The sequence below is a fragment of the Mustelus asterias genome, unplaced genomic scaffold (genome assembly GCF_964213995.1).
Source record: "Mustelus asterias unplaced genomic scaffold, sMusAst1.hap1.1 HAP1_SCAFFOLD_396, whole genome shotgun sequence".
Lineage (NCBI taxonomy): Eukaryota > Metazoa > Chordata > Chondrichthyes > Carcharhiniformes > Triakidae > Mustelus > Mustelus asterias.
The window spans coordinates 192048-263902 of record NW_027590351.1 but is presented as its reverse complement, the minus strand read 5'-3'; the positions used below and the strand labels follow the sequence as shown (position 1 = coordinate 263902).

Here is a 71855-nt window from a genome sequence, read left to right as displayed (position 1 = left end):
TCGTTTACCTGAATGTCCATCATAGACTTGTCAAGTCTATGAGGCTTGGCCTGGTCCAGGATGATCGACGCCACCGTTGGATCATGAGCAGGCAGCTGAGATTGATGAGGATGACCCCTGCTGGTCATTCGCGGTCGGTGCCGACCAACATGGCCGCTCCCATAGATCGCACGTGGGTGATGGCGCCAAACTCAGCGACCCCTGGTGGTCACACATCTCCGACTCCGTCGACCGTAATGGCGTCGTCCTGGCCTCGCACGTGGACGAAACCCTCGACGATGTCGACGACGAAGAACCGGGCGCTGAGGAATCGCAGGCCGCACTGCTGTTCCGAGAAGCAGATTTAGAGCGGCACACTTTCGAATAGTGCCCCTTCTTACCGCAGGCGGAGCACAACACAGCTTTAGCGGGACACCGTTGCCGAGTATGCTTCGCTCCCCCACAGAAGTAACACCGCGGGCTGCCCGGAGCTGCTGCCGTCATCTGGCCCGAGTGTGAGCACGCCATTACACAGCATTTCGAACCTGAGGGACGAGGAGGGATTGGCGACTGCTCCTGCCACGTTGTCTCCACATGGTCTTCAGGATACAATACTTGGCTTTTGGAGGCCGTCTCCAGCATCTCCGCTAGTTCTATTGCCTGGGTGAGGTCAAGGTTACCTTTCTCCAGTAGTTTGAGTCGGATGTAAGATGATCCGACTCCGGCCACAAACGCATCTCGAGCGAGGTCGTTCATATTCTGCTCTGCCGACACAGCTTTGCAGTTACAGCCCCTGGCTAGCTGTAGGAGCTCGTTCGCGTATTCCTCCATCGTTTCGCCAGACTGCCGTCGTCGAGTGGCTAAGAGGTAACGAGCGTGTATTTCGTTGGGCGGTTTAATATAATGCTTCTTAAGAAGCTCGAGGGCCTTTGTGTAGTCGGTGGCCGCACGGATCGCGAGGTAGACGGTGTCGCTTACCCTCGCATGGAGGACCCGGAGTCTGTCATCATCTGTGGTGACCGCTGCGGAGGCTGCCAGGTAGTCCTCAAAACATTTCAACCAATGGTCGAAGGTGTTAGAGGCGCCCACCGCACGTGGATCTAGTGTAAGGCGTTCAGGCTTCAGTATCTGCTCCATACTCTCTTTTTTTTTCTTCGACGAGAGTTTATTTACAGAAAATAAAATTGATGCGCGTTATCACACACGAGGCTTGATGCTCAGGAAATAAAGGCTTTTATTTGCTGTAACAAGGCAGCTACTAATTATATACACGATCCCAGACTGAGGGGTCCCAGACAGAGCAGAGACCTTTATACCTCTCCCAGGAGGCGGAGCCCGACTGGGATGTACCACAATAACTATACCACAATAACTATAATACAATAACTACATACTTGTAGCACTGGCCAGACCCTGGCTCAGTACTACCTAGTGGGAACCAACGATGGTTCACCACACTCCCTCAGAGTTGTACCCTCTTCATGATCCTCTCCAATCTCCTGCTCCACGTGCTCCTGTTCTCTGTGAGCTCCTTCACAAGGATAGCCTGACTGCAGTGAAATGCACTGATATCAGTCGGGAAGTATAATAAGAGCAAAATAATGTGGATGATGGAAATCTTGGATTAAACAGATAATGCTGGAAATGCTCAGCAGGTTAGGCAGCAACTGTGGAGACGTATTAGCTTTTCAGCTGAATAACCTTTCATCAGCAATTATTTTCTAAAAAATCAATACTTTAATGGGATCATTAGACAGTTTTCCAATTTAGGTGTGGAAGGGGGTCTCAATATTAATCCATTTGAAAAGAGGTGCTTCAACCAAAAATGATTGAGAACCACTGATTTTGATGGATCATGTAACTTCACCTATCCCAGTGAAGGACAACCTCGGCTGCATGAGTGGCCCTCTTTCATCTCAGTGGGTCACAAGATTGAATCTGGCATGTCCACTAACTATGATCCATGAATAAGATTGAATACATTAAATACACGCCAAATATTTCAAAACAAGTTATAGAAGATGCTTAAACATTAATATATGGGTGGCACAGTGGTTAGCACTGCTGCCTCACAGTGCCGGGGACCTGGGTTTGATTCCGGCCTCGGATCACTGTCTGTGTGGAGTTTGCACGTTCTCCCCGTGTCTGCGTGGGTTTCCTCCTGGTGTTCTGGTTTCCTCCCACAGTCCAAAAATGTGCGGGTTAGGTTGATTGGCCATGCTAAATTGACCCTAGTGTCAGGGAATTAGCAGGGCAAATATCTGGGGTTAAGGGAATAGGGCCTGGGTGGGATTGCGGTCGGTGCAGACCCGATGGGCTGAATGGCCTCCTTCTGCACTGTAGGGATTTTATGATGATATTCCAGGCGATCAATCATCTGCTGCTGCTAGCTGCAGCCAGGATTGCCACTAGTCTGTTGAATCAGGAGTGAGGACTCTTGCCGGACCGTCAAGCCGATTGTGAGTCTCCTGCCTCACTGGCCCCACTTTGGGCAGCAACCTTATTACTATGCATGAAACTTCATTTGAGTATCATTAACTGGCTGGAAGACAGATTCACTGGCTGCCGACGATGCTCTCCCAGGAGTCACGCAGGTGCCAATCAGTACAGGTTTCGAAAAGTGGGCTCCTTGGTCTCTGACAGGGAGCAAAGAGTTAAGTCCCCTGTTTAACTTTCTTCTGGGGAGTAGAGGGGGTGGTCACTCAAGTGACCTGTGGGTGGGGAGCTCATGCTGGAGGGGAAGGCATGACTTTGGATGGTTGACCCCAAGATTGGGGTCTCCCTAGCTGGGCCGTGTCATGTTGATGTGAAGGAAAAGCAGATCACTCTGAAGATGTTCCTTTCAGGCACCTTAAAATTAATAGTGTTGCTGACATTCTGCCTCATGTGAAACCTTAGAGGTCTCCTGGCCACTCAGAAAGCTATGGCCTCTGCAAAACCAGAAACCTTCTTCTCTGTGCTCCATTCCAAATGTGGGATAGTCCTTGCTAGCCCCAGGTGGTATCTGTTGCCTTTGACCTCCTTTGAATCACAGTTCCAGAGCACATCATAGAAATCATAGAAACCCTACAGTGCAGAAGGAGGTCTAATCAACCAAATCAAAGAGGGGATTACACGAGTCTTGTTAAAACAAAGACCAGATGGCCCAATAGCAGCTCAAATAGTTTCTGCCACACAGTCCAGTTCAGAACAAGCACCTCACACTGGAAACACTCAGTACATGTTCCATCAGGCCTGAGGTGCTCCTTGTCTCGTCAGAGCAGTTGGTCAGTTCAGCCCCATTGTTTGAGCACACATTGATTTCAGCACTCTGATCCTTCCTGGAGAACATCACTGCTTTCTTATCCTACTTGATATTCATCTTTTGGCTCTGGCTTCACTTCCGCATCTAACGACAGAGCTGCAGACCTGCACAGTATTAACATGTCCACTACAAAGACATCTGCCACAGCTCACACTAGAAAGCACATTGGTCCCTCTGCCGACCCCTCACCCACCCCGTTTGACTCCCTAGAAAACCCAGCATAAGGGCAACAGAGCCCTCTTGGATAGTGGCTCCTGATTTGGGCAGGATGGACTGTGGGTTTTAAAGCCTTTAGCAGCAAGGGGCATGGACATGACTCAGTGTCAGGAACAGAATTGTAGAGCCAAGACCATTGTCCTGGTAGGGGCAGGGGAGTGTGGGGACTCGGTGGTGGTGGATGTGGTGAGGGGACAGAGAGATATGCCATTTGCTGTTGATGTGACAGGTGCCATAGCTGCTGTCCTATTGTACAAAGAGTGGCAAAAGGCCAAGAATAAGCTGGTGTGATGTTCAATCCCGATCATTCACCAGTCTTCCATTTTCATCTCACAGAGAACATATGCCTTCTTATATTCCAGCTAGCCTTGAGTCTCCTATCAACTGTCCATCATCATTGATAATTTAGTTGTATCACCAATCTCAAGATGCAAGTAAGGCTCAGGGAAAGAGGCAATTAATAGGCAGGATCAGAGGCTCACAGTGAACACATTGTGAGGGCCTGCTGGCGCCTCTGCATTGTTGCCCACACAAATGCATTGTTGGATCCAGGAGGCTTTGAGGCAAAGTGAGCCATCTACTTTCAGTGGAAAATGAGGCGCAACAGCACTAATGATGTGAAGGGACAGATCACATGGACGGGAGGCCATGGATGACAATGAGGGTCCATGGACCAGTGTCCATGATCGTGCAAGCTACCTGTTATGGGCACCAGCTCCTCAGGGTTGTGCTGGGTGGCAGAAATGGTGATGGTTGGTCAGCCTTCAGATGCAGGATGACCATGGGAGTTGGGCGGAGTTGAGGGTCCAGGGATGGATGATCTTGCTGACTGTCACTCTCTCCTTTCCACCTCTTCACAGATTGCAGATGAATTTCAGTTTGTAGCCAGTCAGCTAGCATTATTCCTGATGACTGTTGCCGAGACAGACCAGTGGTGGCGAGAGTGCCAGGGCCATCCCAGGCTTTACCCAGTACCACTTGAGCCAGCAGCCAAACAACTGGGGGCCACCGCTAATGCTCAAGTGCCGGCCACGAGAAAGGGATAAGAAGACCACAGGTCTACAGGAGGCACTGGTCTTACAAAGAGCTGTTAGACAACCTGTGATACCGCAGACTCAGATTTCACAGGGGGACTGCAGCACCTGTGCAAGGTAGTTGCACACCTGACCACAAGAAGAAGAGGAGGACGCTCGCTTCTAGTAGCCATGAATGTCACGGCTCTCTGAATTTCTTCAGTTTAGTTTCAGGTCAAAGAAAGGTGCCTACAAGCCTTAGGTTTTAGTTTCACTTTAAACTTTGCCTGCATTGTGATCAATGTAATTGCAATGTAAATGTAATTAGATTTTTAAAAAACTAAGCTGTTGATTAGCAACCAAAGCCCACATTGAGAAAGTCGAAGCAGTTTGGGTTCAGTTGGAACCAGATAACCCAGAAGCAAGAAGCTTTCCACAGAATGTGCCAGTGCAGGTAGGACAATGCAGAGGGACAGAATGCAAGTCCCAGAAACTAAGGAACAGCCAGATTTCAGGGAATGAATCATAGAATCCCTACAGTACAAAAGGAGGCTATTTGGCCCATCAGGTCTGTACTGATCACAATCCCGCAACTCCATGCATTTACCCTGCTAATCCCCCTGACACTAGGGTCAATTTATCACAGCCAATCAGCCTAACCTGCACATCTTTGGAATGTGGGAGGAAACTGGAGCACCCGGAGGAAACCCACGCAGACACAGGGAGAACGTGCAAACTCCACACAGACAGTGACCTGAATTTGGAATTGAACCCATGATCCTGGCGCTGTGAGGCAGCAGTGCTAACCACTGTGCCATCATGCCACCCTCTAAAGGTGTGAATGGCCACTTGGCCCAATGAGTGTTCACTAGCTATCAGAGTATCTGACCCAGGTTCTCTCCCTGCCCTATCCCTGTAACCCCCCCACATTTACCTTGGCTAATACATCTCAGCTACACATCTTGGAACACCAAGGGGCAATTTAGCATACCTAATCCGCCTAACCTGCACATATTTGGACTGTAGGAGGAAACCGGAGCACCCGGAGGAAACCCACACAGATTTGGGACTGAAGAGAGTTCCAGAAAGTGAAAGGACCAAAGAACAGAAATCTGGAAAAAGGATTCTGTTCAGTGAAACCAGGAGCAGAGAGACGTTTAAACAAGGCTGCAAAGTTCAGACCTGAAAAAGTCAGCGAGCAAGAACCAAACGTTCAAAGTAGATCTACTGTTGGTGACAACTTAATAGAGCCTGTGAACAGTAGTGTTGTGTTAGTGTGGCTAGGTTCCTGAACGATGGTGTGGAAGCTGAAATGTAGAGAGTATTCTGGCAGAAGTATTCTGAAATGAGAGATTGAAGTCCTGGATGTGGATCCATGGTGAAGGCAGCTGAGAGGAAGGATGTTTGGGGAAGATTCCAAGCATGTTCCTTGAGAATGGACTTTGGAAACTTCTGTGTACAAGCTAGAATTTCAATGAGACGACTTGGCTCACGGTATAGCAAGTATCTGGGGAGAATTGATGAGAAATTCATAGTAGTTGTTTTGGGTAGCATCTGTTTCAGAGTAGTTTCAGAGTGGTGTGTCTGACCATATTTTACCTATTGGTTTACTTACTGAAAACATTGGAATATAATATTTTGTAATTGTGATCCTTTTAAATCTGTATATGTGTACACATATAAGAACATACGAACATAGAAAGGAGCAGGAGTGGGCCATCTAGCCCCTCGAGCCTGCCCCGCCATTCGATAAGATCATGGCTGATCTGAAGTGGATCAGTTCCACTTACCCGCCTGATCCCTATAACCCCTAATTCCCTTACCGACCAGGAATCCATCTATCCGTCATTTAAACATATTCAACAAGGTAGCCTCCACCACTTCAGTGGGCAGAGAATTCCAGAGATTCACTACCCTCTGAGAGAAGAAGTTCCTCCTCCACTCTGTCCTAAACTGTTCTAAACTGACCCCCCTTTATTTTTATTTTATAGCTGGTGTAAAGGAGTGGTGTATTATACTTAATCTTGTTTAATAAATGCTTTATTCTGTTAAACGTTAATCAGCAGTCCTGTGACTCTTCAACCTAAATGAAAAAATAATAGTTAGGATCTATCAAGCCAGGTACCATTCTGGGACCTGATTGTCCAGTAGTAACATCAACTGGGATCATCAAAACAAGAACTAGAACACATTATTGTACTGAGTGAAGATACATTTCATTTGTGGCTATTGTGCATCTGGCATCAGGAAAATAATCAGAATAGATTGGACCTGCTCAGTTTCTATGTTTTATATCGTAGCAATATTTGAGCAATGCGGTTTGTTAATTGTTTATGTGATAGCTCTGTCACCCAATGTGGGAATCATAGAATCCTACAGTGTAGAAGGAGGCCATTCTGCCCATCCAGTCTGCACCAACCACAATCCCACCCAGACCCTATCCCCACAACCCCATGCATTTACTCTAGCTCGTCCCCCTGACACTAAGGGGCAATTTAGCATGGCCAATCCACCTAACCCGCACATGTTTGGAGTGTGGGAGGAAACTGGAGCACCCGGAGGAAACCCACGCAGACACAGGGAGAATGTGCAGATTCCACACAGACAGTGACCCAAGCCGGGAATTGAACCCAGGCCCCTGGTGCTGTGAGGCAGCAGTGCCAACCACTGTGCCACCATGCCGCCCTTAAAGTAATTAAAACACAAACAGCCCCAGCTTTATCTGTGCAGCCAATTGTTCAGTTGGTTCGGGTGTGGTGTTAATAATACCAGGGTTAGAGATTTGTTCCCTTTGTGCATCGGCAAAAACGTAATTGTTAATTTTATGGTTTCATGCAAAACTTAAAATCCAAAGTTTAGAAGAAAACAAGTTTACACAAAATGTAAAATGGTCCATTTTTGGAATATGTCACTGGGCAAGAGTAACATAGAATTCTTTTTAATTGCCTTCTGTTTACTGATATAGTTTTAGCTCTCAGCCTGTCTCTGTTAATGATCCTAAGCAGTTAAAAATCTAACAGAGCGTACCTGACTCTCCTGACATGACTTCAGTTTAGGACAAATTCCCATCCTTGATGTCTCTCCCTATTCTAAGCCAAGCCTTCAGGGTGAAGTAAATAATTGCAGTGTAAATCACGCAGCTTGAGAACCAGACACAAATATAACAAAATAAGACCAAAATAAATGATGGCTGGAATTTTACCGGCACAATTTTGGGGATGAGCTTGGTTCAGAGAACGGCATTCTCCGTTGGCCTTGGGCAGGATCGTGCAAACCTTGGGCGGATGTGCTGGTAAAATCCCACCTAATAACTTCAAAATCTCAGGTTTGAAACAGGGATACGTCTCATGCTAATGCTTTCTCAACTGAGCTACTATAAGCACAGGGTATCTTCTGCAGCATTGTTAATTCTGATGGAATTATCCTCTCTCATTCCTTACTTGGTGGAAATGGGAATCAGCCAGATCTCAAGAATTCAGTTTTCTCAATGTTCTGCCAAACTTTTTGTGCTGAAGGCTGACATTCCAGGGGAGGCCTGACAATGCTGGACACAACATGATAGAGTTTAAAATGCTTATAAAAACTTACAGAAAGCAATACATGTGTAATTGTTTTCTTGTTTCCTCCTGATCTTTAACTAGCTGAAAGTAGCTATTGACTCCACCCCAAAAATAATTTTGTTCTGCAAACCATAAACCAATTTCCTCTCAAAAAAACATTCTTTTTTTTATTCATTCAAGGAACTGAGCATCACTGGCAAGGCCAATATTTATTGCTTATCCCTATTTTTCTTTGGGAAGATGGTGATGAGCCATTTACTATAACTGCTGAAACTCCTATTTTATAGATTCAACCACTGTGCTTTTAGAAAGCGGGTGCCAGGACTTTGGCCCAGAACAGTGAAGGAACGCGATATCATTCCAATTCTGGATGTTGTTTGATTTGGAGGGGGTGACTTGCAGATAGGCAGCACAGTGGCACAGTGAGCACTGCTGCCTCACAGCGCAAGGGACCCGGGTTCGATTCCCGGCTTGGGTCACTGTCTGTGCGGAGTCTGCACGTTCTCCCCGTGTCTGTGTGGGTTTCCTCCGGGTGCTCCGGTTTCCTCCCACATTCTGAAAGACGTGCTGGTTAAGCGCATTGACGCAAACAGGCACCGGAGTGTGATGACCAGGGGAATTTCACAGTAACTTCATTGCAATGTTAATTTAAGCCTTGTGACAAATAAATAAACTTTAGTTACTTTATGGTGTTATTCTCATGTGTTTGCTACCTTGTTCTTCTAGTCGATAGAGGTTGTGGATTTGAGCAGCACTTTTGAAGGAGGATTGGTGAATTGTTGCAGTGCATCTTCTACAGAGTATAATCTGCTGACACTCTGTATAGATGGTGGAGAGAATGAATGTTTGAGGTGATCAGTGAGGTGCTGATCAAAAAGGCTGCTTTGTCCTGGATCATTTTGACCTTTGTGGATATTATTCAGACCCTGGAGTGTTTGATCTTCCTTAGAGCAGAGAAAGTTAGGAGGTTAGACAGAAGTTCAAAACCATAATAGCATGAATAAAGAGGAACTACTGCGAGTGGCAGTGGGATCAGTAATCAGAGGACACAGATTTATAGTGATTGACAAAAGAACTTGAGGTGACACGAGGAAACATTTTTTTAAACAATCAGTGTGATCTGGAGTGAGTGAGTTTGAAGAGATTCAACTTTTGAAAGGAATTTGGATAAACAATGCCAGGTGTAACTACATACAGGGAAAATCAGAATTTGGACTAATTATTTACTCCAGTAATAGGGTGCACTGGCAATATGGGCCAAATGGCATCATTCCCCGTTATATGATTTTGTCGTAATAGTGGCATAATTTCCTCTGACGAGGAAGGGAATTGAACCCAGATACCAACTACTATCACAAACCACTGTTCACCATATTTCTGACATTGCTCCACATTTTTGTGTTTCCAGCCTGTTCTGTTCCTTCAACCTTCATTCCTGAAAATCCAGCAACCATGACCGACTTCTTCGTCTGACCGTTTTTCAGCATCTTCATCCACTCCGAAACCACTCAGTGGAACAGGCTGAATGGAAACAGAAGCAGACCAATGCTGGAATCACCTGGTTAAAGAGCCTACCTTCACTTACAGAAATAATGGCCCAGTTCTTCAGCGGCACACCCGCATGCGGGTAAAGCTCCCTTCAACCTCACCCACAAACCTCTCATCCACCCCATAACCTCCCACTATATGCTTTGGAGAGGGTACAGAAGAGGTTTACCAGGATGTTGCCTGGTCTGGAGGGTATTAGCTATGAGGAAAGGTTGGATAAACTGGGGTTGTTCTCACTGGAACGACGGAGGTTGAGGAGCGACCTGATAGAGGTTTACAATATTATGAGTGGCATGGACAGAGTGGATAGTCAGATGCTCTTTCCTAGGGTAGAAAAATCACGTACTAGGGGACATAAGTTTAAGGTGCGTGGGGAAAAGTTTAGAGGAGATGTGCGAGGCGGGTTTTTTACACAGAGGGTGGTGAATGTCTGGAACATGCTGCCCAGGGAGGTGGTGGGAGCAGGTACGATAGCGGCATTTAAGGGGCACCTAGACAAATAGGATGGGAATGGAAGGATACGGACTCCATAAGTGCGTACAGTTTTCGTTTAGGCAGGTATCATGATTGGTGCAGGCTTGGAGGGACAAAGGACCTGTTCCTGTGCTGTACTGTTCTTTATTCATTTGTTATTCCCACTTCACCCTGTATATACCACTCAGTCCTTCAGCTTCCTTCATTCCCTCTGTCTTCCTCAGCCTGACACCCATTCCCCACATTAGAAACAGAACTCACACACCCTATTTTAACAGTTGGAAGCAGTTGAGCAGTCCATAAATTACCCCTCGTTGACAAACTGACAATCAGCTGAATCAACTAAACTCACCAACATAAATTTCCCAGAATTCTGACCATGAAACTTGACGAGAAGCAATACACACTAAATAGTGCAATTTGGAAGTGGGCACATAAAACACAAAGGGGGCGATTCTCCCACCCTGCTGCGCTGTTTCTGTAGCGCAGTGGGCCGGGAGACATCAGCGGTGGCCGATTCGCGGGATTTGCATAGGGCGGCTGAGCCTCGGTGTGTCTCCAAGCCTCAGTTTTTCGTGTCAATGGATCCATGCGTAAAATCGTCGTAACAGCGATTTGTATTCATTCGCATACCTTATCAAGCCATTAGCAGGCCAGCGACTAGAATCTCATCCCCGCTACGCCTTCCCCCCTCTCTGGCGGGACATCACACCGGCGAGGTTTACAACTGCTTTATAGAAGTCAGGACCTGACGTGGCAGCGTTGAACAGGAGTAAGGAGGTGTGCTTTATGGAGCTGCAGCCCCCGGAGTGCAGGGGAGGTTGGAGGTAGGGCCAGGAAAACTTCTGCTTGATGTGGGGAGGTCCCCATAGAGCTGGAAGTGCTGTCCCCAGGCCCAGGGATGTTCCATGTAGTCTCTGGGGTGGGGTGGGGTCCTTTACTGAGTGCTGGTCAGGCTGCTGCTCTCTGCAGCCACTGGCTGTTCCTTTGTTCTGGCTGTGGTGTGTGGTGAGGGACTGGACTGAGTGCTGGGGTTTTAGGGAGGGGGAGCAGGTGGGGCAGGGAGGGCATCATGTGCTGATTGAGGGCTCACCAATCTTGCAGCTGTTACTCCAAACAGGGGCACTTAGGTTCACACTCTTACTGCATGTACTCTGCAGTGAATGGGAATCCATCTTGTGACCATTAGGAGTCTGTCCCTGACCTGCAACACATGCCTGGAAGGGAATGCTGTCGTTACACTCATGGCAATGGCTCAAGGGGCTGCAATGGCCACGCCCGCACACCAACCTGCATACTCTCCCTGCCAGCCATGTTAACTGTGCCAATAGCAGGCAACTTAATCAGGTCATGCATGGCACCACAGATTGTGTTGTGTGTATACAAGCAGGGGAACTGGTCCCAGTGAGGGATTGTGGGGAGTGGGTGCTGAAGTACACAATGTTTCTATCAATCTCTCTCTCTAATCCCCACCATGCAAAATGGATCTCGGTCTTATTGATCTAGAACTGGCCATCATGGTAATGATGGCCAGTTCTAGATCAATAAGACCGAGATGGTAATGTTGTCATTTATCTCAAGAGGCTTGGAATACAAAAGCAGGGATGTACTTCTGAGGCTTTATAAAGCACTGGTTAGGCCCCATTTGGAGTACTGTGAGCAATTTTGGGCCCCACACCTCAGGAAGGACATACTGGCACTGGAGCGGGTCCAGCGGAGATTCACACGGATGATCCCGGGAATGGTAGGCCTGACATACGATGAACGTCTGAGGATCGTGGGATTGTATTCATTGGAGTTTAGGAGGTTGAGGGGAGATCTAATAGAAACTTACAAGATAATGAACGGCTTAGATAGGATGGACGTAGGGAAGTTGTTTCCATTAGCAAGGGAGACTAGGACGCGGGGGCACAGCCTTAGAATAAAAGGGAGTCACTTTAGAACAGAGATGAGGAGAAATTTCTTCAGCCAGAGAGTGGTAGGTCTGTGGAATTCATTGCCACAGAGGGCTGTGGAGGCCGAGACGTTGAGCGTCTTCAAGACAGAAATTGATAAATTCTTGATTTCTCGAGGAATTAAGGGCTATGGGGAGAGAGCGGGTAAATGGAGTTGAAATCAACCATGATTGAATGGTGGAGTGGACTCGATGGGCCGAATGGCCTTACTTCCGCTCCTATGTCTTATGGTCTTATGGTGGCGGCTGAGAAAGAGGAGGCGGCTTAGGAGGTGGAGGAAATAGGTCGGCCACTCCAGGAGCAGCGAGTGGAAGGAGGGCAGTGGGCTGCTGGTGAAGCCCATGAGGTGGGAGAGCAGTCTTCAAGAAAGGGTGACCCAGGAGAAGGAGGATGCAGAGGCCAAAGCAATACCAGACCAGGATATCGTTTGAGGGCCTATCGGAGGCCATGTGCCGTCATCGCCTCCGCGTATCTAAGGAAACAGTCCGGCACTTGTGTGAGGTGCTTGCACACCCGGCACCTCAGAGGAGGGGAGGTCACCCGCTCCCAGTAGATGTAAAGGTGAAGGCAGCATGTAGCTTCAATGCAACAGGGTCGTTTCAGACACCTAGTGGGGACATTAGTGGAATCTCTCAGGCCTCAGTCCACAGATATGTTTTCCAGGTTACAGATGTCTTGTGTGCCAGGTTAGGCCATTACATCGGTTTTGATGTTCAGCAGGAGGCTGTGCTCCAGGCTTCGCCGCCATTGCCAGGATGCTCCATGTTCAGGAGACAGTGGATGGGACATACATCGCCCTGCGGTCCCCACGAGGTGAGGGGCAACCATTCATTAACAGGAAGTGGTTCCACTCACTGGATGTTCAAATTGTATGTGCCCATCGGATGAACATCTTGTAGGTCTGTGCACCCCACCCAGGGAGTGTCCATAACCGCTATGTGCTGAGGCGATAAGACATCCCTGGGTTATTTGAAGACCAACCCAGGCTGCCGGGATGGCTCGTGGGAGACAAGAGCTACCCGGTGAGGTCATGGCTGATGACGCCAGTGCGGAGGTCCGACACCGAGGCAGAGGCCCGCTACAATGAGACCCACACTGCCACCCGGCCCGACGCCGAGCGTTACATAGGCTGCTGAAGATGCAGTTCCACTGCCTGGACTGCTCTGGAGGTGCCCTGCAGTATGACCCTGTGTGTGCCTCACGCATTATAATTGTGTGCTGCATCCTGCACAACATAGCACAGCAGCAGGAAGACCAGCTGGTGGGGGAGGAGGATCGATACCAGGCAGAAGTGAGTGACTTGCCATATGAGGAGCCGGAGGATGGAGGACAGGCGGCGATGGCAGGATCTGGCAGGGCAGGGCTGCAATGGAGACCCTAATAGCAGCCCGCTTCACATCGTTGGTGCCATGCAATGTGGGGGCAGCTCTGAACACACTTCCACCACATCCCAGGAGCCACTGCAGCTGCCATCACCCCCACAACCCAAAGCTGGACCCTCACTCCACATGGCCCTTCTCATCCCCCACCCTCTCTCAGCTCACCCCTCGCCTTCCCCCACCTTCTCTCAGTCCACCCCGCCCTGACTTCGAGAAACATCACGACAGGTTAATGTGCCTGTGCTGGCACTGGCAGCAAGTCTTTGATGAAAGCAGGAGGATGATGACGACTCGCTGTTGTGCACACTGGGATCTTGCACATGGTGCCACTCAAGTCTGACTCCTGCCTGTTCTCTGAGTGCACACTGGCACCTGGGCCCACGTAGCAGTAAGGATTGGGAACACAAGCGTGTGAGTCGGGGGAGAGGTTTGACGGTTGGGGGCGGGTGTTGGGGGGGGCATACTAAGGGGTGATGTTTGACTAAGGGTCCAGGGGATGCTGGGGAAAGTAGGGCAGGCGGTCTATAACGTTTGGCCAAGGCACTGGTATCGCACAGCAGTCTGCGCCTCGATGCGTGGGATTGGGGTACACTCAGCTCTGTGGGGGAAGAATCAGAGACAGATTACACACAGCTGTGAGGTAAAAAGCATTTAGTTGTGCTGTTAACATTAACCATAACTAAAACCTAACCCTAACTACTGGTGACTGTCACCTATGCCCTCTTAGTGAGCCTACAACTTTCTTACTTTGTGCGGGCTACTGCTTCATCTTGCTGCTAGCCCAGGATGCACATTGGAGGTGGAGGTGTCCAGCTGTGATTGGGGCCCCATTGCCTGTGATGCCCTTGGCGGCCGTCTCCTGGGGGACTGAGACCTGGAGGGCCCCGGCCAGCTTGTGGGTGACACTGATGTTTCTGTTCATTCAGTTGGCTCTGAGATGCCCCGGTGTGAGAAAGAGGGAATCAGGAGGTCTCCCATGTGAAAGGCCCTGGCATGGGCTCCAGCCCTTCCTCCTCCCTCATGATGCACAGAGGCCCCGGGGACACTCCATGGGATGCCAGGGTAGCTGGACTGAGCTCCAGAATCTCCAGCGTCACCTTGCTCTGCCAGTCCTGGAGGCCCAGATGCATCTGCTCCATGGTCTGTGAACCCTTAGCGTTGGCCCTCTTAGAGTGGGCCAACCTCTGGAGCCCCTCAGCATTAGCTCTCTGGGACTGGGCTAAGTTGTCGAGGCTCACAGCCACGGCCTGCTATGTCTCCAGAATACCAGCGAGAGTCCCAGACATGGCCAGCAGTGTCTCCAACGTGCCCCCGACACCCATGGCTATGGACTGATGTGCCTCCTGGATGCCTGTGACACCCTCAGCCGTGGCTCGCCGTGTCTCTGCCATGACCCGCTGTGTCTCCAGGATGGCCTGGACCCTGCCACCCATGAGGCCAAATCCCTGTGCCAGACTTTCCACTGCGGACGCCACCCCGCAGTGTCCAGGGGGTGCAACACTCAAGGCTTTCATTCAATGAGGGGGAATGCTCGCTGGGAGGGTGTGTGCATGGCAACCATCTGTGTGTGAAGGGGGTTTGGGTGGGGAGGGGGGTGGAGGCCAAGAGGCCAGCGAAGTCTGGATCAGTGGCGGGTGGGGAGGCCAAGAGGCCAGTGATGTTGGGGTCATTGGGGGATGGGGGGGGGGTGCGGGGGGCAGCGATGTCTGGGTCAGTGGGGGATGGGGAAGCCAGCGATTATCTTGTTTGGGGGGGGGGGGGGGCGCGTTGGTGAGAGGCCATTAATGTGTGTGTGGGGAGTGATAGGCCAGCAACAAGGCCAACAATGTCTGTGTGGGGAGTGATAGGCCAGCAACAAGGCCAACAATGTCTGTGTGGGGAGTGATAGGCCAGCGATGAGGCCAACAATGTCTGTTGGGGGGTTGAGGCCGGCGATCTCCATGCTGGGAGGACTTGTTTAGTGATCTCCCAGAGATCAGTGCATGCGCGGTGGCCCACTCAATGCACTGATTTCAGCCTCTTCAGCGGGAGTAGGCCCCACCATGGATTTTTCACGTGGTTCACACTAATGTCCTCTGCAGTGCACAGGATGTGGGAGATTCGTTTTGAAAACCCTGCTGTTAAAAAAGTGTGATTTACTCCAGCTTCCACATGAATTCGACACTTCAAAGTTTTTTGGGAGAGTCGCCCCCAAACATTTGGAAGTTTGGAAAATCTGGTGAAGGTTCAAGGCAGAGGAAGGGAGAGCCTGATAGGAAACACCGCTGAAGACTAATAGATGAAAGTAGGAAGTCAGCAAGAGGCAAAGAGAAAAAACAAATCAAGAATCAAGTGAAATCATGTGGCAGTATGTTAGTGGATTTATTATTGAAAGACCCCAGGAGGGAGGATCGTGTAACTGAAGAAATTGAGGAGCTGAGGGTGAACACTTTGAGGCAAGATAAAAATTTTCATGAAGGGTTATATGAACATATGAATAAGGAATAGTAGTGGCACGGTGGTTAGCACTGCTGCCTCACAGCACCAGGGACCCAGGTTCGATTCCTGGCTTGGGTCACCGTCTGTGCGGAGTCTGCACGTTCTCCCCCGTGTCTGCATGGATTTCCTCCGGGCTCTCTGGTTTCCTCCCATAGTCCGAAAGACGTGCGGGTTAGGTTGATTGGCTATGCTAAATTGCCTCTCATTGTCCAAAGATGTGCAGGTTAAGTGGATTGTCCATGCGAAATTGCCCCATGATGTCCAAAGACATGCGGATTAGGTGGATTGGCTATGCTAAATTGTCCCTCAGTGTTCAAAGATGTGCGGGTTAGGTCAATTGGCCATGGTAAATTGCCCCTGTGTCCCGGGATGCATAGATTAGAGGGATTAGCAGGGTAAATGTGTGGGATTATGGGGTTAGGACCAGGGTGGGGTTGTTGTTGGTGCAGGCATAGAACATTACAAGGCAGTACAGGCCCTTCGGCCCTCGATGTGGCGCCGATTTGTGAAACAAATCTAAAGCTCATCTAACTACACTATTGCAATATCATCCATATGTTTATCCAATAACCCTTTAAATGCCCTTAATGTTGACGAGTCCACTACTGTTGCAGGCAGGGCATTCCATGCCCTTACTACTCTCTGAGTAAAGAACCTACCTCTGACATTTGTCCTATATCTATCACCCCTCAATTTAAAGCTATGTCCCCTCGTACTAGCCATCACCATCCGAGGAAAAAGGCTTACACTGTCCACCCTATCTAATCCGCAAATCTTTGTCTTGTCACTGGACACAGGTGAGGTCCCAGAGGATTGGAAGATTGCTAATGTGGTCCCGTTATTTAAGGGTAGTAAGGATAACCCGGGAAATTATAGGCCGGTGAGCTTGACGTCCGTGGTCGGGAAGTTGTTGGAGAGGATTCTTAGAGATAGGATGTATGTGCATTTAGAAAGGAATAAACTCATTAACGATAGTCAGCATGGTTTTGAGAGAGGGAGGTCATCCCTCACTAACCTGGTGGAGTTTGTTGAAGAAGTGACTAGAATGGTTGACGAGGGAAGGGCCGTGGATGTCATCTATATAGACTTTAGGAAAGCGTTTGACAAAGTACCTCATGGTAGGTTGGTGCAAAAGGTTGGATTTCATGGGATAAAGGGGAGGTGGCTAGATGGGTGGAGAACTGGCTTGGTCACAGAATAAGAGTTTTAACAACACCAGGTTAAAGTCCAACAGGTTTATTTGGTAGCGTATACCATTAGCTTTCGGAGCGCTGCTCCTTTGTCAGATGGAGTGGAAATCTGCTCTCAAACAGGGCACAGAGACACAAAATCAAGTTACAGAATACTGATTAGAATGTGAGTCTCTACAGCCAACCAGGTCTTAAAGATACAGACAATGTGAGTGGAGGGAGCATTAAGCACAGGTTAAAGAGGTGTATTGTCTCCAGACAGGACAGCCAGTGAGATTCTGCAAGAACTCTGCAAGGACTTGCAGAATCTCACTGGCTGTCCTGTCTGGAGACAATACACATCTCTTTAACCTGTGCTTAATGCTCCCTCCACTCACATTGTCTGTATCTTTAAGACCTGGTTGGCTGTAGAGACTCGCATTCTAATCAGTATTCTGTAACTTGATTTTGTGTCTCTGTGCCCTGTTTGAGAGCAGATTTCCACTCCATCTGACAAAGGAGCAGCGCTCCGAAAGCTAATGGTATACGCTACCAAATAAACCTGTTGACTTTAACCTGTTGTTAAAACTCTGACTGTGTTTACCCCAGTCCAACGCCAGCATCTCCACATTTTGGTCACAGAAGACAGAGGGTGGTAGTGGAAGGGTCTTTTTCCGGCTGGAGGCCTGTGACTAGTGGTGTTCCGCAGGGCTCTGTATTGGGACCTCTGCTGTTTGTGATTTATATAAACGATCTGGAAGAAAGTGTAACTGGGGTGATCAGTAAGTTTGCAGACGACATGAAATTGGCAGGACTTGCAGATAGTGAGGAGCATTGTTGGAGGCTACATAAGGATATAGATCAGCTGGAAATTTGGGCAAAGAAATGGCAGATGGAGTTCAATCCAGATAAATGCGAAGTGATGCATTTTGGTAGAGCTAATGTAGGGGGGAGCTATACGATAAATGGCAGAACCATAAAGGGTGTAGATACGCAGAGGGACCTGGGTGTGCAAGTCCACAGATCCTTGAAGGTGACGTCACAGGTGGAGAAGGTGGTGAAGAAGGCATATGGCATGCTTGCCTTTATAGGACAGGGCATAGAGTACAAAAGTTGGGGTCTGATGTTGCAGATGTATAGAACGTTGGTTCAGCCGCATTTGAAATACTGCGTCCAGTTCTCGTCGCCATAATACCAGAAGGACGTGGAGGCTTTAGAGAGAGTGCAGAGGAGATTTACCAGGATGTTGCCTGGTATGGAGGGGCTTAGTTATGAGGAGAGATTGGGTAAACTGGGGTTGTTCTCACTGGAAAGACAGAGGATGAGGGGAGACCTAATAGAAGTGTATAAAATTATGAAAGGCATAGATAGGGTGAACGGTGGGAAGCTTTTCCCCAGGTCGGTGGTGACGTTCACGAGGGATCATAGATTCAAGGTGAGGGAGGGGGGGGGGGGGGGGGGAGGTTTAACACGTATATCAGAAGGACATATTTTACACAGAGGGTGGTGGGGGCCTGGAATGCGCTGCCAGGCAAGGTGCTGGAGGTGGGCACACTGGGAATGTTTAAGACTTATCTAGATAGCCACATGAACGGAGTGGGAATGGAGGGATACAAAAGAATGGTCTAGTTTGGAGCAGGGAGCGGCACAGGCTTGGAGGGCCGAAGGGCCTGTTCCTGTGCTTTATTGTTCTTTGTTGTCTGGTCAAGGCCTGGGTGGGATTGTGGTCGGTGCAGACTTGATGGGCCGAATGGCCTTTTTCTGTACTGTAGGGTTTCTATGATTTCTATGATCTTGTATGCCTTTATTAAGTCACCTCTTAACCTACTTCTCTCTAACGAAAACAGCCTCAAGTCACTCAGCCTCTCCTCATAAGACCTTCCCACCATACCAGGCAACATCCTGGTAAATCTCCTCTGCACCCTTTCCAATGCTTCCACATCTTTCCTATAATGCGGCGACCAGAACTGTACGCAATACTCCAAGTGCAGCCGAACCAGAGTTTTGTACAGCTGCAACATGACATCATGGCTCTGAAACTCAATCCCTCTACCAATAAAAGCTAATACATTGTACACCTTCTTAACAACCCCATCAACCTGGGTGCCAACTTTCAGGGATCTATGCACATGGACACCCAGATCTATCTGCTCATCCACACTACCAAGTATCTTACCATTAACCCAGTACTCTATATTCTTGTTACTCCTTCCAAAGTGAATCACCTCACACTTTTCCACATTAAACTCCATTTGCCACCTCTCAGCCCAGCTCTGCAGCTTATCTATGTCCCTCTGTAACCTGCAGCATCCTTCTGCACTGTCCACAACTCCACCGACTTTAGTGTCATCTGTAAATTTACTAACCCATCCTTCTACGCCCTCATCCAGGTCATTAATAAAAATGACAACAGCAGTGGCCCCAAAACAGATCCTTGCGGTACACCACTAGTAACTGAACTCCAGGATGAATATTTCCCATCAACCACCGCTGTCTGTCTTCTTACAGCTAGCCAATTTCTGATCCAAACCACCAAATCACCCTCAATCCCATGCCTCTGTATTTTCTGCAATAGCCTACTGTGGGGAACCTTATCAAAAGCTTTACTGAAATCCATATACACCACATCAACCGCTTTACCCTCATCCACCTCTTTGGTCACCTTCTCAAAGAACTCAATAAGGTTTGTGAGGCACGACCTACCTTTCACAAAACCGTATTGACTATCCCTAATCAAATTGTTCCTTTCTAGATGATTATAAATCCTATCTCTTATAATCCTTTCCAAAACTTTGCCCACAACAGAAATAAGGCTCACTGGTCTATAATTACCAGGGTTGTCTCTACTCCCCTTCTTGAACAAGGGGACAACATTTGCTATCCTCCAGTCTTCTGGCATTATTCCTGTAGACAATGATGACAAAGATCAAAGCCAAAGCCCCTGCAACCTCCTCCCTAGCTTCCCAGAGAATCCTAGGATAAATCCCATCTGGTCCAGGAGACTTATCTATTTTCACACTTTCCAGAATTGCTAACACCTCCTCCTTATGAACCTTGAAGAAGGGAAAGGGTTAATGTTTTTTGTACTCAATGTATTTTGTACCTAAAGGGTTGAACTTTGTACTTAGAATGCATCTTAGAAGGGCTGATCCCCTTGTTTATACTGCTTCTGACATGAATACAAGTTAACTTTTATTCTTATAACAATAGATAGTCAAATGTAAATGTGAGTGTGTTTGAGAGAATACCTTTTCTACCAGCTTGTGTGTGGTTTGCGGAAGGAAAGCAATTCCATGATGTTTGACAGAAGGACTCCCGCTGGGGCCGCTGACCGCACACAGTCACTTCAAAGGGAAGCCACGGAGGAGCAGGAAACCAGAGACTACATCGTGACTACAGCTGCCAGAGACTGGTGCTTCGTGACCTGAGAATCAGATACACTCTGATTTATGGTCAGATGCATCGTGCTTCATGATCAAGGACAGTTGTATGGACTTTGATTCATGACCAGACCAGTGTTTGTGTTGTGACTGGTGCTGGGAGCCATAATGTATATATATCCCCACTTTTCCATGTTCAGAGAGAATTTTGGCTTCTGCTTTCAAGGGCTCAGGTTCTCCCACAAGCTTGTGAGAATAAAGCCTACTCTATTTTGACACATACCAGCCTCAGGTATTTTTTACCTACTACAACGTCAATCCCATCTAGTCCAATAGTCTGTATCTCAGTATTCTCTTCGACAACATTGTCTTTTTCCTGTGTGAATACTGACGAAAAATATTCATTTAGCACCTCTCCTATCTCTTCGGACTCCACGCACAACTTCCCACTACTGTCCTTGACTGGCCCTCATCTTACCCTAGTCATTCTTTTATTCCTGACATACCTATAAAAAGCTTTAGGGTTTTCCTTGATCCTACCTGCCAAAGACTTATCATGTCCCCTCCTGGCACTTCTTAGCTCTCTTCAGGTCCTTCCTGGCTAACTTGTAACTCAGGTGCCCTAACTGAGCCTTCACGTCTCATCTTTACCAAGTCTCCTTCTTCCTCTTCACAAGAGATTCAACTTCTTTAGTAAACCACGGTTCCCTCACTCGACCACTTCCTCCCTGCCTGACAGGTACATACTTATCAAGGACATGCAGTCGCTGTTCCTTGAGCAAGCTCCACATTTCAATTGTGCCCATCCCCTGCAGATTTCTCCCCCATCCTTTGCATCCTAAATCTCACCTAATCGCATCATAATTTCCTTTCCTCCAGCTATAACACTTGCCCTGTGGTATATACCTATCCCTTTCCATCACTAAAGTAAACGTAACCGAATTGTGGTCACTATCGCCAAAGTGCTCACCTACCTCCAAATCTAACACCTGGCCTGGTTCATTACCCAGTACCAAATCCAATGTGGCCTCGCCTCTTGTTGGTCTATCTACATACTGTGTCAGGAAACCCGCCTGCAAACATTGGACAAAAACTGACCCATCTAGAGTACTCGAACTATAGCGTTTCCAGTCAATATTTGTAAAGTTAAAGTCCCCCATAACAAACACCCTGTTATTTTCACTCCTATCCAGAATCATCTTTGCAATCCTTTCCTCGACATCTCTGGAACTTTTTGGAGACCTATAGAAAACTCCCAACAGGGTGACCTCCTTTTCGGTTTCTAACCTCAGCCCATACTACCTCAGTAGACGAGTCCTCATCAAACATTCTTTCTGCCACCGTAATACTGTCCTTGACTAGCAATGCCACACTTCCCCCTCTTACCACCTTCCCCGATCTCACTGAAATATCTAAACCCCGGAACCTGCAGCAACCATTCCTGTCCCTGCTCTATCCATGTCTCCGAAATGGCCACAACATTGAAGTCCCAGGCACCAACCCATGCTGCAAGTTCACCCACCTTATTCCGGATGCTCCTGGCGTTGAAGTAGACACACTTCAAACCACCTTCCTGCCTGCCGGTACACTCCTGCGACCTTGAAACCCGATTCATGACCTCACCACTCACATCCTCCTGGAGCAACAATCCAGGTTCCCATCCCCCTGCCGAATTAGTTTAAACCCTCCCGAAGAGCATTAGCAAATTTCCCCCCCAGGACATTGGTACCCCTCTGGTCCAGGTGAAGACCATCCTGTTTGTAGAGGTCCCACCTACCCCAGAATGAGCCCCGATTGTCCAGGAATCTGAATCCTTCCCTCCTGCACCATTCCTGTAGCCACGTGTTCAGCTGCTCTCTCTCCCTATTCCCCTCCTCGCTAGCACGTGGCACGGGTAACAAACCAGAGATAACAACTCTGTTTGTTCTCGCTCTAAGCTTCCACCCTAACTCCCTGAATTTCTGCCTTACATCCCCGTCTCTTTTCCTACCTATGTCTTGGGTGCCTATGTGAACCACAACTTGGGGTTGGTCCCCCTCTCCCTTAAGGATCCCGAAAACACGATCCGAGACATCACGGACTCTGGCACCTGGGAGGCACCACACCAACCGCGAGTCTCTCGCTCCCACAGAATCTCCTATCGGTCCCCCTAACTATGGAGTCCCCAATGACTAATGCTCTACTCCTCCCCCCCTTTCCCTTCTGAGCAACAGGGACAGCCTCTGTGCCAGAGATCTGTACCCCATGGCTTACCCCTGGTAAGTTGTCCTCCACAACAGTATCCAAAATGGTACACTTGTTATACAGAGGAACGGCCACAGGGGATCACTGCACTGACTGCTTCTTACCCCTTCTAACAGTCACCCAAGTATCCTTATTCCTAGGAGTATGAACCTCCCTGTAGCTTTTATCATAGAAGAAGAAGAAACCTTACAGTGCAGAAGGAGGCCATTCGGCCCATCGAGTCTGCACCGACCACAATCCCACCCAGGCCCTACCCCCACATATTTACCTACTAATCCCTCTAACCTACGCATTTTAGGATTCTAAGGGGCAATTTTTTTTTTAACCTGGCCAATCAACCTAACCCGCACATCTTTGAACTGTGGGAGGAAACCGGAGCACCCGGAGGAAACCCATGCAGACACAAGGAGAACATGCAAACTCCACACAGACAGTGACCCGAGCCAGGAATTGAACCCGGGACCCTGGAGCTGTGAAGCAGCAGTGCTAACCGCTGTGCTACCATGCCGCATATCTATAACTGTCTCTGCCTCCCGAATGATCCTGAGTTCATCCAGTTCCAGCTCCAGATCCCTAACACGGTCTTCAAGGAGCTGGAATTGGGTGCACTTCCTACAGGGGTACTCAGCTGGGACACTAATGGTGTCCCTCACCTCAAACATCCCACAGGAGGAACATTGCACTGACATCCCTGCTAACTTCCCTTACTAAGAAACAAAAGAGAAAAAGAAGAAAAAAAAACTCACCTGCTCTCACACCGAGTCTTTATTTTTAGGTTAGAGGAGGGGGAGGGTGGGAATGCGAATGCTGTCTTTGTCCATTAAGTACGGATTGTGGGTCTGGAAGGTGCTGTCTAAGGAAGCTTGGTGAATAGCAGCACATCTTGTCGATGGTACAAACTGCTGCCACTGTCAGCGGTGCAGGGAGAGTGTGGCAGGGATGTCAATCAATGAGCTGCTCTGTCCTGAACAGGGTTGAGATTCTGAAAGTCCATATCCACTCAGTGAACTCCAATGAAGGACAGTTCAGTCCCATCCACTGAAAGCCACACTAGCTCACGTGATCACCTTCTGTTTGAGTTGCATACACACTATTCCCCACAATAGACGGGCCTTAGTTAACTGGCTGATCAGAGAGAGGCAATCACCAAATCAGAACTTGAACAAATGCAGAATGATTTTGATCAAATTCACATTCTGTTTGCAGTGTGAGCAACACCCACTGGGTCCAGCAAAGCCCAAACATTCCAAAATACAGTCTGTCCCTCTCCCGGGGGTGAGCATCACCATGGGAGAGAAGGAGGCAGCCACAGCCAGGCTCAGCTCCACAAGGACATCCCCAGACCTGATCACACCGCCTCCCCCACTCTGGGCTCCGAAACAGACAGAAAACCAGCAGCAGCCCCATCAAATCCAGAGTTAGTGTTTCTCTCTCAACCCTCAGTAAACCAATCATTCAGCAGGCCAAGTTCTGCTGGGATTGGCTCACCCCAGCCACCAGTCTCATGGAGCTATTGGCTAACATGTGGAGGATGCATTGACCAATCAGCTCCCAGACACTAGAAACAAGGACTGAGTGCTTTATTGATCATTTGATGACTGGTTGAACAGAGTTTGTTTGTGTTTCCTGTACAGGAACAAGGTGATCAATGAAGCAAAGATCAGAGAGACAGCTGTCACAGTCAGGGTCACAATCAGGACCACCTCAGACTCCACACCTACAAAGCAATGAGAAACCAATGGTTACTGAAGCTACCACTGAGGGGGAAATGGAAACCAGCAGTCAGCCAACTCACCCCCTGGAGACCTCTCCTGTATCCTTCCCTCAGCCTCATTCAGGGAGGCTGTTGCCAGGTTGGTTCCATCAGTATCCAGAATGAGCAGGGGTCCAAGTGAGGCCTCAGCCTCCCACTTCAATCCAGCTTCACTCTCTGCAATATCAACCATTCCAGTTAGAGAGGGGAAAGGGGGAAGCTCCCACATCTAGAGGATCAATGTCCTACCAGCTTCAGCTGCAAGATCTCTCCTTCCTCTGGATCCAAATCCCAAATCCCTTGTGGCCCCACAGTTCCCCACATGGCAACAGGCACAAATGTCAAAGCTCGATTCCTCCAATGGGGTCCAGCTAAACAAGAGAAAACAGTCAACCAGGTTGTGCATCACTTCTCCACACAAACACATCCCTGAGGGAGAGAGGGGGAACTTACACATTCTGCATCTTCTGCAAAGTACAAGCTTTGTTCCTGGAATCTCTCCGATCCACTGGAACAACTTTCAGGTGACAGGTGATGAAAATCTGAGGGACACATTCAACACAAGTGGTTATTTAGTGACTCCCTCCCAACATGGAGACCCCAATGATCAGCTTCCCCTTACCAAGGAACGCTCATCTCCAAAGAAACGGAAGGCATCCAGGTCAAAGCGGAGTTTGTCCGACTCCCGCTCGTCTCCTGGCAACACAAAGGTTGAAAAGGAGTCCTCAGCTTTGCTGTCCAGGAGGCAGCTGAAGAAAGATGGAAAAAGGGACAAGAAGTGAATCCAGAGAAGCCATTGAGATGGGAGCAGCTGGAGAAAGCAGAGAGCTCCTTACCCATTGTAGTCAATGATGCTGTATCTCGGGCTGGAGTCCTTGTCTGGCCTCAATGTAGCTACACAGCGGTCAATGTAGAGCTTCAGGACCATGTGGTTGCTCATTGAAACAGAGGCCTCAATGTGAATGAGCTCACCCAGGTAGTAGACAGTCGAAGTGCGCTCTGTAAGCCAGTCACCTGAAGGACAAGAGGACAAGGGTTGGAGACAGTGGGTGTAACTCCCAGTGAATGAGGACAGGAAATCACTCCCCATCCACCCATCACATACCATTCATTAGGCGCAGTGAGAATGACAGATGCCCTTCTCCAGACCTGGTGGAGCTGAATGGGATCCAGGTGGGCTTGATGGGGTTACTGCTCACATTGCCCTTCCTGGAAAGACAATGCAGGCATTTTAGGACAAGGTCAGAGGTCACTAGCAGCTGGAGATCTTATTGACAATCGAGTAAAGATTCTCACCTAAAATAACGACACTCAATGGGAACGACCGCTCCATTGGTTCTCACAATAACAGATCCATGATACTCTGGGCTGTGGCTCAGGTGGGTGCTGTAGATCAGGAAATCTCCAGTCATCTGAAAGACAGCAGCTTAAGGAATGAAGAACTGATCTGAAATGAGAATGTTCTACACTGGGGTTAACAATGAACTCATCCCATTAAAACAATTCTTCAGGAGGATTGACAGGGTCAGTGTGAAGAGGCTGCTTCCCCCAAGCTGGAGATTCTGTTAGCAGGGAGTCTTCTCAAGTCAGGGGTCAGTCATTTAGGATTTAATGTGATGAGGAATTTCTTCATTCAGCAGCTGATGAATCTTTGGAATTCTCTCCAGCCCCAGAGAGCTGGGAATGGCCACTCACTGAGGATATTCAGGACAGAGGCATTTATTTTTGGCCATTGAGGGAATCATGTTGTGAGGACAGGAACATGGAGGCTGTGGGAAGCTCAGTCCTGATCATAATGACTGGGGAACAGGCTGAAGGGCCTCATCTGGTTAGCAGTGTTGCTATGCAACCTCAGCCCTTCCTGCAAGGAGAGATCATGAGCACAAGACCAGAATCAATTAACAGGGAAGTGATTCAATAAAAGCTTCAGTTAACAGGAAAAGGAGCCACAAGTTGTCAGCAATTTGGAACATGGCAATAGAACAGTTTGTAATCAGAGCCCCATTTATTCCAATGACTGGGAAAGTGGGAAGTGTAGAGTTCCTCTTTAGTCCAATCGATCTCAATTCCTATTTCATTCAGATTTAACCCAATTGGATTAAAAAGTGGACTGAAACTCAACCCTCAGTTGAGTTGATGTGAATGAGGGGAAATCAAACTGAAAAATTCTCAAAATAGGGAAAGCTTGGAGGAAGCAAAGAGATGCTTCCAGAACAATGGGGTTGGAGAGACTCAGACCAGTGAAAGTAAAGCACAATCCTGAATAGAAAGCTAATTTGGGGTTTATAAAGCAGGAGACAGCTATCTCCTCAATATCAATGACATCTCACCAAGTGCTGGAGTGAAGAGTGGGGAACAACCTACAGCCCCAGCTCAGAGGCAAAGTTTGAGGATTCACATTACCTGCAATCTGCTGCCACACTCATGGAGTCCATAGTCAAAGAGGACGGTGTGATTCTGAGAGTAGATCCTGGTTGGCCGACAACCTGCTGTCCCCAGGGTCAGATCAGCAGCTTTAACCAGGTGCCTGGTTCCAAATAAATCCAGCTGGACCCTGACCAGCAGCTTGTCCTCTCCACACTGCACCCTCACACTCTGCACTGGAGACACACCTTGACCCTCAGACACACGGAAATGGGAATCAAAGGGAGGCCCAGGAGGAGGGAATGTCTGAGGCCTCGGGGTGGCTTTGACTATTATCCATGGAAACCTGTGGCCTGGAAACTGTTGCCAAGTATCAGAGCAACAAACAGCTCCAACTAACACCAGCACTGGGAAGAAACTCCAAAATCCCCCATCATCCCAAACAACTGAACCATCCCGTCAGGCACCAAGCGACACCTTTTATACACACAGCCCACACTCAGCTGACAGCAATTATTCCAGAATCAATAACAACAATTGAACCAATTACTCATTTCTTTCGACACCAATCAAGTAAACGAACTCAAATTAACTTAGGGACAAAGTAAAAGGGGCGGCTCCCCAAAAGGAAGGGGGGAACAGCCCGAACCAAAAACAAAGTCGAGAGAAAACTTAAAACGTCAAACCAAAAGGTGATTATCGGGGTCGATAATACACCCCAGCCCCTGCGGCGCCCAGCGGTCGCGGAAGGCGTCAACCGCGCCCGTGGACACCGCATGCTCCCTCTCCAGAGACACCTGGCCGCGAATGTAGCCGCGGTAGAGGGGCAGACAGTCGAGATGGACGGCCCCGTCGATCGCCCGCTGCCTGGACCTATTGATGGCGCGTCTCGCCAGGCCCAGGAGCAGGTTCATGAGGATATATTCCGCCCATATTCCTGACCATTGGGCACTGGCACGCTGGCACAGTCGTTAGCACTGCTACCTCACAGTGCCAGGGGCCGAGGTTCAATTTCCAGCTTGGGTCAGTGTCTGTGCAGAGTCTGCACGTTCTCCCCGTATCTGCGTGGGTTTCCTCCGGGTGCTGAGGTTTCCTCTCACTGCCTGAAAGACATGCTGGTTAGGGTGCTTTGGCCATGCTAAATTCTCCCTCAGTGTACCCGAACAGGCGCCAGAGTGTGGCAACTAGCGGATTTTCACAGTAACTTCATTGCAGTGTTAATGTCAGCCTACTTGTGACACTAATAAATCAACTTCAACTTTTTGGGGGGGACAATTGTGCCCCAGATGTCTCCAGGTGTGACTGGTTGCCTAGTAACTGTCAGAATGTAACAGGAAGGACTGGGAACGTCCGACATGTGGAGTTTTTTCAAGGAGCAGCTACTGCGAGTCTGTGATAGGTATGTCCCTGTCAGGCAAGGAGGAATTGGTAGGGCTAGGGAACCGTGGTGCACCAAAAAAGTTTCTTTGTTGGTTAAAAAGAAAAAGGAGGCTTATGTTCGGATGAGACGTGAGCACTCGGGTAGTGCACTAGAAAGCTTTAGATTGGCTAAGAGGGAGTTGAAGAGCGAGCTTAGAAGGGCTAAAAGGGGACATGAGAAGACTTTGGCGGATAGGGTTAAAGAGAATCCTAAGGCGTTCTATAGGTATGTCAAGAACAGAAGGTTGGTTAGGGCAAGTTTAGGGCCAGTTATAGATGGCAGAGGGAAGTTATGTGTGGAACCGGAGGAGATTGGTGAAGCATTGAACCAATATTTCTCTTCGGTGTTCACGCAAGGGGACAGGAATATAGCTGAGGAGGACACTGGGTTGCAAGGGAGTAGAATAGACAGTATTACAGTTGATAAGGAGGATGTGCAGGATATTCTGGAGGGTCTGAAAATAGATAAATCCCCTGGTCCGGATGGGATTTATCCAAGGATTCTCTGGGAGGCAAGAGAAGTGATTGCAGAGCCTCTGGCTCTGATCTTCAGGTCGTCGTTGGCCTCTGGTATAGTACCAGAAGATTGGAGGTTAGCGAATGTTGTCCCATTGTTTAAGAAGGGGAACAGAGACTTCCCCGGGAATTATAGACCGGTGAGTCTCACTTCTGTTGTCGGCAAGATGTTGGAAAAAATTATAAGGGATAGGATTTATAGTTATTTGGAGAGTAATGAATTGATAGGTGATAGTCAGCATGGTTTTGTGGCAGGTAGGTCGTGCCTTACTAACCTTATTGAGTTTTTTGAGAAAGTGACCAAGGAGGTGGATGGGGGCAAGGCAGTGGACGTGGTATATATGGATTTTAGTAAGGCGTTTGATAAGGTTCACCATGGTAGGCTTCTGCAGAAAATGCAGATGTATGGGATTGGGGGTGATCTAGGAAATTGGATCAGGAATTGGCTAGCGGATAGGAAACAGAGGGTGGTGGTTGATAGTAAATATTCATCATGGAGTGCGGTTACAAGTGGTGTACCTCAGGGATCTGTTTTGGGGCCACTGCTGTTTGTAATATTTATTAATGATCTGGATGAGGGTATAGTTGGGTGGATTAGCAAATTTGCTGATGACACCAAAGTCGGTGGTGTGGTAGACAGTGAGGAAGGGTGTCGTAGTTTGCAGGAAGACTTAGACAGGTTGCAAAGTTGGGCCGAGAGGTGGCGGATGGAGTTTAATGCGGAGAAGTGTGAGGTAATTCACTTTGGTAGGAATAACAGATGTGTTGAGTATAGGGCTAACGGGAGGACTTTGAATAGTGTGGAGGAGCAGAGGGATCTAGGTGTATGTGTGCATAGATCCCTGAAAGTTGGGAATCAAGTAGATAAGGTTGTTAAGAAGGCATATGGTGTCTTGGCGTTTATTGGTAGGGGGATTGAATTTAGGAGTCGTAGCGTTATGTTGCAACTGTACACAACTCTGGTGCGGCCGCACTTGGAGTACTGTGTGCAGTTCTGGTCCCCACATTACAGGAAGGATGTGGAGGCTTTGGAGAGGGTGCAGAGGAGGTTTACCAGGATGTTGCCTGGTATGGAGGGGAGATCCTATGAGGAGAGGCTGAGGGATTTGGGATTGTTTTCGCTGGAAAGGCGGCGGCTAAGAGGGGATCTTATTGAAACATATAAGATGATTAGAGGTTTAGATAGGGTGGATAGTGATAGCCTTTTTCCTCTGATGGAGAAATCCAGCACGAGGGGGCATGGCTTTAAATTGAGGGGGGGTAGTTATAGAACCGATGTCAGGGGTAGGTTCTTTACCCAGAGGGTGGTGAGGGATTGGAATGCCCTGCCAGCATCAGTAGTAAATGCGCCTAGTTTGGGGGCGTTTAAGAGATCCGTAGATAGGTTCATGGACGAAAAGAAATTGGTTTAGGTTGGAGGGTCACAGTTTTTTTTTTTAACTGGTCGGTGCAACATCGTGGGCCGAAGGGCCTGTTCTGCGCTGTAATGTTCTATGTTCTATGTTCTATGTTCTAAAGAAAGAAATGAGACCAAATGAAAGCAGCAGAAAAGCCGGAATGAAGGTGGAGAGTCTGATGTGAAATTGTTGAACTCAGAGCTGAGTCCAGAATGCTGCCGAGAGTCCATTCGAAAGAGGAGCTGCTGTTCCTCCAGTTTGCGTTGAGCTTCATTCCAACCCTGTCGCAGGACAAGGACAGAAAGGTCAGAGTGCCAGCAAGGTGGAGGATTGACATGACAAACCACAGGAAGCTCAGGGTCATGTCTGTGGAAGGAATGGATGTGTTCCTCAAAGCGGAAACCCAGTCTGTATCTGAACTCCCCAATGTAGAGCAGAGCACATTGTGAGCATTGAATACAGTGTACTCAATAGAAAGTTCAAGCCAGTGTCCAAAGTCTTTTCCTCTCTTTGTCCATATTCCTTCCTTATCTCTAGTTATCCCATCTACTCCTGTTGTACCTTTCCAATCCCATTCTCTATGATACTGGATCAATCCTCAATCCCTATCTCCTCCACTCTTTAACACCATTTCATATCAATTCTTTATCTTTTCTGAGTTTTTCTGTTTTGATGAAATCCTTGATGTGGAAACATTGAAACTGGAAGCAGGAGTAGGCCATTCGGCCCCTTGAGGCTGTTCCACCATTCATTTTGATCATGGCTGATCATCACATTCAATATCCTGAAGTGTTCAATAGCACAGTGTTGGACCTTCACCTGACACTTGTCGCACTTTGTGTAACTCACTGCGTTAGTTACACAAAGAGAGTGGCGAATGTTGTTCCTCTGTTTAAGAAAGGGAATAGAAATGACCCTGCTAATTATAGACCGGTTAGTCTTACTTCGGTGGTTGGTAAATTGATGGAAAAGGTCCTTAGGGATGGGATTTACGACCATTTAGAAAGATGCGGATTAATCCGGGATAGTCAGCACGTATTCATGAAGGGCAAGTCGTGCCTCACAAATTTGATTGAATTTTTTGAGGCGATAACTAAGTGATTTGATGAAGGTAGGGCAGTTGATGTCATATACATGGATTTTAGTAAGGCGTTTGATAAGGTCCCCCATGGTCGGCTTATGATGAAAGTAAGGAGGTGTGGGATAAAGGGAAAGTTGGCCGATTGGATAGGTAACTGGCTATCTGATCGAAGACAGAGGGTGGTGGTGGATGGGAAATTTTCGGACTGGAGGCAGGTTGCTAGCGGAGTGCCACAGGGATCAGTGCTTGGTCCTCTGCTCTTTGTGATTTTTATTAATGACTTAGAGGAGGGGGCTGAAGGGTGGATCAGTAAATTTGCTGATGACACCAAATTGGTGGAGTAGTGGATGAGGTGGAGGGCTGTTGTAGGCTGCAAAGAGACATAGATAGGATGCAAAGCTGGGCTGAAAAATGGCAAATGGAGTTTAGAACATAGAACATAGAACAGTACAGCACAGAACAGGCCCTTCGGCCCACGTTGTTGTGCCGAGCTTTGTCTGAAACCCAGATCAAGCTATTTCCTCCCTATCATCCCGAAGTACTCTATGTGCCTATCCAATAGCTTCTTAAATGTTCCTGAAGTTTCTGACTCCACTATCACTGCAGGCAGTCCATTCCACACCCCAACCACTCTCTGAGTAAAAAACCTACCTCGGACATCCTTCCTATATCTCCCACCATGAACCCTATAATTATGCCCCCTAGTTACCACTCCATTGCCCCTCTGGACACTTTTGTATCTCTCCTCTCTCACCTTAAACCTATGCCCTCTAGTTTTAGACTCCCCTACCTTTGGGAAAATATATTGACTATCCAGCTGATCTGTGCCCCTCATTATTTTATAGACCTCTACAAGATCACCCCCTCAGCCTCCTACTCTCCAGAGAAAAATGTCCCAGTCTATCCAGCTTCTCCTTATAACCCAAACCATCAAGTCCTGGTAGCATCCTAGTAAATCTTTTCTGCACTCCTTCTAGTTTAATAATATCCTTTCTATAATAGGGTGACCAGAACTGCACACAGTATTCCAAGTATGGCCTTACCAATGTCTTGTACAACTTCAATAAGACGTCCCAACTCCTGTATTCAATGTTCTGACTGATGGACAACCCATTGAAGTGACACTTGGCACCGAGGATGGTGTCGGGTTGCCACCGTCCATCGGAATGATCTCTGAAAGCGGAAGGGCATGTTAGTAGGGTGGTGAAAAAGGCATATGGGACACTTGCCTTTATCATTCCAGGGATAGATTACAAAAGCTGGGAAGTCTTGATTTGGTGAGGCCACAGCTAGAATACTGTGTGCAGTTCCGGTCGCCACATTATAGGAAGGTCACCACCTCGTGGAACCCAGCTGGTGATAGTCAGGAGGCTGCCCCTGTCCATGCGGCTGAACTCAAACACATACCTGGAAGGCAGTGCAGAAGGAGCATCGACGTCTATGCCTCAAGGGTCCACAATGGGCACCCCCGCGCTCCCACCCGTATGCTCCCCCTGCCTGCCGTGGCCAGTTTGTTAACGGTAGGTGATGCGCTATCAATAAGGCGAAAGACTACCGATATGCCAATATAAGTGTAGGCTTTTATTCACAACAGAATCAGGAGCAGATCCCAACAAATAACCGACCTGGACTGAACAAGGGGGAGGAGACAGCCACCTTTATACTAGGTGCTGAGGGGAGGACCCAAACTGGAAGGGGATGTGTCCAGGTATGACAAGCACACACAACGGTGGTCCATATAGGACAAAGGCACAACTGAGGTCCACCACAGTAGGCAACCCATTGAGGTGACATGCGTGGCACCGGGGATGGTGTTGGGTTGCCACCATCCAGACTCATGGGGACACTGGTTATTGGGAGGGGGTGGGGAGCTGGGATGAATAATCGGACAAAGCGTTTCTCCCTCTCTGCCACCATCCAATGATCCGCACCCCCATCCCAATCCCCTGACCCCCCCACCCACCATCCACCACACACCGCCCCCAATGTGCCAAGGATGCACCTTGGCATAACCCACCGGACATTGAGCAGTGCCACGGGGATGGGGACAGAGGGAGGTGGCACCTACTGAGAGGGCACATGAGGGGGTGGCAGATCAGTGGGGGGGTTCTGCTGCCACTCTGCATAGGGATCGTGAGCAGAGGGAGAGAAGGGCTGAATGGGGCTGGCCATCAGCGTGGGAAGGGGTCGTCCTGCTGGGGAGGTTCGGTGCTGTGGGGGAGGGGTGCGATCGGAAGACCGGGCTGGGAGAGTGGAAACAAGTAGTGTGGGAGGATCGAGACTGCAGGGGTTGGGGGGATCGAGGTATCAAGGTGGGCGGGAGAGGATGGTGGGTGGGAGAGGATGGTGGGATCGAGGTCATGGCTGGCCCAGACACATCCGGAAGGCCAGCGATTGGGTGGGTTGGGAGGGGGGAGGGGGGTGGTGGAGCTGGGTCCGGAAGGCCAGCGATCGGGGGGTGGGGAGGGGAGGGTCACATGGCCAGCAATTGCGGGCGGTGTTGCTGTGCTGGCCAGTGATCGGGAGGCCGGCGGTGCGGGCCTATTGCGCATGTGCCAATCTCGGCGCTGAATGATGGGAGCAGGCACAGTGTCCCGCTCAGTGCTACGCTGCCGGCCTCTCCAGCGGGAATGGGCCCCGTCCACTGATTTTCAGCACGATTGACGCTCCGGCTCTTGGTGATGCACAGAGTGTGGGAGATTCATTTTGAAACTCCCGCTGAAAAAAGCAACGGGATTTACTCTACTTTTTACACAAATTCAGCTCTTAGAATCTGTTTGGGAGAATCCCACCCAGGGTGTGCGTGAAATTATAAAGTTACTTTTCAATCGCCAATACCGTGAAGTCAATCTTGATTCAAAAATAAATGATTGCCCTCTATTCATTGGAGGAGTTGTCCATCTGGAGAACAAATGGCATCGACACAATGCAACAATCACCAATCCTCATCGTGGCTCAGTTATCACGTGGATGGTTTTTAGCTGAGACCTCTGGGTCTTATCCATTGCACGTTACGACAAGGACATGCCGAGGAAGGCGGTGGCACAATGGTATCGTCACTAGATTTGTAATCCAGAGACCCAGGTTCAAATCCCACCACGGCCGCTGGTGAAATTTGAATTCAATAAAAATCTGGAATTAAACGTCGAACAATGACCATGAAATGATTGTCAATTGTTGGAAAAACCCATCTGGTTCACTAATGACCTTTAGGGAAGGAAATCTGCCATCCTTACCCGGTCTGGCCTACGTGAGACTCCAGACCCACAGGTGTGTGGGTGACTCTCAAATGCCCTCTGAAATGGGGGGCAGTGAGGGATGGACAATAAACGCTGGGTCCAGCCGGCAACTCCCACATCCCATAAATGAATAAAAATATAACAATATGGAAAGAACAAGCAGATTATTTGATCCAGGTGGAAAGTTGTTTGTTTATCTTATTTTATTAACATGTTAAAGGTTGGAATGATTTATCCAGTTGTTTGCATGAAGTCAAATTGCTGCATATTTGTTGAAGCTAACAATGAAACAGCAATCGGTGGCGGGATGTTTTGCTCTGGGCATGTTTTAATTTCTATTTGTTTCCCCAGCAACATTTCAAGATGAGAGTGATGGGATATTTCAGCACAGACTTCAATTCGTTACGGAATTTATTCTGAGTTGCTGCATAAATGCAGGTATTTGTGCAAGAACTCAAAAGCTGAAGCATGAAACCGATTTCTTGTAGGACATCCGAAATGCTAATTGATGCATTATCTTGCATCATGGCCATTCGCAAGCAAATAGAATTCACCAGAAACATCACCCAGAGCAAGATAAAATTTCCTGAGATGACAAAGAGTAAAATGATGGATTTTCTTCGCTTCTCGATTTCGGGATCACTGGGATTCTTCCCACTGCTGTGGAGCCGGAGTCTCCTCCGGGCCCCGCTCGACACCAGAATGTGTCTAACAGTCAGCGCATTGAGCAGCAGGATCAGCAAGAAAGGGACAAATGGAGTTAAAATTTAATGTACTGTTTCAACTGCTCCCCATATCCTTGAAAGAAGAAAGCTGTCTAACACGTTACAAAACCAAGGCGTGTTAAACAGCATATATTCACTGGTTAAAATAAAGTACCAGAAAGTATTTTTCAATAAGAACAGCACCGTCACGCTTCCCACAACTGTAGTCGCCGTTCTCTCTGTGCAATATTTTGCTTTCAGCTTCTGGCAACAGATTGTCACAAATCGATCAAAGGTAAAAGCAACTGTGTCCCAGACTGAACAGTCAGTTATTGCATAAAGCAGGACGCCATGTATATTACACAATTTAATGTTCTGTACAAAAAGGAAGTGTGCGGCCTAAGCAATGGGAATCTGTCCGAGTATCACATCAACTATAATAACCAGTAGATCTGCCGCTGCCATGGACACCAGGTATCGAGCGACACATTTAGAGAGACCACATCGTCCTTGAGATAGGATCACAATCGTCACTAAGTTCACTGTAAGGGAGTTTGCAAAAGAAAAAGCAGCAGTATTCAATGAGAGTTCAGTCTGAAATTAGAATTTTCATTACTGCATATATTTAGAGTGTTTTCTTTGAGAGAGTTTCTCCTGTTGGAGACAGGCTTTGCAAAAGCAGCAATGGACTGTGAAATAAAGAACTGAACAGGATCAAACTATCTTTAATAGATACAGAATCTAAGTTTTTAAAGTTAAAGTGTATTTATTAGTGACACAAGTAGGCTTACATTAACACTGCAATGAAGTTACTGTGAAAAATCCCGTCGTCGCCATAGTTCGGCACCTGTTCGGGTACACTGAGGGAGAATTTAGCACGGCCAATGCACCCTAACCAGCGTGTCTTTCAGAATCTGCTGCAAACCTTAAGAAATGTGATTCCTGAGATGGAGGATTGCTGCTCCATCTTGTAGAAAATAACAAGCTATTGTTTGTGAAAGCAACAATCACCCAAACTTGGAAAGAACTGAAAGCTGTGCAGAATTGGGCTTTAACTGTAATAGATATCAGGCTGCTGTTGCCTGGGAGGGCGATATGGGGCGTGGATATTCCTGTGATCACTGCTCACCGATTGTTGGAAGAAAGTGCACAAATGTGGAAACAATACGGGTTCACAGTCCAGTTCAGCGCTGGGGCATCAAACTCTCCTACCCACACTCCATTGAGACAGAGCTTTTCCAGGGAACAGCTTTGCGGAGGCGGATTGTTCGGGGGAGATTAAAGTTGGCATTATTGGAAGAAGAACATAGAAATCTCGGCATTCTTGCCAACTGTGCCACATGAGGCAACATCCGTGGACAACTTATCCAATTGATCTGTGAAAAATGACAGAGTATTTTGCTACACTTTTCCACTAACTCAGTAAGGTGAAACATGTGCTACTTCTCGATGCGGTGCCCTGTGTGATGATGCATGCACAATTCCAGACCCATTTTCCAGCACTTCCTGCATCGTGTTGTTTGCAATGGTGTTTGCAGCGTTCCTCTAAATGCTTCTTAAATGTTGTGAAGGGGAGAGGGAGGGGGCTGGCTAAGATGCTCTGTCAGAGAGTCGGTGCAAACTCGATGGTCTCCTTCTGCACTGTCGGGATTCTATGTTCAACTCTTTGTCTGCGTATTTATCACCATTCTGTCACATTGCTGCTCTACATCTGAAAATGTGTGCAGAATAAAGAATTGGAAATGCAAAAAAAAGTCTTGAAAACATATCTGAGCGAATAGCAACATGCAGTTTTACATCAGGCATTGTGTCCAAACGATGTGTTAAACTATCAAAGCTTGCTGTGTTCTGGTAAAGCAGGCATCAGAATTTATCAACCCCATGGAATTGAAGGGAGTGTGTTCGCATGGGTTGAAAACTGGCTGTCACATAGAAAACAGAGTTGGAATAAATGGGTCCTTGTCAGAGAGGAAAGATATAACCAGTGGAGTACCACAGGGATCAGTTCTTGGCCCACAATTGTTCACTATTTGCATTAATGACCTGGAGGAAGGAACAGAATGGGAGGTGTCTAAATTAGCTGATAAGATAGGTGGAAGGGCAGGTTGTGATGAGGAGATGGTGATTCTGCAGCAGGATAGAGATAGATTGGGTGACTGGGCAAAGGGCGTTTCATGTGGGGAAGTGTGAGGTCATGCACTTCAGTAGGAGGAATGAAAAGGCAGATTGGAGAGAGACTGCAGGCGAGAGAAGTACAGAGGGATCTGGGTGTTGTAGTGCATGAATCAAAAAGCTAGCAGGCAGGCTCAACACGTAGTTAAGGCAAATGGCATTTTGGCCATTATTGCAAAGGGGTTGGAGTTTAAAAATAGGGAGGATGTGTTACAATTGTACAGGGTGTTGGGGAGGCCTCACCTGGAATACTGCATACAATTCTGGTCACCTTTCCTAAAAAAGGAGAGAGAGTAACCTTAAAAGGCAGTCCAAAAGGAGATTCACCAGGCTAAATTCTTGGGATCAGAAGTTTGTCTTATCAAGCGAGATTAAGTATTCTGGGCCTCTATTCCTTGGGAGTTTGGAAGAGTGAGGGTGACCCTTATTCAAATATACAAGATGCTGAGGGGGCTTCACAGGGGAGATAGTGAGATGTTTTCACTCGTAGGAGAATCTGGAGCAAGGTGACATAGCTCCAAGATAAAGGGCTGGCCATTTAAAACAGTGTAGAAATTCCTTCTGAGAGAATGGAATTCTCTGCCCCAAAGTGGGGGGAGGAGACTGGATCTGAACACCTAGAAACTTGAAGCTCTCAAGCATTCCCACTTGACTCCTGTTGATGTAGACAGGGGCATGTCCTCCACTACACTTCCTGAAGTCGATGACTCTCTCCTCAGTTTTACTGACATGGAGAGATTGCTGTCACCAATTCTCTTCCCTGCGCTCTCATGGTTTGAGCTCTAACCCCCTACAGCAGCGTCATTAGCAAATGTCAAAATGGAGTCAGTTGGGGGGTGGGAGAGAGAAATTTTGTCACAGCTGTAGGTATAAGGAGTATAGAATTCCGACAATGCAGAAGGAGTCCATTCAAAGAACATTAAAGCACAGGAACAGGCCCTTCGGCCCTCCAAGCCTGCACCGACTATGCTGCCCGAGTGAACTAAAACCCCCTACCCTTCCGGGGACCATATCCCTTTATTCCCATCCTAGTCATGTATTTGTCAAGACCCCCCTTAGAAGTCACTCCCGTATCCGCTTCCACTACTTCCCCCGGCAGTGAGTTCCAGGCCCTCACTACTCTGTAAAAAATCTGCCTCATACATGTCCTTTAACCTTGCCCCTCACACCTTAAACCTGTGTCCCCGAATAACTGACTCTTCCACCCTGGGAAAAAGCTTCTGACTATCCACACTATCCAGGCTTCTCAATCTTGTAGACTTCTATCAGGTCGCCCCTGAACCTCTGTCGTTCCAGTGAGAACAAACCAAGTTTCTCCAACTTCTCCTCATAGCTAACGCCCTCCATAACAGGCAGAATCCTGGTAAATCTTTTCTGTACCCTCTCCAAAGCCTCCACATCCTTCTAGTAGTGTGGCAACCAAAATTTAACATTATATTCCAAGTGCGGCCGAACTAAGTGATGCGCTACTCAAACACGAGGCCCGAAGCTCGGTAAATGAAAGGCTTTTATTTACTGTAATGAAGCAGCCAGTAATTATATACACTATCCCAGACTGAAGGGGTCCCGGCCAGAGCGGGGACTCTTATACCTCTCCCAGGAGGCGGAGCCCGACTGGGATGTGCCACAACACTACAGTACAATGGTGTAACAACCCCACCCTAACCCCAACAGCAACAATAGCACAACCCAACAGTAAGATATGTACATCCTTGTAGTACTGGCCAGACCCTGGCTCAGTACTATCCAGTGGGAACCAACGATGGTTCACCACATTCACCCCTCCTTTGAGAACAAAGGCCGGCGGGGTACAAAAACAGAATAAAGTGTCAGTAGTCTATAAGTTCAGATGGTCAGGGGGACCGCACCGCCATTGTGACCTCCTCAATACCGGCGGTGGCACCTTGTAGGCACTTGCGGTGGCGTTCTCCCCAAGGCGGCGTCCAGCTGTTCTTCCACGGACTCACAGGCCGGTTGACCCTGAGGTGAAGGTAGTCCATGGGATCCTGACACGCCCTGCAGTGGCGACCATCTTCTGGGCTCAGGCAAGCTGTAAATGGGAGTAAAATGGTTAAGCAATGGTCCCGATGCTGCCCGCGCCGTGTCCGGGGAAGAAACAAGAGATAAAGGGTTTGTTACAGGGGGTATGGGAGTGACAGGGGTTGCTACGTCCCCTGCTGGCGCCAGGTCTCGGATCGAGACCGTATCCTCTCGCCCGTCAGGGTATGCCACATAGGCATACTGAGGGTTGGCGTGGAGGAGATGGACCTGTTCGACCAATGGGTCGGACTTGCGGGCCCTTACATGTCGCCGCAGGAGGACGGGTCCTGAGTCCGTCAACCAAGACGGTAATGAGGTCCCCGAGGAAGACTTCTGAGGGAATGAAAACATCCTCTCGTGGGGAGTAGCATTGGTTGCCGTACACAGGAGGGATCGAATAGAATGGAGCGCATCAGGGAGCACCTCTTGCCAACAGGAGACTGGAAGGCTTTTTGACTTCAACGCCAGTAAGACAGCCTTCCAGACTATAGCATTCTCACGTTCCACCTGTCCGTTACCCCGAGGGTTGTAGCTCGTGGTCCTACTAGAGGCAATCCCGTATGAGAGCAGGCATTGCCTCAAGTCATCGCTCATGAACGACGAGCCCCTGTCGCTATGGATGTAGCCGGGGTACCCGAACAGGGTAAAGAGATCACGGAATGCCTTGATAACCGTGGCAGCGGATGTATCAGAGCAGGGAACAACAAAAGGGAACCGAGAGTACTCGTCAATGATATTGAGGAAGTACACATTCCGATCTGTTGAGGGAAGGGGTCCCTTAAAATCGACACTCAGTCTCTCGAAGGGACGAGTGGCCTTGACTAAATGTGCCCGGTCAGGTCGGTATAAGTGCGGTTTGCATTCCGCGCAAACCCGACAGCTCCTTGTTACTGACCTGACGTCCTCCACCGAGTAAGGCAGGTTGCGGGCTTTTATAAAGTGGTAGAGCCGAGTGACCCCAGGATGGCATAGGTCATTATGGAGGGCCTGCAAACGGTCCTCCTGTATACTAGCGCATGTTCCACGCGAGAGGGCAGCCGAGGGCTCATTGAGTTTCCCTGGACAGTACATGATGTCGTAGTTATAGGTGGAGAGTTCAATTCTCCACCGCAAGATCTTGTCATTCTTGATCTTGCCCCTCTGCGTGTTGTTAAACATGAACGCCACGGACCGCTGGTCTGTGATCAGGGTGAACCGTTTTCCCGCCAAGTAATGGCGCCAGTGCCTGACGGCCTCCACAATGGCCTAGGCCTCCTTTTCCACCGCTGAATGCCGAATTTCGGGGCCTTGGAGGGTGCGGGAAAAAAATGTGACGGGCCTGCCCGCCTGGTTAAGTGTGGCGGCCAGGGCGAAATCAGATGCATCTGATGCGCGACAATCAAGCACGAGGTACAAGGCTTCAGCGATTGAAGGCTTTTATTGACAAACAATGGAACTATCTAACACGAGTACACCAATACAGACTGGAGGGGTCCCGCCTGAGCAGAGGGTCTTATACCTCTCCCCAGGAGGCGGGGCCCGACTGGGATGTGCCATAACAGCATCCACCACAGGTATATTAATCCCACAGTGTAAACACCCTAACCCAACAACAACATTATAACAACCCCAACAGTGGCAACACCCTAACCCAACAGTAACATTGGAATAACCCCACAGTGGTAACCAACGATGGTTCACCACATTCACCCCTCCTTTAAAAACAAAGGCCGGCGGGGTGCGAAAACAGATCACATATATACAAAATTCACAAGTCCAGATGGTCTGGAGGACCGCACCGTCGCTGTGATCTCCTCAACACCGGTTGCGACACCGGAGCAGGTGCTTGCGGTGGCGTTCTCTCCAAAACAGCGTCCGGCTGTCCCCTCGAGGACTCCCGGGCCGGTTGACCCTGGTGAGGCGGTGATGCAGGGGATCCTGGTACCTTCTGTGGTGGCGCCGATCTCCGAGTCTCAGGCAAGCTGTACATGGGAGTATAACTGGTCCCGGTGATGACCGCGCCACGTCTGGGGAAGAAAGAAGTGAAAGGGGGTTCGTGACAGGGGGTATGGGAGCGACAGAAGTTGCTACGTCCCCTGCGGGCGCCAGGTCTCGAATCGAGACCGTGTCCTCTCGCCCGTCAGGATATGCCACATAGGCATACTGAGGGTTGGCGTGGAGGAGTTGGACCGGTTCGACCAAGGGGTCGGACTTGCGGGCCCTCACATGTCGCCGCAGAAGGACGGGTCCTGGGTATGTCAACCAGGCTGGTAAGGAGATCCCCGAGGACGACTTCCGAGGGAATGAGAACATCCTCTCGTGGGGAGTAGCATTGGTTGCCATACACAGGAGGGAGCGAATGGAATGAAGCGCATTTGGAAGGACCTCCTGCCAACGGGAGACTGGAAGGCCCCTGGACTTCAGCGCCAATAGGACAGCCTTCCAGACTGTAGCATTCTCCCTCTCCACCTGTCCGTTACCCCTAGGGTTGTAGCTCGTGGTTCTACTAGAGGCAATCCCGTATGAGAGCAGGAATTGCCTCAAGTCGTTACTCATGAACGACGAGCCCGTCGCTATGTATGTAGCAGGGGTACCCGAACAGGGTAAAAAGATCACTGAATGCCTTAATCACTGTGGCAGTCGACGTGTCCGCACAGGGGACAACAAACGGGAACCGGGAGTATTCATCTATGATATTGAGAAAATAGACATTCCGGTCCGTTGAGGGAAGGGGGCCCTTAAAATCCACACTCAACCTCTCGAAGGGGCGAGTGGCCTTGACCAATTGCGCCCGGTCCGGTCGATAAAAGTGCGGTTTGCATTCCGCGCAAATCCGACAGCTTCTCGTTACTGACCTGACATCCTCCACCGAGTAGGGCAGGTTGCGGGCTTTTATGAAGTGGTAGAGTCGAGTGACTCCAGGATGGCACAGGTCATTGTGGAGGGCCTTCAAGCGGTCCTCCTGCATGATAGCGCATGTTCCGCGCGAGAGGGCATCCGAGGGCTCATTGAGCTTCCCTGGACGATACATAATATCGTAATTATAGGTGGAGAGCTCAATTCTCCACCGCAAGATCTTATCATTCTTGATCTTGCCCCTCTGCGTATTACTGAACATAAACGCCACGGATCGTTGATCCGTGATCAGGGTGAACCGCTTCCCCGCCAGGTAATGGCGCCAGTGTCTGATGGCCTCCACAATGGCCTGAGCCTCCTTCTCCACCGCTGAATGCCGAATTTCGGGACCTTGAAGGGTGCGGGAAAAGAACGCGACGGGCCTGCCTGCCTGGTTTAGTGTGGCGGCCAGGGCGAAATCCGATGCATCAGTTTCCACCTGAAAAGGGATGGATTCATCCACCGCGTGCATCGTGGCTTTCGCAACGTCGCTTTTCAAAGCCTTGAAGGCCAATTGGGCCTCCGGCGTGAGTGGGAAGGTCGTGGACTTGATGAGCGGACGGGCTTTGTCCGCGTAGTTGGGGACCCACTGCGCATAATAAGAAAAGAAGCCGAGGCATCTCCTCAGTGCTTTTGCGCTAGCGGGCAAGGGAAGTTCAGTAAGGGGGCGCATACGGTCTGGATCAGGGCCGATGACCCCGTTTTCCACCACGTATCCAAGGATAGCTAACGTGCGCGTACGGAATACACACTTCTCCCTGTTATAGGTCAGATTCAGGCGAGATGCAGTGCGCAGAAAGTTTTGGAGATTCGTGTCATGGTCCTGCTGGTCATGGCCGCAGATGGTGACGTTATCCAGGTACGGGAAGGTAGCCCGCAACACGTTCTGGTCCACCATTCGGTCCATAGCACGCTGGAAGACCGAGACCCCATTGGTGACACCAAATGGAACCCTAAGAAACTGATATAGACGACCATCCGCCTCAAAAGCCGTGTATTATCGGTCCTCTGGGCGGATGGGGAGTTGGTGGTAGGTGGACCTAAGGTCTATGGTGGAGAACACCCGGTACTGCGCAATCTGATTGACCATATCAGATATGCGCGGGAGAGGATACGCATCCAGCTGTGTATAACGGTTAATGGTCTGACTGTAGTCGATGACCATCCGGGGTTTGTTCCCGCTTTTAACCACCACGACCTGCGCTCTCCACTGACTAGCACTGTGCTGTATGATCCTTCTTTGAGGAGCCGCTGAACCTCAGATCTGATAAAGATCCGGTCTTCAGCGCTGTAACGCCTACTTTTAGTAGCGATGGTACCAGATTCTTAAATAAAGGTGTGGTGATCTTTAGTGTGGAAAGATTGCATGCGGGGCGCTTTGGGCAATTTGGAGGCTGCGGCTGATTCCCTACTGCCAGCGAAGGGAGTGGCCCACCGTACTGTAGGATCACACTCTTCATGTGGACCATAAAGTTTAGTCCGAGGAGAATTGGCGCGCAAAGGTGCGGCAACACAAGGAGCCTGTATCGCTCGTAAATTGTGCCCTGCACCTCTAGGGTTACCATACAACGTCCTTGGATCGGTACAGACCGGGACCGTGATGCCATAGAAATTGTCTGTTTGGCAGGTAGAACCCGGAGTCCACACCTTTTTGCAGTGTCAGGGTGAATAAAACTCTCGGTGCTCCCACTGTCAAACAGACAATACACAGTACGACCATTTACCTTGATGTTCATCATCGAACAGTCAAGCCTGTGATGCTTTGTCTGGTCCAGAGAGATCGACGCCACCGTTGGCCCTAGGGCGTCACTTCATGCAGCCGAGGTTGATACCGAGGACCCCTGCTGGTCGCTCCTGGTCGTCGTCGACCATGATGGCCGCCCCCATGAATCGCTCGTGGGTGAGGGCGCCGAGCGTAGCGACTCCTGGTGGTCATCCTCCTCCTCCGTCAGCCACGATGGCGCCATCCTGGATTCGCACGTGGTCGGGCCTCGCGGGTACTGCAACGCCGAAGGAGATTGTCTCCGCTCTGGAGGGTCACAGGCTGCACTGCCATTCTTGGGCTTCGACCTGCAGACTTTAGCATAGTGCCCCTTTTTACCGCACTGACTGCAGATCGCCGTTTTTGCTGGACACTGTTGCCGTGGATGCTTGGCTCCTCCGCAAAAATAGCATCGCTGGCCGCCTGGAGCTGCCGCCGTCGTCGGGTCGATATGGGAGCGCGAGCCCGTGGGGCGAGGAGGGATTTGTGCTTGCTCCTGCCACGTTGTCTCCACGTGGTCTTCGGGGTACAGAGCCAAGCTTTTCAACGCTGCCTCCAGCATCTCAGCCATCTCCATCGCTTGGGTCAAGTTGAGGTTCCCTTTCTCCAATAGCTTAAGCCGGGTGTACGAGGACCCTACCCCTGCTACAAACGCATCTCGGGCGAGGTCGTACATATACTGCTCAGCCGACACAGCTTTGCAGTCGCAGCCCCTGGCAAGCTGCAAGAGCTCATTGGCGTAGTCCTCCATGGTTTCGCCCGACTGCCGACGTCGTGTAGCGAGGAGGTAACGAGCGTGAATCTCGTTGGGTGGTCTCGTGTATCGTTTCTTCAAGAGCTCGATGGCCCTCGGGTAAGTGGTGGCCGCACGAATTGCGAGGTAGACCGTGTCGCTTACCCTCGCGTGGAGGACCTGGAGTCTGTCGTTGTCCGTAGTAACTGCTGCAGAGGCCGCCAGGCAGTCCTCGAAACACTTCAGCCAGTGGTCGAAGGTGTTAGAGGCACCGACCGCACGGTGGGTCCAGCATCAGACGCTCTGGTTTCAGCATTTGCTCCATACTCTCTTTACTGTCGAGAGTTTTATGTTTGTCAATAAAATTGATGCGCGACAATCAAGCACGAGGTACAAGGCTTCAGCGATTGAAGGCTTTTATTGACAAACAATGGAACTATCTAACACGAGTACACCAATCCAGACTGGAGGGGTCCCGCCTGAGCAGAGGGTCTTATACCTCTCCCCAGGAGGCGGGGCCCGACCGGGATGTGCCATAACAGCATCCACCACAGGTATATTAATCCCACAGTGTAAACACCCTAACCCAACAACAACATTATAACAACCCCAACAGTGGCAACACCCTAACCCAACAGTAACATTGGAATAACCCCACAGTGGTAACCAACAATGGTTCACCACAGCATCGCTCTACACCTGAAAGGGGATGGACTCGTCAACAGCGTGCATCTTAGCTTTCGCGATGTCGGCTTTCAATTTATCGAAGGCCAATCGGGCCTCTGGCGTTAGGGGAAAAGTCGTGGACTTAATGAGCGGACGGGCTTTGTCCGCGTAGTTGGGAACCCACTGCGCATAATAAGAGAAGAAGCCCAAGCATCTTCAGTGCTTTTGCACGAGCAGGCAAGGGAAGTTCAGAAAGGGGGCACATACTGTCTGGATCAGGGCCAATGACCCCGTTTTCCACCACGTATCCTAGGATGGCTAAACGGCACGTACGAAACACACACTTCTCCCTGTTGTAGGTCAAGTTCAGGCGAGATGCAGTGCGTAGGAAGTTCAGGAGATTCGTGTCGTGGTCCTGCTGGTCATGGCCGCAGATGGTGACATTATCCAGGTACGGGAAGGTAGCCCGCAGCCCGTTCTGGTCCACCATTCGGTCCATAGCACGCTGGAAGACCGAGACCCCATTGGTGACACCAAAGGGAACCCTGAGAAAGTGATACAAGCGACCATCCGCCTCAAAAGCCGTGTATTGTCGGTCCTCTGGGCGAATGGGGAGTTGGTGGTAGGCAGACTTGAGGTCTATGGTGGAGAACACCCAGTACTGCGCAATCTGATTGACCATATCAGATATGCGCGGGAGAGGATACGCATCCAGCTGCGTATATCGGTTTATGGTCTGACTAGTCAATGACCATCCGGTGTTTGTTCCCGCTCTTGCCCACCACGACCTGCGCCCTCCACGGACTAGCGCTGGGTTGTATGATCCTTTCTTTGAGGAGCCGCTGAACCTCAGATCTAATGAAGATCAGCGCTGTAACTTTTAGTCGCGATGGGCTTGCAGCCTGGCACAAGATTCTGGAACAAGGAGGGTGTGGTGATCTCCAGTGTCGAGAGGCTGCAGGCAGGGCGCGTTGGGCAATTTGCAGGCTGCTGCTGTTTTCCCACTGCCAGTGAAGGGAGTGGCCCACCGTACCTGTAGGATTACACTCCTCAAGTGGACCATGAAGTTTAGTCCGAGAAGTATTGGCGCGCAAAGATACGGCAACACGAGGAGCTTGAAACAACGGTAAACTGCGCCTTGCACCTTCAAGGTTACCACGCAACTCCCTAACACGGTAACAGACCGGGACCTTGATGCCATAGAGATTGTCTGTTTGGCAGGTTGAATCTGGAGTCCACACCGCTTCACAGTGTCTGGGTGGATAAAGCTCTGTGCCCCCGCTATCAAACAGACAATAAATCACGTGGTCATTTACCTGGATATTCATCATAGATTTGTCAAGTCTATGAGGCTTGGCCTGGTCCAGGATGATCGACGCCACCGTTGTTTCATGAGCACCACTGCAGGCAGCTGAAATCGATGAGGAGGACCCCAGCTGGTCGTTCGTGGTCAGTGTTGACCAACATGGCCGCTCCCATGAGTCGCACGTGGGTGAGGGCGCCAAACTCAGCAACCCCTGGTGGTCATACTCCTCCGACTCCGTCGACCGTAATGGTGTCGTCCTGGCCTCGCACGTGGACGAACTCCTCGATGACTTCGACGACGAAGACCCGAGCTCTGAAGAATCGCAGGCCGCACTGCCGTTCCTGGGTTTAGATCGGCACACTTTTGAATAATGCCCTTTTTTACCGCATGCGGTGCACAACACAGCTTTAGCGGGACACCGTTGCCGAGTATGCTTCGCTCCCCCACAGAAATAGCACCGCGGGCCGCCCGGGGCTGCTGCCGCCGTCTGGCCCGAGTGAGCGCACGCCATGATGCAGCATTTTGAACCCGAGGGACGAGGAGGGATTGGCGACTGCTCCTGCCACGTTGTCTCCATATGGTCCTCCGGATATAAAACTAAGCTTTTGGAGGCCGTCTCGAGCATCTCCGCCAGCGCGATGGCCTGGGTAAGATTAAGGTTACCCTTCTCCAACAGTTCAAGTCGAATGTACGACGATCCGACCCCCGCCACAAACGCATCTCGGGCGAAATCGTTCATGCTCTGCTCAGCCAACGCAGCTTTGCAGTTACAGCCCCTGGCTAGCTGTAGGAGCTAGTTCGCATAATCCTCCATCGTTTCGCCAGACTGCCGTCGTCGAGTGGCTAGGAGGTAACGAGCGTGTATTTCATTGGGTGGTTTGATATAACGCTTCTTCACAAGCTCGAGGGCCTCAGTATAAATCGGTGGCCACACGGATCGCGAGTTAGACAGTGTCGCTTACCCTCGCATGGAGGACCCGGAGTCTGTCATCATCTGTGGTGACCGCTGCGGAGGCTGCCAGGTAGTCTTCGAAACACTTCAGCCAGTGGTCGAAGGTGTTAGAAGCGCCCACCGCACGTGGATCTAGTGTAAGGCGTTCCGGCTTCAGGATTTGCTCCATACTCTCTCTTTTATTCTTCGACGAGAGTTTAACGACAGCAAATAAAATTGATGCGCTACTCAAACACGAAGCCTGAAGCTCGGTAAATGAAAGGCTTTTATTTACTGTAATGAAGCAGCCAGTAATTATATACACTATCCCAGACTGAAGGGGTCCCGGCCAGAGCAGGGACTCTTATACCTCTCCCAGGAGGCGGAGGCCGACTGGGATGTGCCACAACACTACAGTACAAAGGTGTAACAACCCCACCCTAACCCCAACAGCTACAATAGCACAACCCAACAGTAACATATGGACATCCTTGTAGTACTGGCCAGACCTGGCTCAGTACTATCCAGTGGGAACCAACGATGGTTCACCACACTAAGGTTCTATAAAGCTGCAACATGACTTGCCAATTTTTAAACTCAATGCCCTGGCCTATGAAGGCAAGCATGCCGTATGCCTTCTTGACTTTCTCCACCTGCATTGCCACTTTGTGACCAGAGTACCTGTACACCCAGATCCCTTTGCCCATCAATGTTTCTGCCATTTACTGTATATTTCCTATCTGTATTAGATCTTCCAAAATGCATTACCTCACATTCAGCCCATCAGGCTTGCACTGACAACAATCCCACCCAGGCCCTAACCCCAGAACCTTGCATATTTACCCTGTTACAGTCAGGGGGGCCAAGAGGCAATTTAGCATGGCCAGTCAACCAAAACCACACGCCATTGGACTGTGGGAGAATATGCAAACTCCACACACACTCTCACCTGAGGCCAGAATTGAATCTGGCACCATGAGGCACATTGCTAACCACTGTGCCACCATGCTGCCTGAGTAAAGTAAGGGGCTGAGGACACAGCTTTCTAAGGCACCAGTGTTGCAGTCTCTCCTTGTTGGCTTAATGGTAGGGCTGTGGGAGCCTTGTGAAACAGACAGGGGTGCCTGGGAGGATTAGGTGTGACATTGAAAGTTCATTAAAAAAAAAATCACAAGGGGGAAAATAGGCAAGGTCTTTTCCCCCAGAGTAGGAGCAACCTTTCCCCACAGAGAGTGGTGTGTATGGAATGAGCTACCACGGGAGATGGGTACAATTACAACATTTCAAAGACATGTGACAGGTACGTGGATGGGAAAGGTTTAGAGGGATATGGGACAAACACTGGTCCATCGACAACCAGGTTTCCTAAACTGAACTAGTCCCATTTGCAAGTTGGGCTGAAGAGCCTGTTTGTTGTATATCTGTCTGATACCAGAGTCAGCCTATAGGGCGTTGATCTGATCCATTGGTTGGGAGATTGCTTAGTGTTGTCCTGCACGCTGCTTCCACTGAGGCATGCAGACAGTGCTCACACCAGAAGAATTGCTAGATTTGTAAATCTCACATTGAGCACAGTGCTAATGTCACACAGCAATGGGCCGTGTGAAGGGACTGTGGATGGACACTTGAACCAAAGCTGTAATGGGCAGATGTATCTGTGGCAGGGAGATTGGGGAGGATGAGGCCAGGTAGTTTTCTCCCTCAACATGTCACAGACAGTCCAGCAGATATGTCCAATAGGACTCAGTAAGAGTTTTAACAACACCAGCTTAAAAGTTCAGGTTTATTTGGTAGCAAATGCCATCAGCTTTCAGAGCGCTGCTCCTTCGTCAGATGGAGTGGAAACATGCTCTCAAACAGGGCACAGACACAAAATCAAGTTACAGAATACTGATTAGAATGCGAATCCCTACAGCCAGCCAGGTCTTAAAGATACAGACAGACAATGTGAGTGGAGAGAGCATTAAGCACAGGTTAAAAAGAGATGTGTATCATCTCCAGACAGGACAGCCTGCAAGTCCAGGAGGCAAGCTGTGGGGGTTACTGATAATGTGACGTAAATCCAACATCCTGGTTTTGGCCGTCCTCATGTGTGCGGAACTTGGGTATCAGTTTCTGCTCAGCCACTCTGCGCTGTCGTGTGTCATGAAGGCCACCTTGGAGAACGCTTACCCGAAGATCAGAGGCCGAATGCCCGTGACTGCTGAAGTGCTCCCCCACAGGAAGAGAACAGTCTTGCCTGGTGATTGTTGAGTGGTGTTCATTCAACCGTTGTCGTAGTGTCTGCATGGTTTCCCCAATGTACCATGCCTCGGGACATCCTTTCCTGCAGCGTATAGGGTAGACAACGTTGGCTGAGTTGTAAGAGTAGGTACCGTGTACCTGGTAGATGGTGTTCTCACGTGAGATGATGGCATCTGTGTCGATGATCCGGCACGTCTAAGTGGAGAGGATCTCCAAGAAGATTGCGCATATCGACAGACATCTAGTTTCTACAAACATGCAAGAAAGCAGACAAGATACCGAAAGGACTACGGATCAACAACCCACTCAGGTCAACCTATAACACAGACTACGCTGAGAGACTTGGCAGTCGCACCTCTCTCACCCTCCTCAAACACCTCAAACACCAGCTCTACAGCAAACGCCACAGCCTGGAAACCAAGATAGAGTCCATATTGTCAACTTGCGCTCAGGACGCAAACCAGCTGCGGAACACTGCCAAGCAGACGAGACAAAGGAACTACACCATCTACATGCACACCGAGAACAGGAAACTTGAGAAACTCGGCATCACCACCAGCAGCAACCAAGCCTCCCCCGGTACCACAGTAGAAAACAGTACCACTGCAGGGAAGTCTATAGTCTGACAAGTTGACAACTCACTTCAGCCAGATGAAATCGAAGTTCTCAGCCGAGGGCTCAACTTTTGCCCCACTATCAAAATAGACCCCAGTCTCACTGCGGACACTGAGGAATTCATCAGGCGAATGAGGCTGCAGGAGTTCTTCCACAAACCCCAAGAGGCCAACAGCAAACACAATGAGACAGCCAATGAACTGGAACAGCAGACAGAGAGATCCGCAGTGCAATCAAAGAGGAAAGAGTCAAATTGGACTCCTCCGGAAGGCCGCTGCCCTCGACTTGACATGCATGTCCAAGCCATCAGGAGGTGCATCAACACCAAATTCATCAGCCGCACTCACAAGACAGCACCGAACATCACCCAAGCACAACGCAACGCCATCCACGCTCTCAAGACCGACCGCAACATCAAACCAGCGGACAAAGGAGGGGCCATCGTCATACTGAACAGAAAGGATGACTGCAAAGGAGTGTACCGACAACTGAACGAGGAACACTACAGACAGTTACCCACAGATCCGACCAAAGAACACACCTGTCAACTCAACACTCTGATCAAAACCTTTGAGCCGGACCTTCGAAGCACCCTCCGTGCTCTCGACACGTTGGAGATCTCTACTGCCTCCCAAAGATACACAAGGCAAACACACCCGGCCGTCCCATAGTTTCAGGCAATGGAACCCTGTGCGAGAACCTCTCCGGCTATGTCGAAGGCATCTTGAAACCCATTCATACAAAGAACCCCCAGCTTTTGTTGCAACACTACGGACTTGGATGTGCGTTGTTTGTGTAGGAGCAGTTGAACCAGGAGCACTCCTCGTCACAATGGATGTCTCGGCACTCTACACCATCATCCCCCACGATGATGGCATTGCTGCAACTGCCTCAGTACTCAATGCTGTCAACTGCCAGTTTCCAGATGCAATTTTACAACTCATCCGCTTCATCCTGGACCACAAGATCTTCACCTTCAACAACCAGTTCTTCATCCAGACACACGGAACAGCCATGGGGACCAAATTCGCACCTCAATATGCCAACATCTTCATGCACAGGTTCGAACAAGACTTCACCGCACAGGACCTTCAACCGATGCTATACACTAAATACATGGACGACATTTTCTTCCTTTGGAGTCATGGTGAGCAATCACTGAAACAACTATATGACGACATCAACAAGCTCCATCCCACCATCAGACTCACCATGGACTAGTCTCCGGAATCTGTTGCATTCTTGGACACACGCATCTCCATTAAGGAGAGTCACCTCAGCACCTCACTGTACCGCAAGCCCACGGATAACCTCACGATGCTCCACTTCTCCAGCTTCCACCCTAAACACGTTAAAGAAGCCATCCCCGACAGACAAGCCCTCCGAATACACAGGATCTGCTCGGATGAGGAGGATCGCAACAGACACCTCCAGACGCTGAAAGATGCCGTCATAAGAACAGGATATGGCGCTCGACTCCTCGATCGACAGTTGCGACACGCCAGTGAAAAACCACACCGACCTCCTCAGAAGACAAACACGGGACATGGTGGACAGAGTACCCTTCATCGTCCAGTACTTCCCCGGAATGGAGAAGCTACGGCATCTCCTCCGGAGCCTTCAACATGTCATTGATGAAGACGAACATCTCGCCGAGGCCGTCCCCACACCTTTCCTTCAAACAACCGCACAACCTCAAACAGACCATTGTCCACAGCAAACTACCCATCCTGCAGGCTAACAGTGACCACAACACCACACAACCCTGCCACCACACAACCCTGCCACAGCAACCTCTGCAAAACATGCCAGATCATCGACACAGATGCCATCATCTCACGTGAGAACACCATCTACCAGGCACACAGTACCTACTCTTGCAACTCAGCCACCGTTGTCTACCTGATACGCTGCAGGAAAGGATGTCCTGAGGCATGGTATATTGGGAAAACCATGCAGACGCTGAGACAACAGATGAATGAACACCACTCAACAATCACCAGGCAAGACTGTTCTCTTCCTGTGGGGGAGCACTTCAGCAGTCATGGGCATCCAGCCTCAGATCTTCAGGTAAGCATTCTCCAAGGCAGCCTTCACGACACACGACAGTGCAGAGTCACTGAGCAGAAACTGATAGCCAAGTTCTGCACACATGAGGACAGCCCAAACCAGGATGTTGGATTTATGTCACATTATCAGTAACCCCCACAGCTTGCCTCCTGGACTTGCAGGCTGTCCTGTCTGGAGACAATACTCATGTCTTTAACCTGTGCTTAATGCTCCCTCCACCCACATTGTCTGTATCTTTAAGACCTGGCTGGTTGTAGGGATTCACATTCTAATCAGTATTCTGTAACTTAATTTTGTGTCTCTGTGCACTGTTTGAGAGCACATTTCCACTCCATCTAACGAAGGAGCAGCACTCCAAAAGCTTATAGAACAGTACAGCACAGAACAGGCCCTTCGGCCCACGATGCTGTGCCAAGCATTATCTGAAACCAAGATCAAGCTATCCCACTCCCCATCATCCTGGTGTGCTCCATGTGCCTATCCAATAACCGCTTAAATGTTCCTAAAGTGTCTGACTCCACTATCACTGCAGGCAGTCCATTCCACACCCCAACCACTGTGTAAAGAACCTACCTCTGATATCCTTCCTATATCTCCCACCATGAACCCTATAGTTATGCCCCCTTGTAATAGCTCCATCCACCGAGGAAATAGTCTTTGAACGTTCACTCTATCTATCCCCTTCATCATTTTATAAACCACTATTAAGTCTCCCCTCAGCCTCCTCCACTCCAGAGAGAACAGCCCGAGCCCCCTCAACCTTTCCTCATAAGACCTACCCTCCAAACCAAGCAGCATCCTGGTAAATCTCCTCTGCACTCTTTCCAGCATTTTCACATCCTTCTTGTAGCGAGGTGACCAGAACTGCACACAATATCCCAAATGTGGTCTCACCAAGGTCCTGTACAGTTGCAGCATAACCCCACAGCTCTTAAACTCCAACCCCCTGTTAATAAAAGCTAACACACTATAGGCCTTCTTCACAGCTCTATCCACCCGAGTGGCAACCTTTAGAGATCTGTGGATATAGACCCCAAGATCTCTGTTCCTCCACAGTCTTCAGAACCCTACCTTTGACCCTGTATTCCACATTTAAATTAGTCCTACCAAAATGAATCAACTCACATTTATCAGGGTTAAACTCCATTTGCCATTTTTCAGCCCAGCTTTGCATCCTATCTATGTCTCTTTGCAGCCTACAACAGCCCTCCACCTCATCCACTCTGCCACCAATCTTGGTGTCATCAGCAAATTTACTGATCCACCCTTCAGCCCCCTCCTCCAAGTCATTAAAAATCACAAAGAGCAGAGGTATTTGCTACCAAATAAACCTGTTGGACTTTAAGCTGGTGTTGTTAAACTCTTATTGTGTTCACCCCAGTCCAATGCCGGCAGCTACACAATAGGACTCAGCCAGCTTGACCAGTAGAACATTCTCCCAGGTCAATTCCTCATCTCTGTTCACTCAGTGAAAGTGATGCAGAGTTAGGCAGCCAGGGAGGACAGCTGCTTTAGTGAACTAACCCTCTCCAGGGGGTGAACATCACCATGGGAGAGAAGGAGGCAGCCCCAGGAAACAGCCACAGCAGCCAGGCTCAGCCCCACAAGGACATCCCCAGACCTGATCACACCCCCTCCCCCACACTGGGCTCTGAAACAGACAGAAAACCAGCAGCAGCCCCATCAAATCCAGAGAGTTAGTGTTTCTCTCTCAACCGTCAGTAAACCAATCATTCAGCAGGCCCAGTTCTGGGCTGGGATTGGCTCACCCCAGCCATTAGTTCAATGAAGCCATCGAACTAACATGGAGGATGCATTGACCAATCAGCTCCCAGACACTGGAAACAAGCACAGGTCTTTATTGATCATTTGATGACTGGTTGAACAGAGTTTGTTTGTGTTTCCTGTACAGGAACAAGGTGATCAATGAAGCAGAGATCAGAGAGACAGCTGTCACAGTCAGGGTCACAATCAGGACCACCTCAGACTCCACACCTACAAAGCAATGAGAAACCAATGGTTACTGAAGCTAACACTGAGGGGGAAATGGAAACCAGCAGCCAGCCAACTCACCCCCTGGAGACCTCTCCTGTATCCTTCCCTCAGCCTCATTCAGGGAGGCTGTTGCCAGGTTGGTCCCATCAGTATCCAGAATGAGCAGGGGTCCAAGTGAGGCCTCAGCCTCCCACTTCAATCCAGCTTCACTCTCTGCAATATCAACCATTCCAGTTAGAGAGGGGAAAGGGGGAAGCTCCCACATCTAGAGGATCAATGTCCTACCAGCTTCAGCTACAAGATCTCTCCTTCCTCTGGATCCAAATCCCAAATCCCTTGTGGCCCCACATTTCCCCACATGGCAACAGGCACAAATGTCAAAGCTCGATTCCTCCAATGGGGCCCAGCTAAACAAGAGAAATCAGTCAACCAGGTTGTGCATCACTTCTCCACACAAACACATCCCTGAGGGAGAGAGGGGGAACTTACACATTCTGCAACTTCTGCAAAGTACAAGCTTTGTTCCTGGAATCTCTGATCCACTGGAACAACTTTCAGGTGACAGGTGATGAAAATCTGAGGGACACATTCAACACAAGTGGTTATTTAGTGACTCCCTCCCAACATGGAGACCCCAATGATCAGCTTCCTCTTACCAAGGAACGCTCATCTCCAAAGAAACGGAAGGCATCCAGGTCAAAGCGGAGCTTGTCCGGCTCCTGCTCGTCTCCTGGCAACACAAAGGTTGAAAAGGAGTCCTCAGCTTTGCTGTCCAGGAGGCAGCTGAAGAAAGATGGAAAAAAGGACATGAAGTGAATCCAGAGAAGCCATTGAGATGGGAGCAGCTGGAGAAAGCAGAGAGCTCCTTACCCATTGTAGTCAATGATGCTGTATCTCGGGCTGGAGTCCTTGTCTGGCCTCAATGTAGCTACACAGCGGTCAATGTAGAGCTTCAGGGCCATGTGGTTGCTCATTGAAACAGAGGCCTCAATGTGAATGAGCTCACCCAGGTAGTAGACAGTCGAAGTGCGCTCTGTAAGCCAGTCACCTGAAGGACGAGAGGACAAGGGTTGGAGACAGTGGGTGTAACTCCCAGTGAATGAGGACAGGAAATCACTCCCCATCCACCCATCACATACCATTCATTAGGCGCAGTGAGAATGACAGATGCCCTTCTCCAGACCTGGTGGAGCTGAATGGGATCCAGGTGGGCTTGATGGGGTTACTGCTCACATTGCCCTTCCTGGAAAGAGTGCAGGCATTTTAGGACAAGGTCAGAGGTCACTAGCAGCTGGAGATCTTGACAATCGAGTAAAGATTCTCACCTAAAATAATGACACTCAATGGGAACGATCGCTCCATTGGTTCTCACAATAACAGATCCATGATACTCTGGGCTGTGGCTCAGGTGGGTGCTGTAGATCAGGAAATCTCCAGTCATCTGAAAGACAGCAGCTCAAGGAATGAAGAACTGATCTGAAATGAGAATGTTCTACACTGGGGTTAACAATGAACTCATCCCATTAAAACAATTCTTCAGGGGGATTGACAGGGTCAGTGTGAAGAGGCTGCTTCCCCCAAGCTGGAGATTCTGTAAGCGGGGAGGTCATCTCAGGGCAGGGGGTCAGTCATTTAGGATTTATGTGATGAGGAATTTCTTCATTCAGCAGCTGATGAATCTTTGGAATTCTCTCCAGCCCCAGAGAGCTGGGAAATGGTCACTCACTGAGGATATTCAGGACAGAGGGATATATTTCTGGCCATTGAGGGAATCATGTTGTGAGGACAGGAACATGGAGGCTGTGGGAAGCTCAGTCCTGATCATAATGACTGGGGAACAGGCAGAAGGGCCTCATCTGGTTAGCAGTGTTGCTATGCAACCTCAGCCCTTGCTGCAAGGAGAGATCTTTAGCACAAGACCAGAATCAATTAACAGGGAAGTGATTCAATAAAAGCTTCAGTTAACAGGAAAAGGAGCCACAAGTTGTCAGTAATTTGGAGCCGGGAAACAGTTTGTAATCAGGGCCCCATTTATTCCAATGACTGGGAAAGTGGGAAGTGTGGAGTCCCTCTTTAGTCCAATCCATCTCAATTCCCATTACATTCAGACTCATCCCAAAATTGGATTAAACAGGACTGAAACCCAACCCTCAGTGGAGTTGATCTGAATGAGGGGAAATCAAACTGAAAATCCTCAAGAGGAAAAGCTTGGAGGAAGCAAAGAGAAGCTTCCAGACAATGGGGTTGGAGACTCAGACCAGTGAAAGTGAAGTACAATCCTGAATAGAAAGCTAGTTTGGGGTTTATAAAGCAGGAGACAGCTATCTCCTCAATATCAATGACATCTCACCCAGTGTTGGAGTGAAGAGTGGGGAACAACCTACAGCCCCAGCTCAGAGGCAGAGTTTGAGGATTCACATTACCTGCAATCTGCTGCCACACTCATGGAGTCCATAGTCAAAGAGGACAGTGTGGTTCTGAGAGTAGATCCTGGTTGGCCGACAACCTGCTGTCCCCAGGGTCAGATCAGCAGCTTTAACCAGGTGCCTGGTTCCAAATAAATCCAGCTGGACCCTGAGCAGCAGCTTGTCCTCTCCACACTGCACCCTCACACTCTGCACTGGAGACACACCTTGACCCTCAGAAATGGGAATCAAAGGGAGGCCCAGGAGGAGGGAATGTCTGAGGCCTAGGGGTGGCTTTGACTATTATCCATGGAAACCTGTGGCCTGGAAACTGTTGCCAAGTATCAGAGCAACAAACAGCTCCAACTAACACCAGCACTGGGAAGAAACTCCTCACTCCAAAATCCCCCATCATCCCAAACAACTGAACCATCCCTTCAGGCACCAAGCGACACCTTTTATACACACAGCCCACACTCAGCTGACAGCAATTATTCCAGAATCAATAACAACAATTGAACCAATTACCCAGCACCCACAACCCCCCCCCCCCCCACCCCCTCCTCCCTCTTTCAGGCATTTCTTTTTTTTGTTTCGATACCAATCAAGTAGCTTTTTCGGCACCAATCAAGTAAACGAACTCAAATTAACTTAGGGACAAAGTAAAAGGGGCGGCTCCCCAAAAGGAAGGGGGGAACAGCCCGAACCAAAATCAAAGTCGAAAGGAAACTTAAAACGTCAAACCAAAAGGTGATTATCGGGGTCGATAATACACCCCAGCCCCTGCGGCGCCCAGCGGTCGCGGAAGGCGTCAACCGCGCCCGTGGACACCGCATGCTCCCTCTCCAGGGACATCTGGCCGCGAATGTAGCCGCGGTAGAGGGGCAGACAGTCGGGATGGACGGCCCCGTCGATCGCCCGCTGCCTGGACCTATTGATGGCGCGTCTCGCCAGGCCCAGGAGCAGGTTCACGAGGAGGTCGGCATCCCGACCCGCCCCTCTCCGCACCAGGTGCCCGTAGATCAGGAGCGTGGGACTGAAGTGCAAACAAAACATCAGTAAAAGGTGTTTGAGGAAACCAAAAAGGGTGTGCAGCCTAAAACACAGAACGTAGACATGGTCCACGGACTCCACGAGGCCACGGAAAGGGCAGTCTTGGGAGCCCGTGAACCAGTGAATCCTACGGTTGTGCGGAACTGCTGCATGCATCACCCTCCACCCCAGGTCCCCGACGTAATTGGGGGAGATCCCTCTGTAGAGGGACCTCCACTGGGGACCTCCGCCGCCCGGCGGCAACAAGTCCCACCAAGGTGTATCCGGGCGAAAGGCGAGGATGCGGTAGTGGAAGGTGTGCAGCAACAGCCCGTACAGGAAACACCTCCGCGCGGTAGAAAAAGGCACGGAGGACATTTCCGTGACGCGGCTCATGCTGTGGGGCACCTGACCCGGGAGGGGCGGCATAGGCTTTGGGCCAATGTGGAATTCCGTCCGAGCAGGGGAACGCTCAGGTGGGATCCCACCGCACATCTGCGCCACCTCGAGACCGCGTGTGCACTCGGGGCTGAGAACAACCGTCTTAAGGTGTTGGATGGCTTTGGCCGTGCGCCGGACGGCCACCTCCGCGCGCTCAGCCAGCACACGGGGGCTCATCCAGCCCGCTCCTCCGCCATCCAGCACGTCCCCAATCCTGGTCACCCCGGCGTCCACAGCCCCCCTCTCCGCCAGCCACCTGAAGTTATCCGGCTGCAGGAGCGGATTCCTGAGCAGCGGCTCTCGCATGAGAGGCGCTACTCTGACGAGGGAGAGCTGCGTCGCGAGGCGACCGTGTTCCAAACAGTGAGCCTCTTTTAGGGCCAAACAAATAAACCAACTCAAATTAACTCAGGGATAATGTAAAAGGGGCAGCTCCCCAAAAGGAGGGGGAACAGCCCGAACAAAATCAAAATACAAAGGAAACTTAAAACATCAAATCATAATGTGATTACTCGGATCGATAAAGCACCCCAACTCCTGCGGTGACCAATGGGTGCGGAAGGTGTCAACTGCGCTCGTGGACACCTGGCCGTGAACATAGCCGCGGTAGAGGGGCAGACAGTCAGGATGGACGGCCCCCTCGATCGCCCGCTGCCTGGACCTGTAAATGGCGCATTTCGCCAGGCCCAGGAGCAGGTTCACGAGGAGGTCGCCACCCTGACCCGCCCCTCTCCGCACCAGGTGCCCGGAGACCAGGAGCGTGGGACTGAAGTGCAAACAAAACATCAATAAAAGGTTCTTCAGGAAAACAAAATGGAAGTGCAACCTGAGACACAAAATGTCGACATGGTCCATGGACTGCACAAGGCCACAGAAGGGGCAGTCTTTGGAGCCCGTGAACCAGTGAATCCTACGGTTGTGCGGAACTGCTGCATGCATCACCCTCCACTCCAGGTCCCCCATGTAATTGGGGGAGATCCCTCCGTAGAGGGACCTGTACTGGGGACCTCCACCGCCCGGCGGCAACAAGGCCGCCAAGGTGTATCCGGGCGACAGGTGAGGATGCGATAGTGGAAGGTGTGCAGCAGCAGCCCGTACAGGAAACGCCTCGGTGACGTGGAAAAAGGCACGGAGGATATTTCCGTGACGCGGCTCATGCTGTGGGGCACCTGACCCGGGAGGGGGGGCATAGGCTTTGGGACGGTGTGGAATTCCGTCCGAACAGCGGAACGCTAGAATGCGAATCCCTACAGCCAACCAGATCTTAAAGATATAGACAATGTGGGTGGAGGGAGCATTAAGCACAGGTTAAAGAGATGTGTATTGTCTCCAGACAGGATAACCCGCAAGTCCAGGAGGCATGCTGTGGGGGTTACTGATAATGTGACATAATTCCAACAACCGGGACGTGAGGCTGATTACAATATGCAGAAGCTGCTCAGTATCTATTTAGCGAGCCCAGGACCCAATCACCCGGCTTTGCAAAGGTTTCCCACCCCGCCAGTGCAGGTCATAGAGTCATAGAGGTTTGCAGCATGGGAACAGGCCGTTCGGCCCAACTTGTCCATGCCGCCCTTTTTTTTTAAACCCCTAAGCTAGTCCCAATTGCCCGCATTTGGCCCAGATCCCTCTATACCCATTTTACCCATGTAGCTATCTAAATGCTTTTTAAAAAACAAAATTGTACCCGCCTCAACTACGACCTCTGGCAGCTTGTTCCAGACACTCACCGCCCTCTGTGTGAAAACATTGCCCCTCTGGACACTTTTTCATCTCTCCCCTCTCACTTTAAACCTATGCCCTCTAGTTTTAGACTCCCCTACCTTTCATAGAAATCATAGAAACCCTACAGTGCAGAAGGAGGCCATTCGGCCCATCGAGTCTGCACCGACCACAATCCCACCCAGGCCCTACCCCCACATATTTTACCCACTAACCCCCCTAACCTACGCATCCCAGGACTCTAAGGGGCAATTTTTTTTTTTTTTAACCTGGCCAATCAACCTAACCCGCACATCTTTGGACTGTGGGAGGAAACCGGAGCACCCGGAGGAAACCCACGCAGACACGAGGAGAATGTGCAAACTCCACACAGACAGTGTGGAAAAGATATTGACTATCTCGCTGATCTGTGCCTCTCATTATTTTATAGACCTCTATAAGATCACCCCCTCAGCCTCCTACGCTCCAGAGAAAAATGTTCCAGTCTGTCCAGCCTCTCCTTATCACCCAAACCATCAAGTCCTGGTAGCATCCTAGTAAATCTTTTCTGCACACCTTCTAGTTTAATAATATCCTTTCTATAATAGGGTGACCAGAACTGTACACAATGTTCCAAGTATGGCCTTACCAATGTCTTGTACAACTTCAACAAGACGTCCCAACTCCTGTATTCAATGTTCTGACTGATGGACAGTGGCAACCCATTGAAGTGACGCTTGGCACCAAGGATGGTGTCGGGTTGCCACTGTCCATCGGAATGATCTCTGAAAGCGGAAGGGCATGTTAGTAGGGTGGTGAAAAAGGCATATGGGACACTTGCCTTTATCATTTGATGATGTGGAGATGCCGGCGTTGGACTGGGGTAAACACTGTAAGAAGTCTCACAACACCAGGTTAAAGTCCAACAGGTTTATTTGGTAGCAAAACCTACTCGCTTTCGGAGCGCTGCCCCTTTGTCAGGTAAGTGGGAATTCTGTTCACAAACAGGGCATATACAGACACAAACTCAATTTACAAAATAATGGTTGGAATGTGAGTCTTTACAGGTAATCAAGTCTTAAAGGTACAGACAATGTGAGTGGAGAGAGCGTTAAACACAGGTTAAAGAGATAGAGTCATAGAGGTTTACAGCATGGAAACAGGCCCTTTGGCACAACTTGTCCATGCCGCCCAGTTGTTACTACTAAGCTAGTCCCAATGTGTATTGTCTCCAGACAGGACAGTTAGTGAGATTTTGCAAGCCAAGGCAAGTTGTGGGGGTTACAGATAATGTGACATGAACCCAAGATCCCGGTTGAGGCCGTCCTCAAGTGTGCGGAACTTGGCTCTCAGTTTCTGCTCAGTGACTCTGCGTTGTCGTGTGTCACGTCACAGCGAAAAACTGCACCGACCTCCTCAGTAAACAAACACGGGACACGGTGGACAGAGTATCCTTAGTCGTCCAGTACTTCCCCGGAGTGGAGAAGCTACGACATCTTCTCCGGAGCCTTCAACATGTCATTGATGAAGACGAACATCTCGCCAAGGCCACTTCTTGCTTTCAAACAATCGCACAACCTCAAACAGACCATTGTCCGCAGCAAACTACCCAGCCTTCAGGAGAACAGTGACCATGACACCACACAACCCTGCCACAGTAACCTCTGCAAGACGTGCCGGATCATCGACACGAATGCCATCATCTCACTTGAGAAAACGATCCACCAGGTACACGGTACCTACTCTTGCAACTCGGCCAACATTGTCTACCTGATACGCTGCAAGAAAGGATGTCCCAAGGCATGGTACATTGGGGAGACCATGCAGACGCTACGACAACGGATGAATGAACACCGCTCAACAATCCACCAGGCAAGACTGTTCGCTTCCTGTGGGGGAGCACTTCAGCAGTCACGGTCATTCAGCCTCTGATCTTCGGGAAAGCGGTCTCCTTCACGACACAGGACAACGCAGAGTCGCTGAGCAGAGACTGATAGCCAAGTTCCGCACACATGAGGACGGCCTCCACCGGGGAGCTGGGATGAATAATCGGACAAAACGTTTCTCTCTCTCTGCCACCATCCAATGATCCGCACCCCCATCCCAACCCCCTGAACCCCCCACCCACCCACCATCCATCCACCACACACCGCCCCCAATGTGCCAAGGATTCACCTTGGCACAACCCACCGGACATTGATCAGTGCCAAGGGTATGGGGCCGAGGGAGGTGGCGCATACGGAGAGGGCACATGGGGGTGGGGGGGGGCAGATAAATGGAGAGGTTCCGCTGCCACTCTGCATGGGGATCGCGAGCAGAGGGAGAGAAGGGCTGAACGGGGCTGGCCATCGGAGTGGGAAGGGGTCGTCCTGCTGGGGAGGTTCGGTGCTGCGGAGGAGGGATGCGATCGGAAGACCGGGCTGGGAGCGTGATAACAGGTAGTGTGGGGGGATCGAGACTGCAGAGGGTCGGGGGGAGGGGGGGAGATCGAAGTATTGAGGTGGCCAGGAGAGTGTGGTGGGCGGGAGAGGGTGGTGGGGTCTGGGTCATGGCCGGCCCAGACACATCCGGAAGGCCAGCGATTGAGTAGGTTGGGCCGGAGGGCTGGGTCCAGAAGGCCAGAAATCGGGTGGGTTGGGGGGGGTGGGGAGGGGGGGTCACATGGCCAGCAATTGCGGGTGGCGTTGCCGTGCTGGCCAGCGATCGGGAGGCCGGCAGTGCGGGCCTATTGCGCATGTGCCAATCTCGGCGCTGAATGATGGGAGCAGGCACAGTGTCCCGCTCAGTGCTACGCTGCCGGCCTCTCCAGCGGGAATAGGCCCCGTCCACTGATTTTCAGTGGGATTGGCGCTATGGCTCTTGGTGATGCACAGAGTGCGGGAGATTCATTTTGAAACTCCCCCTGAAAAAAGCAGCAGGATTTACTCCAGTTTTTACACAAATTCAGCTCTTAGAATCTGTTTGGGAGAATCCCACCCAGGGTGTGCGTGAAATTATAAAGTTACTTTTCAATCGCCAATACCGTGAAGTCAATCTTGATTCAAAAAGAAATGATTGCCCTCTATTCATTGGAGGAGTTGTCCATCTGGAGAACAAATGGCATCGACACAATGCAACAATCACCAATCCTCAATGTGGCTCAGTTATCACATGGATGGTTTTTAGCTGAGACCTCTGGGTCTATTCCATGGTATGTTACGACAAGGACATGCCGAGGTAGGCGGTGGCACAATGGTATCGTCACTAGATTTATAATCCAGAGACCCAGGTTCAAATCCCACCACGGCCGCTGGTGAAATTTGAATTCAATAAAAATCTGGAATTAAAAGTCTAACAATGACCATGAAATGATTGCCAATTGTTGGAAAAACCCATCTGGTTCACTAATGACCTTTAGGGAAGGAAATCTGCCATCCTTACCCGGTCTGGCCTACGTGAGACTCCAGACCCACAGGTGTGACAGACAGCATGGTTTTGTAAGAGGGAGGTCGTGCCTTACAAATTTGGTGGAGTTTTTTGAGGAAGTGACAAAAACGGTTGATGAAGGAAGGGCCGTGGATGTCGTCTATATGGATTTCAGTAAGGCATTTGACAAAGTCCCACATGGCAGGTTGGTTAAGAAGGTTAAGGCTCATGGGATACAAGGAGAAGTGGCTAGATGGGTGGCGAACTGGCTTGGCCATAGGAGACAGAGGGTAGTGGTCGAAGGGTCTTTTTCCGGCTGGAGGTCTGTGACCAGTGGTGTTCTGCAGGGCTCTGTACTAGGACCTCTGCTATTTGTGATATATATAAATGATTTGGAAGAAGGTGTAACTGGTGTAATCAGCAAGTTTGCGGATGACACGAAGATGGCTGGAATTGCGGATAGCGAAGAGCATTGTCGGGCAATACAGCAGGATATAGATAGGCTGGAAAATTGGGCGGAGAGGTGGCAGATGGAATTTAATCCGGATAAATGCGAAGTGATGCATTTTGGAAGAAATAATGTAGGGAGGAGTTATACAATAAATGGCAGAGTCATCAGGAGTATAGAAACACAGAGGGACCTAGGTGTGCAAGTCCACAAATCCTTGAAGGTGGCAACACAGGTGGAGAAGGTGGTGAAGAAGGCATATGGTATGCTTGCCTTTATAGGACGGGGTATAGAGTATAAAAGCTGGAGTCTGATGATGCAGCTGTATAGAACGCTGGTTAGGCCACATTTGGAGTACTGCGTCCAGTTCTGGTCGCCGCACTACCAGAAGGACGTGGAGGCATTGGAGAGAGTGCAGAGAAGGTTTACCAGGATGTTGCCTGGTATGGAGGGTCTTAGCTATGAGGAGAGATTGGGTAGACTGGGGTTGTTCTCCTTGGAAAGACGGAGAATGAGGGGAGATCTAATAGAGGTATACAAGATTATGAGGGGTATAGATAGGGTGAACAGTGGGAAGCTTTTTCCCAGGTCGGAGGTGACGATCACGAGGGGTCACGGGCTCAAGCTGAGAGGGGCGAAGTATAACTCAGACATCAGAGGGACGTTTTTTACACAGAGGGTGGTGGGGGCCTGGAATGCGCTGCCAAGTAGGGTGGTGGAGGCAGGCACGCTGACATCGTTTAAGACTTACCTGGATAGTCACATGAGCAGCCTGGGAATGGAGGGATACAAACGATTGGTCTCGTTGGACCAAGGAGCGGCACAGGCTTGGAGGGCCGAAGGGCCTGTTTCCTGTGCTGTACTGTTCTTTGTTCTTTGTTTGTTCTTTGTGTGTGGGTGACTCTCAAATGCCCTCTGAAATGGGGGGCAGTGAGGGATGGACAATAAACGCTGGGTCCAGCCGGCAACTCCCACATCCCATAAATGAATAAAAAATATAACAATATGGAAAGAACAAGCAGATTATTTGATCCAGGTGGAAAGTTGTTTGTTTATCTTATTTTGTTAACATGTTAAAGGTTGGAATGATTTATCCAGTTGTTTGCATGAAGTCAAATTGCTGCATATTTGTTGAAGCTAACAATGAAATAGCAATCGGTGGCGGGATGTTTTGCTCTGGACATGTTTTAATTTCTATTTGCTTCCCCAGCAACATTTCAAGATGAGAGTGATGGGATATTTCAGCACAGACTTCAATTCGTTACGGAATTTATTCTGAGTTGCTGCATAAATGCAGGTATTTGTGCAAGAACTCAAAAGCTGAAGCATGAAACCGATTTCTTGTAGGACATCCGAAATGCTAATTGATGCATTATCTTGCATCATGGCCATTCGCAAGCAAATAGAATTCACCAGAAACATCACCCAGAGCAAGATAAAATTTCCTGAGATGACAAAGAGTAAAATGATGGATTTTCTTCGCTTCTCGATTTCAGGATCACTGGGATTCTTCCCACTGCTGTGGAGCCGGAGTCTCCTCCGGGCCCCGCTCGACACCAGAATGTGTCTAACAGTCAGCGCATTGAGCAGCAGGATCAGCAAGAAAGGGACAAATGGAGTTAAAATATAATGTACTGTTTCTACTGCTCCCCATATCCTTGAAAGAAGAAAGCTGTCTAACACGTTAGAAAACCAAGGCGCGTTAAACAGTATATATTCACTGGTTAAAATCAAGTAGCAGAAAGTATTTTTCAATAAGAACAGCACCGTCACACTTCCCACAACTGGAGTCACCGTTCTCTCTGTGCAATATTTTACTTTCAGCTTCTGGCTACAGATTGCCACAAATCGATCAAAGGTAAAAGCAACTGTGTACCAGACTGACCAGTCAGTTATTGCATAAAGCAGGACGCCATGTATATTACACAATTTAATGTTCTATACAAAAAGGAAGTGTGCGGCGTAAGCAATGGGAATCTGTCTGAGTATCACATCAACTATAATAACCAGTAGATCTGCCGCTGCCATGGACACCAGGTATCGAGCGACACATTTAGAGAGACCACATCGTCCTTGAGATAGGATCACAATCGTCACTAAGTTCACTGTAAGGGAGTTTGCAAAAGAAAAAGCAGCAGTATTCAATGAGAGTTCAGTCTGAAATTAGAATTTTCATTAGTCCATATATTTAGAGTGTTTTCTTTGAGAGAGTTTCTCCTGTTGGAGACAGGCTTTGCAAAAGCAGTAATGGACTGTGAAATGAAGAACTGAACAGGATCAAACTGTCTTTAATCGTTACAGAATCTAAGTTTTTAAAGTTAAATTGTATTTATTAGTGTCACAAATACACTTGTATTTACACTGCAATGAAGTTACTGTGAAAATCCCCTAGTCGCCATAGTTTGGCACCTGTTCGGGTACACTGAGGGAGAATTTAGCACGGCCAATGCACCCTAACCAGCACGTCTTTCAGAATCTGCTGCAAACCTTGAGAAATGTGATTCCTGAGATGGGGGATTGCTGCTCCATCTTGTAGAAAATAACAAGCTATTGTTTGTGAAAGCAACAATCACCCAAACTTGGAAAGAACTGAAAGCTGTGCAGAATTGGGCTTTAACTGTAATAGATATCAGGCTGCGGTTGCCTGGGAGGGAGATATGGGGCGTGGATATTCGTGTGATCACTGCTCACCGATTGTTAGAAGAAAGTGCACAAATGTGGAAACAATACGGGTTCACAGTCCAGTTCAGCGCTGGGGCATCAAACTTTCCCAACCACACTCCATTGAGACAGAGCTTGTCCAGGGAACAGCTTTGCCGAGGCGGATTGTTCAGAGGAGATTAAAGTTAGCATTATTAGAACATAGAACATGGAACATTACAGCGCACTACAGGCCCTTCGGCCCTCAATGTTGCACCGACCTGTGAAACCAATCTAAAGCCCATCTAACCTACACTATTCCAATATCAACCTTATGTTTATCCAATGACCCTTTAAATGCCCTTAATATTGACGAGTCCACGACTGTTGCAGGCAGGGCATTCCATGCTCTTACTACTCTCTGAGTAAAGAGCCTACCTCTGACATCTGTCCCATATCTATCACCCCTCAATTTAAAGCTATGTCCCCTCGTGCTGGCCATCACCATCTGAGGAAAAATGCTCTCACTGTCCACCCTATCTAATCCTCTGATCATCTTGTATGCCTCTATTAAGTCACTTCTTAACCTTCTTCTCTCTAACGGAAACAACCTCAAGTCACTCAGCCTTTCCTCAGAAGACCTTCCCACCATACCAGGCAACCTCCTGGTAAATCTCCTCTGCACCCTTTCCAATGCTTCCACATCCTTCCTATAATGCAGCAACCAGAACTGTACGCAATACTCCAAGTGCGGCCGCACCAGAGTTTTGTACAGCTGCAACATGACCTCATGGCTCTGAAACTCAATCCCTCTACCAATAAAAGCTAACACACCGTACGCCTTCTTAACAACCCTATCAACCTGGGTGCCAACTTTCAGGGATCTATGCACATGGACACCGAGATCTCTCTGCTCATCCACACTGCCAAGTGTCTTACCATTAGCCCAGTACTCTGTATTCTTGTTACTCCTTCCAAATTGAATCACCTCACGCTTTTCCGCATTAAGTTCCATTTGCCACCTCTCAGCCCAGCTCTGCAGCTTATCTATGTCCCTCTGTAACCTGCAACATCCTTCCGCACTGTCCGCAACTCCACCGACTTTAGTGTCATCCGCTATTTACTAACCCATCCTTCTACGCCCTTATCCAGGTCATTTACAAAAATGACAAACAGTAGTGGCCCCAAAACAGATCCTTGCGGTACACCACTAGTAACTGAACTCCAGGATGAACATTTCCCATCAACCACCACCCTCTGTCTTCTTACAGCTAGCCAATTCCTGATCCAAACCGCAAAATCACCCTCAATCCCATGCCTCTGTATTTTCTGCAATAGCCTACCATGGGGAACCTTATCAAACACTTTACTGAAATCCATATACACCACATCAACTGCTTTACCCTCATCCACCTCTTTGGTCACCTTCTCAAAGAAGGTTTGTGAGGCACGACCTACCCTTCACAAAACCGTGCTGACTATCCCGAATCAAATTGTTCCTTTCTAGATGAGTATAAATCCTATCTCTTATAATCCTGTCCAAAACTTTGCCCACAACAGAAGTGAGGCTCACTGATCTATAATTACCAGGGTTGTCTCTACTTATTGGAAGAAGAACATGGAAACCTCCACATGAGGCAACATCCGTGGACAACTTATCCAATTGCTCTGTGAAAAATGACAGAGTATTTTGCTACACTTTTCCACTAACTCAGTAAGGTGAAACATGTGCTACTTCTCGATGCAGTGCCCTGTGTGATGATGCATGCACAATTCCAGACCCATTTTCCAGCACTTCCTGCATCGTGTTGTGTGCAATGGTGTTTGCAGCGTTCCTCTAAATGCTTCTTAAATGTTGTGAAGGGGAGAAGGAGGGGGCTGGCTAAGATGCTCTGTCAGAGAGTCGGTGCAAACTCGATGGTCTCCTTCTGCACTGTCGGGATTCTATGTTCAACTCTTTGTCTGCGTATTTATCACCATTCTGTCACATTGCTGCTCTACATCTGAAAATGTGTGCAGAATAAAGAATTAGAAATGCAAAAAAAGTCTTGAAAACATATCTGAGTTAATAGCAACATGCAGTTTTACATCAGGCATTGTGTCCAAATGATGTGTTAAACTATCAAAGCTTGCTGTGTTCTGGTAAAGCAGGCATCAGAATTTTATTCCGTGTCCTGACTTGGGAATATATTGCCGTTCCTTCATGGTTGCCGGGTAAAAATCCGTGGAGTCTGGGATTGCTTGGGTTCCTATATCACAAAGTACAGCAGCAGAAGTGCCTCTACTGCACCGTCCCAAGAGCAAGAACGATTGGACAATAAATGCTGAACACACAGACGCCCACGCCAACTCAGTAACAGAAAGAGACATCTGGCAAAGTGAGGAGGTGATTGTGTAACAAACAGAATTAGGCAGATGTGTTCCAGTGTGACACCTGGAGACGGATACATGGAACACACTGAGCATGGCAAATTGCGATTTAACTCACAAAATCTCTCTCAATCCAACACGTTTACCATAACTGCTGGTTGTCTGGAAGAGCGCACATAACTGTTGGAGATTAAGTGATCAATGATTATTACTTTTACACAGCATTCGTTATTTTATTGAGGGTTTATCTAATATCAGCTGAGTCTGTGAGCATCTGGATTAAAATGCGGCCCAGCAGGAACTTTTCCAATAAGTTCATACTTCATGTTTCTTCACCATCAACAGCACTAATTCAGCATGTGTTACTTACCAGGACCAGCAATGAGCTGAGAGAGTGAAAGGAATCTGGATGTACAGAGGAGAAATGCCACAGTGAAACATGATGCATGGAGTTAACAGCGACACTTACAGGGAACGCCAAGAGCAGCGATGATGGGATAATATATCTTCTGCACTTCCCAGACTGTGAATAGCACACGGATGGTTATTGAGAATTCCCGAAGCATGTTTCGACTTTGGCAGCAGAGAGTGAACCAGTCAGCACTCGAGGCGAGTGAGGCAGTGTGGGAGAGCGTTGAAAGAAGCCTCACATTTATGTGGGAGTGGAATCCACAGGGAGGAGTTTCTCTGGGGATTAAAATTACTGACAATGAATAAACAAACACAATGCTTTCAATATTTCACATCTAACATGCTGAGATTTTCAAAAATGCAGCTCAGCAGACACTGCCTGGACAGAAAGGGAAAGCATTCAACAAATCAAACAGACAATTATTGGGAGGATCTCTCAGTGTGCAAGTTGAGTAGGAATTTCAGATAGATTTATTGAATCATAGAATCCCTACAGTGCAGAATCAGACCATTCGGCCCATCCAGCCTGCTCCAACAACAATCCCACCCAGATCCTATCTCTGTAACCCCAGGTATCAACCATGCTTGTCCCCCTGACACTGAGAGGTAATTTAGCATGGCCAATGCACCTTACCCCCAAATCTTTGCAGTGTGGGAGGAACCTGGAGACCCGGGGAAAACCCACACAGACACGGGGAGATTTCACATTTCTACACAGTCAGTCACCAAGGCCGGAATCGAACCTGGGTCTCTGTCGCTGGGAGTCGGCAGTGCTAACCACTGTGCCACCGTGCCGCCCGGCATTCATTGCCAACAGTACGTACCATTGAGGTATAAATCCTGAATTCCTCAATTTGAGAAGCGGGGCAGGGAGGGAAAGCAGAATTCTTATCCATAATTCTGATGTTAGCTGTGGAAATGCTGAAAGCCGGGGTCAGGGGTCATGGACATGAAGTGAGAGCAGCTTCTCTGAGAGAGTCTGGCTCATTTCTGAAACATGAGAGGACCATTAGATTTCCTTAAAGCCAGGCCACTGTTTGAATGTTTGGACATGTGAATGCACACACGCTACTCATCAGCTTTCATCACCGTTCTCTGGAAGTGGGGAGATTGAATGGCCACATGAGTGTCGGCACGGTGGCACAGTGGTTAGCACTGCGGCCTTACAGTGCCAGGGACTCGGGTTCAATTCCAGCCTTGGGTCACTGTCTGTGTGGAGTTTGCACATTCTCCCCGTGACTGCATGGGTTTCCTCCCACAGCCCAAAGATATGCAGGTTAGGTGGATTGGCCATGGTAAATTTCCCCTTAGTGTCAGGGGGACTAGCTCGGGTAAATGCATGGGGTTATGGGGATAGGGCCTGTGAGGGATTGTGGTTGTTGCAGGCTTGATGGGCCAAATGGTCTCCTTCTGCACTGTAGGATTCTGTGATTCTCTCTTGTTACTCCTAATTTACATCGATATGTTTAGTGTCACATCAGCAAGAGATGGCTCCTCTATCTAAAATCACATCAGTCTACATTGCTGTGGTGTCCATCTCTCTCTCTCTCTCTGTGTCAGTGTGTCCCTATGCTTTTTAAATGTACAATTTTCCATATTTTGATAAATATCAATTGTTTTTTGCTAATCCTGAGGATTGATGCAATATGATAATAGTTGTGATTCACTGTTCATTCTGGGTTCTAATGGATATTTTGGGGCAATTGTCTGACAGTGAGGAGGTTTCTGAAGTGAAGTTTCACACACTAAATCACTTCTCACTTGTTTGCATTTTAATTATTTCTGCCAGGTGTCCGTCCAGTCCACCAAGTTGCCGATGTCCTGCTGAAATTCTACAATATACGCCACAGGTCACAATGCTTCCGAGTTTGGTCAATTCCGCAACATTTGAGATTTTGCCATGCACACCGAAGCGTGGGTGTGTTTGGTTTAATTTTGTCATGGAACGTGGGTGTTGTTAACTCGGCCAAGATTTATTATCGTTGTAAAGGTGACAGTGAGCTGCGTTCTGGAACCACTGTAGTCCATGTGCTGTTAGTGCGCCCATTGTGCTGTTAAGGTGGGTGTTCCACATTGTCACCCAGCAACAGCGGAGGAACGGGATATCTTTCCCAGTCAGGATGGTGAGTGGTTTGCGTTGGGAGGCGGGGGCGGGGGGTGGAGGGGGGACGGGGGTGGGGGCAGGGGGCAGGGCATGGGGGTGGGGTGCAGGGCGGGGCGGGCAGCAGGCAAGGGGCAGTGGGGGCCAGCCAGCAGGCGGGCAGACAGCGGGGGGGTGGAAATATCCAGGTGGTGGGGGTTCCGAGCACCTGCTGCCCTTTCCCCTCTCGATGATCGTGGTCCAGTGGTCCTGTGTTGGAAGGTGCTGTCTGAGGGAGTGCAGGAGTACATCTTGTCGATGGTACACACTGCTACCACTGTG

At 49.3% G+C, this 71855-nt stretch overlaps 2 protein-coding genes across 2 annotated transcripts; both read right to left on the bottom strand.

Annotated features, from left to right (window-relative positions):
• Positions 1-24279: 24279 nt before the first annotated feature.
• Positions 24280-36009, bottom strand: LOC144486559 (zona pellucida sperm-binding protein 3-like). The gene is made up of 10 exons (XM_078204615.1): positions 35986-36009; positions 30283-30429; positions 26856-27176; positions 25749-25864; positions 25558-25661; positions 25289-25466; positions 25075-25201; positions 24906-24994; positions 24702-24823; positions 24280-24416 (listed from the first exon to the last, which is right to left on the bottom strand). Exons 1-10 carry the CDS (start codon positions 36007-36009, stop codon positions 24280-24282), a joined length of 1365 nt encoding a protein of 454 aa, XP_078060741.1.
• Positions 36010-54443: 18434 nt separating this feature from the next.
• On the bottom strand, positions 54444-69520 carry LOC144486558 (zona pellucida sperm-binding protein 3-like). The gene is made up of 8 exons (XM_078204614.1): positions 69492-69520; positions 55906-56021; positions 55720-55823; positions 55451-55628; positions 55237-55363; positions 55095-55156; positions 54866-54987; positions 54444-54580 (listed from the first exon to the last, which is right to left on the bottom strand). Exons 2-8 carry the CDS (start codon positions 56019-56021, stop codon positions 54444-54446), a joined length of 846 nt encoding a protein of 281 aa, XP_078060740.1. The 5' UTR covers positions 69492-69520.
• Positions 69521-71855: the final 2335 nt, after the last annotated feature.

What these genes read in the sequence shown, in the direction of transcription:
- LOC144486559 (XM_078204615.1), bottom strand. Translation starts at nt 36,009, where the DNA reads ATGGCGACGACGGGATTTTTCACA. An exon ending in TTGGAGATGAGCGTTCCTTG is followed by an intron (nt 24,995 to 25,074) that starts GTAAGGGGAAGC and finishes TGTGTCCCTCAG; the next exon opens with ATTTTCATCACCTGTCACCT. An exon ending in TTGCAGAAGATGCAGAATGT is followed by an intron (nt 24,824 to 24,905) that starts GTAAGTTCCCCC and finishes TCTCTTGTTTAG; the next exon opens with CTGGACCCCATTGGAGGAAT.
- LOC144486558 (XM_078204614.1), bottom strand. Translation starts at nt 56,021, where the DNA reads ATGACTGGAGATTTCCTGATCTACAGCACCCACCTGAGCCACAGCCCA. An exon ending in CTCACTGCGCCTAATGAATG is followed by an intron (nt 55,629 to 55,719) that starts GTATGTGATGGG and finishes CTCGTCCTTCAG; the next exon opens with GTGACTGGCTTACAGAGCGC. An exon ending in AGATTCCAGGAACAAAGCTT is followed by an intron (nt 54,988 to 55,094) that starts GTACTTTGCAGA and finishes TCTCTTGTTTAG; the next exon opens with CTGGGCCCCATTGGAGGAAT.